Source organism: Anabrus simplex, chromosome 1 (assembly GCF_040414725.1).
Source record: "Anabrus simplex isolate iqAnaSimp1 chromosome 1, ASM4041472v1, whole genome shotgun sequence".
Taxonomy (NCBI): Eukaryota; Metazoa; Arthropoda; class Insecta; order Orthoptera; family Tettigoniidae; genus Anabrus; species Anabrus simplex.
In genome coordinates this window covers 138,221,679-138,293,767 of record NC_090265.1, presented here as the reverse complement: position 1 = coordinate 138,293,767, position 72,089 = coordinate 138,221,679, and the positions used below count along the sequence as shown (strand labels likewise).

The window sequence follows — 72,089 nt, the reverse complement described above, 5'->3', positions numbered from 1 at the left end:
ATAATAATAATAATAATAATAATAATAATAATAATAGTTGCTTTACGTCCCACTAACTACTTTTACGGTTTTCGGAGACGCCGAGGTGCCGGAATTTATTCCCGCAAGAGTTCTTTTACGTGCCAGTAAATTTACCGACACGAGGCTGACGTACTTGAGCACCTTTAAATACAGTATCACTGGACTGAGCCAGGATCGAACCTGACAAGTTGGGGATAGAAGGCCAGTGCCTCAACCGTCTGCGCCACTCAGCCCGGCTAAGAAGAAGAGGAAGAAGAAGTAGTCTATGTTAAATGCTTCAGAGAGAGCAAGGTTACATTTTGTGTAGCGCCATATGTAACGGTCTCGTGTGTCCAAGTGCTTGCTGACGAGAGAGAATTGTTATATTTCCTTTAGTGAAATGAACGTCAAAGAGCGCTATGGCCTTTGTAAATATTGGTGGCTGTGATTCTTCTCAAGGGAGTATTAGTTCCTGGGTTCGGTTCATAAGTCAGGTTGCTTTTCTGAAGGATATGTTGAAAGACGTGTGTACTCCACTACGAGGTATTGCACTGTTAAGAAAGAGGAATTGTGAGCCGTATCTTCCATGCCGTTGTTGTGTTGAGATGTTTTGACACAGGAGTAAAGTTCTGCATGCTTGTGATGGGGTGTGGTGGCAGCTTGAATCCTGATGTATTTAAGGTGGAAGTAATGCTGGGATCTTTTTTGGAAGAAAAAACGAAGAGTTTTTTTTTTTTGTCGAACGGTATGGAAATATATTTTGTAAAGTAGTCATGGATCCATTTTCAGGTGAGGATGTAGGTCGTTTGGTCAAAGTCGTGGTAGCAATCCTTTGTGATAGTTCAAATCGAATCCCGGTGCATATCCAACCACTTGGTAAATTTCATTTCAAGCTGTGTGAAGAATCTCATTTCGAGACATTTAGAATTTATTGTCTGACTTGTGCAGTTGGGAGGAAGCAAGTAGTGTGCTGGGCGGTCGGAGATAATGAAAGGCACAGGTAGCGAAAACAACTGTTTGTTGATATTATTTAACAGTCTCTGCATAGCTGGAAAGAGATGTCGATTTCACATTTAGATCTAATAAGGGAATATGATTTGTATTCCGTTCTTCATACAATTCATTGGCAACGGAAATGCAGTTGTTAGTTGGTCATGGGAGATGTGAACTTAAGGGTGCAGTGTTCAATATTATTAGGGGTAACAGAGTGCATTTAGAGGCGTGTATAAAGGCGATGTTTACGTTTCGAGTCTGGCATTAGAGGAATGTCCAAATATTTTTCTGTTTGATTTATTATTAATAAATGGGTTAATTTCTTTGTGGAACTTAGTGTCGGAGGTATTTGTCAGTTGTCAATGGATAGTCAGGGCACGGATTTGTTTCGGTCTAGTAGCTGGCCATAGCCGGAGGGACAAATAATGCAGTGGGAGCATTCACCCTAGATTTGATGAAGAACTACCTAGCGTGTTCACGTCATTAGTCCAAGGGATTACCTAGGTAGTTGTACATATTTAAGATGGATTTGTATTGTCAGAATTTTGATATCGGACTGTTTACTTGTAGATAGTTTAGTGGGAACTTAAGTTACAGGTTACCCATGACAATCCTTCGTTTCATAATGTGGTTTAATTGTTGCTTTAGATATAACAGGGAAACAATGACAAAGCATGCACGCTGGTATTTCCTTACAGGAACTTCAAGAATTATACGACTGTTTCGTATAATTAACGACCAATTTAACAGAAATGCTAAAGATGTATTAAAGAAATTTCAAAGAAGTGTTTCAATATAGAAGACGATTAACAGAGTTTTGGGGAAACCATCTCTCCGAAATTTGATAGTTTTGTTTAGTCAATGGGTGTTCGATTCAGATAGCTTAAATGTATCAGTAAATTAGATTAATCGCATTTTGAGTGATGAAGTAAATCTAAGCAATTATTTTGAGTATTAACCTGGAAGTTTCAAATTTTATTAGTGGGGAATTACATTCAGTAAAGTAACGTAAAAGGGAATAGTTCTATTTGAAGGAACATTGTTTGCCAAATGTGATGTACAATTTTGAATTTGTTGAGCACCAGATATGCTTGAGACTTACTAAATAAATCCCTTGGCCATCAACCACATTAAATTTGTTTGGACATCATCTACATTATCTTAGATCTTGTTCTGGACCGTCAGCATCAGCGACTTATGTATTTTGGGTCGTCAGCCAGAGTACCTTCATTTTGTTTTGGCCATCAGACACACTGATTTTAACCTATGCTATAATATTTGATAGTTATCGGTCCATGGCACAGTTGCACGTCATTCCGACTCAATTAAGGGTCCATGCCGTGTAACCAATATCCTGCGTGGCATACGCCGATTGGACGGCCTTTATTATAACTAGAGTACCGAGCTCGTGTCACGAGAGCTGGACTACCATCAGTCAATATGGTGTTACATGCGGTTTTACATGAGTGGGGGAGCAATAGCGGTTCTGAAACAATGGGAGCCGTCATCTTGCGCAGTAGCCTCTAGGCTAGCTTTCTCCATAAGAGCTTGTGTATAGCCGCCATCTTGCACAAGCGACCTTAGGCCGTCTCCTTAAATCCTATGTCTTCTCTGGACCAGCTTTCTCCATAAGAGTCTATGTATAGCCGCCATCTTGCGCCGTAGCCCCTGGGCCAGCTTTCTTCATAAGACCCGTGAATAGCCGCCATCTTGCGCAATCGCCCCTAGGCCGTCTCGTAAGAGCCCATGTATAGCCGCCATCTTGCACAGAAAACCTTGACCAAGTTTCCAGGAGTCAGTCTCATAAGAGTCTGTGTATAGCCGCCATATTGTGCAATTGACGTCGGAAAGGGCATCTGGCCGTAAAACTAGGGCCCTGTGAGTTAGGCTCCTCCATGTGGTTAGGTGTGCTCTTTTATGCGACTCCCCATTGCTCTACTACTTAAGATGGCGTCGCGAGAATCCCCATTACCCTAGTACTCAAGATGGTGTTGGGAAGAGCATCTAGCCGTTAGAGTGAGGTTAGGACCCTCCAAGATAGCGGCTGTTGACATCGGGAAGGGCATCTGCCCGTAAAAATGAGGTTAGGCCCCTCCAAGATCGTTACTGTCAGCGTCGGCAAGGGCATCTGACCTTAAAATTGAGGTTAGCCCCTCCAAGATGGCGACTGTGAGGTTAGGCTTGCTCTCTTATGCAAAATCCACATCGGGAAGTGCAACTGGTCGTAAAACTGAGGTTAGTCCACTCCAAGATGGCGCCTGTGAGGTTCGGCTCGCTCTCTTATGCAAAATCCACGTCGGGAAGCCGTAAAACTGAGGTTACGCTCCTCCAAGATGACGGCTGTGAGGTTAGGCTTGCTCTCTCTCAAGAAAAATCTGCGTCGGGAAGGGCAACCGGCCGTAAAAGTTGGGCTAGGCCCCTCCAAGATGGCGTCTGTGAGGTTAGGCTTGCTCTCTTATGCAAAATCCGCGAATCGACATAGTCATACTACAATAATAGGGGTCAATGACCTTGAATGAGAACGCGCACAGGTATTCCACTAGGGGTCAATGACCTCGTGGGAAAATGCTGACGCAGCTCCCATTGTTTCAGAACCGCTATTGCTTCCCTACTTACATGGAAACCGAATTAAGGGACTTCCAGATATATTTGTCAATGAGCCTAACTGTAAGGAATTGTTTCCCATTTAAAGTCGCCCTTCAGGCGGTGAGGTGAATAACTCCTGAACTGTGGAACCGCATTTATTGATTTATTCATTTTCTAGATTTAATTTAGGCCGAATAATGTAACATCGCGCGGCTGTGAGCTTGCATCCGGTAGATAGTAGGTTCGAATCCCACTATCGGCAGTCCTGAAAATGGTTTTCCGAGGTTTCCCATTTTCACACCAGGCAAATGCTGGGGATGTACCTTAATTAAGGCCACGGCCGCTTCCTTCCAACTCCTAGTCCTTTCCTATCCCATCGTCGCCATAAGACCTATCTGTGTCGGTGCGACGTAAAGCCCCTAGCAAAAAAAAAAAAAAAAAAAAAACCTATCTCAGCCTTTAATTCCAAGCAGTTAGGAAATTCTGAACCCCTGTAGGATATGTCAGCAAGTGATAAAAGGCCCGTAAGCGATCCTGTAGAGAAGAATCTCGTGTCATGTTATCAACAAACACAAGGTAATGTATATTTTATAGCTGAATATCCAAGTCCAAGGGTGCATTTTACAACCAGCCCCTATCTAGAGTGATTTGTGCATGTGTCAGTGGGTTAGGCACTGATTTATATTAGCACCATCTGGCTCACTGAAGAAAGCAACGGGAAGAAACAATCATTGTTTCTGTTTTTATCAAACAAGAAAGTGAAGGAATACAAAATGTACCAATAGCTGTTTTTTTCTCTCTGCTTTACGTCGTACCGACACAGATAGGTCACATGGCGACGATAGGATAGGTAAGGATTAGGAGTGGGAAGAAAGCGGCCGTGGCCTTAATTAAGGTACACCCCCAGCATTTGCCTGGTGTGAAATTGCGGAACCACAGAACACCATCTCCAGGTCTGCCGGAAGTGAAGTTCGAACCTACCATCTCTCGAATGCAAGCTCATAGCTGCGCGCCCCTAACCGTACAACCGACGCGCTCGACGCCAATAACTAGTGCCCTGCGTTGATGCGGATATCCGCGGATTTATCCGCGGTCTTTGCGGATTCAAACTGTATGGCAGTGCGGATAATTTTCCTGATAATTTCTCAATAATGATGTTTACTGATTGTCAGTCAGGTATATTGTTTAAATCTCGACAAGTCAACCTTTCATACATTTCATGGAGTTATTTTTGCTTGTTGTTAGGCGAGAATAGTGATATATAAAGAGCCTGGAGTCAATAAACCCGTATATCTGACGTAAGCCTAACTGGCTCCTGTCCGCAATTAGTGGAAAGAAGTAAGAAACGATCCGAAAGAGAACCGTTAAATATGTTGGTTGTTGTCGCAAGAGGAAATCCATCATAAATCCGTCACTATAGGGGTGCTAGTGCCAGGTACCAGGCCTATTGTATTAGGTTAACAGAGCTATCCGTTTCAATATTTTGGGTGTAATATAGATAATTAATAGTTGCAATACCTGCAGACATCCATTTGCGGATGCGGATGCGAGTCGGATAAAGGAAGTGCAGATGTGGATAATATTTTGTATATCCGCGCAGGGCTCTACCAATAGCTGTTTTATGTCTCTTAAGTGGAGGGATGTAGTCACAATTGTGTATTTCTATGGTGTGTTGTATGTGGATGAAAAGAGGTGTGTTAAGACGAACACAAACCCCCAATCCCCGAGCCAGAAGAATTAAACATACTCAGTTATAATTCTTGACCCGATCTGGAATCGAAATCGATGCCCTCTGAACCGAATGCCAGTGCGCTTGCCTTTTTATACATTTTTATAAAATTGGAAGGGGAAGTAATTCAAAACATGCCAGTGGCTGTTTTACGCATTTTTATCATATAGTGTGACCGTTTCAGTCATACACATAATTAATTAATAATTGATTTAGGCGGTGGAAACTGTTGTCAAGCTCCCTTGTCCATATTGGAGTGAAGTTGCATTAGGTTGCATCAGTTTGCACACACCTCCGACTTGGTGGTGTAAACACGAGTCCGTCATATCTGGAGGAATCCCCAGAAAGAGAGCGAGCTATGAAAAATGACAAGAAAGGAAAATCTATAGCAATAACTCCGCCCACTAAAAATGGCCGAACACGCCAATGCCAACGTGCAAGCTTGATTTGTATTGTAAGGTTTCGAGATAAGCATATTAATTAGTAAGGGAAACCTCGGCATGTGATATGTTTTTATAGTAGACCTCTGCCAAAATTCTAATAGTTTATAGAAATTTCTACGTGTGGAAAATTATGCCACCAGAAGATTATATAAGCACCAGTAGCATACCCACGCCAACTAAGTACGCAGACTCCGAATGGGGGATCCCCAAAAAGGCATAATTTTTTTAATAAATTTCAGATAAACCGCCGATCGATTTGTTTTTCGCACATAACTAAAAAGTCTGAGTCACACATTTGAACGCATTGCCGATATTACACAACTCGTAGACAGTCTAGCTCGAGCGGTCGAGGAGAGAGGTTGCGTAGTGAAGTGCGTGCTGTAAACATGGTCGGCATTGAACAGTACCGGGCCGCTATTGGGAAATGGCAGGCAAGGCAGAAGAAGGAGGCCAGGAGTGGATTGGTGACGGACGGATTGAAAATGAGTGAAGCGGTGCTGGTGGTGACAGTGATAGCAGTGTTACTGGTTATTGGGGGGGTGGAAGTAAACCCAGGCCCAAATACCAGTGGAAAATATAGTACGGAGGATTTGGCCGCACTCAGGGTGGTTGTAAGTGAAGTTATGCAGGAGAAGTGTCAATGGGATAAGGTGCAGGAAATAAAGGACATGATGGAGGAGCAGAGAAGGGAGATAGGGAACATGAAGAAATGGCTTGAAACGAAGACAGAGGAATCGAGCAGGAGAGTGGTCAATAACGAGAAAGAAATCGAGTTATTGAGAGGGGAAGTGAAACATCTGAAAGATGAGGTGATGAAGATGAAGAAAGAAGCGGAGGGGTACAGGCAGGAGAGATTGAAAAAAGCCATATTTATATATGGAATTGAGGAAGGGGCGAGAGAGAGCAAGATTGAGCTGATTTTTAAGGTGGTGGAAGCTATACGTGATGTTATGAAGATAAACTTTAGTGAGGTAGACATTGATGATGTAGAGAGAGTTGGTAAAATCAAAGGTCGGAGGCCAATTAGGGTTAAATTGTTCTCAACCTTAATGGCAGATTCTGTGTTAAGGAACAGCAAGAATTTACAAGGGCGGAAAATAGGGGTGAAAGGAGACATGGGAAGAGAAGGAAGTGAAAACGCGAAGATCTTGAATAGGCACCTATGGAGAGCGAGGAACCAGGGGCTAAAGGCCCGAATAAGAGGTCTGAGGTTGGAGGTGACAAACGGGCGATGGGTCAGAGTTCATTCAGTGACTAAGCTAAAGGAAATGGACGAAAACGAGAGGGTTGAGAGTGGTGAGAGGTCAAGGCAAGATGGGAAGAAGAAAGAAGAAAAGAAGAGGAGGAGGGACGTGGCAGGAGAGCAGGGCATCCCGGAAGAGAATGGGCAGTGCAGCCGGGAGACAGAAGACCAAGATAGTGAAGTGGACGGTGAGAGTGGGCCGCAAGAAACTGGGAGAGGAGAGTGTAGAGGTGCAGTGAGCAAGAAAGGACAAAGGGAGGTGGATTCAGAAGTCCAAAATAGTGAGGGGGAGAGTGGGGGTGAGCAGCAAGAAGAGGTGAGTGCAGGGTGCAGTGGTGTAGTGAACAAGAAAGGTCAAGAGGAGACAGATCGACAAGAAGGTAAAAAAATTATGAGCAAAGTCAGGAGTAAGAGCTTAAAAGACATATGGGGAAAAGTACGTAAAGGGATGGAGGATACAGAGGGAGAGAGGTCGATAAATACTAGAAGTAAGAATAGAGGGGGAGACCTAGAAGGGAGGGAGGGAAAGTTATAACAATATTGGAAGATAGGATGTGTGAATATTGAAGGAGTAAGGAGCAAATTAGGAAACAAGAAAGTTAGGGAAGTAATTGAAAGTTTCGATGTTGTGGCACTCTTGGAGACGTGGTTGGAAACAGGGAGGGAGATTGCATGGAAGGGGTTTGAGATAAAATATAAATATAGAAGAAAAGAGAGGAATAAGGGACGAGCACCAGGAGGGATGATAGTTCTAATTAGGGAAGAAATTAGTGAAAGAGTAGAGGATATAGAGACCGATATGATGGAAACCATATGGCTGAGATTGAATTTGGGAGGGAGAGAGGGATGGAGGAAGAAAATAAATCTAGCTTTTGTTTACTGCCACCCTAGTAATTCAGAATATGCAAATAAATATTTTTTTGAAGAGTTATTGGTGGATATTGGTAGGATAAGGGGAATGTATCCAGGGGAGGAGGATATGTTGTTATTTGGGGATTGGAACGCGAGAATAGGAGAACAGAGCCCAGTTTATAGTAGGGAGGATGGAATGTGTTTGTTAGAAAGCAGAAGGAGTGAGGACAAAATTACAAATAGTTATGGAGAGAAGCTCCTAGAGATGTGTGCTGTGGGAAAATTGTATATTCTGAATGGGTGGATAGAGGGTGACAGGACGGGGAAATTGACATATGTTACGGAGAAAGGGGGTAGTGTGATAGATATGGTTTTGAGCTCGGAAGGGATGATTGAGGAAGTTGTAAGTATGGAAATAGGAGATTGGATTGAGTCACACCATTTCCCGGTGAGGGTTATGCTGAAAAGAGAGGAAGAGAAGTGTACAATGAAGGAAAACGAGACAAAGGATAAACGAGGGAGGGGTTATAATAAGTACAAATGGACAGAGAAGGTGGGCCGGGATTGGAATAGGGTAGTAAAGGAGGAGCTACATCTTCTGAAATATGGGTGGGAAGGGGCGTTAGAAGAGAATGATACTGATAAAGCCTTGGAATTGTTGCTACATCCAATAAAGATGATAGCGCAGAAGGTGAAAGCTAGAAAAGGAAATAAGAAAGAGGGAGAAGAATGGTTTAATAGGGAGTGTGAAGGATTGCGGAGGAGGGTGATGGACGCGCTAGGAGAATATAGAAGGAAAGGTGGGAGCCAAGAAAGGGAGTTTTTCTGTAGATTGAGGAAGGAGTATAAAAAGAAAATCTCTGAGACAAAAAAGACGTGGTTAGAGGAACAAATGGAAGCCATAAATAATGACTGCAAGACTAACAATTTTGAGAGAGTCTGGGATAAGATTAATAGAATTATTAAGGGTGGAAGGAATATGGAGAGAACGAGTATTGAGGAAGTGCAATGGGTCAGGCACTTCGATGAATTACTAGGAAAAAAGGGGGGTGATAGATGGAGAGGTTCGGGAGAAGAAGTAATTTGGAGGAATAGGGGAGTGGCAATTTATGACTTGGATAAAGAAATCACAAGAGAGGAAATCCGGGGAGTGATAAGCAGAGCCAGAGCGAAGTCGGCCGGGGGGTGTAATGGTATAAATAATAAGTTTTGGAAGGAAATTAGTAAAAATGAGATAATGATAGAGGGCATGGTGAAACTATTCAATAGGATATTCGAGGGAGGAAATTACCCTAGGGAATGGGAAACAGGAATTATATGCCCTATATACAAGGGAAAGGGTAGTAGGAACAATGTGAACAGTTATAGGGGTATATCTCTGTTGGATTCTTTGAGTAAAATATATACTGGGGTGCTAGCGAACAGAATAAGCGGGTGGGCGGAAGAAAATGAAATTTTGACAGATTACCAAGGGGGATTTAGGAAAAAGAAAAGAACAGTGGATAATATAATGATAGTAAAGACTATTTTAGAAAAGTATAAGAATATGGATAGAAGTACGGTTTATGTAGCAGCAATAGATTTTGAGAAAGCTTTTGATAAGGTAAATAGAGAGGCCCTACTAGAGAAATTAGGTAGGTTAGGGATTTCGGAGAAGATGTTGAGGGCAGTGGAAGGAATATATAGGGACGTCAGGTTTTGTGTAAAATTGGGAGAAGGGAGAATGAGTGGACCATTAGAGTCCAAGGTGGGTTTAAAACAAGGATGCAAGTTATCGCCCATACTGTTTATTTTATTTATCAACGATATTTTAGAGGGGTTTGGGGCAGAAAATTGGGCTGTACCAGTAATTAATGGTTTGGAAGTGCCAGGACTGATATTTGCGGATGATGTGTTATTGATGACGTTAACTTCAGGGGCGATGAATAGGGCCTTAGAGTCAGTGATGCTATTTGCGAGGAAATGGGGATTGAAAATTAATGGAAATAAGTCTAAAATATTGGTAGTACAGGTGAACAAAAGAAGAAAGATAGAAGGGAATTGGGTAATTCAGGGAGAAAGATTGGAACAGGTAAGGAAGCTGGAATATCTAGGAGTTATTTTTAATGATAAAGGAACTTGGAGTGACCAGATCAAAAGAATGAAATATAGAGGATTGGCAGCCTTAGCCTCAGTCAGAAATTTGCTACTCAAGTACCCGGGGATCAGTTACAAAACACTGAGACTCGTGTTCAGGTCGGTAATCGTGGGGAGGGTATTATACGGAGCAGAAGTTTGGGGGCTGGATGAGAAAAGAGAGGAACTAAGAAGGATTGTTAGTAGTTTTGCCAAGTTAGTGATGGGCTTACCGAGGTGTACAGCAAATGTAGGGGCGGAATTAATGTGTGGGGAGGATTTGGAATCAGAGGGTGTGAAAAGAATAGTTAGATATTGGATGAATTTAAAAAGACAGGAAGGTGGGAGAGTTTTACAGGCAGCATATGTACAGCAATTTAAGAGCATGTATAAGGGTGGATGGTTAGAAAAAATAAAGGGATATTTGGAGAGGATAGGATTAGGACACCTGTGGGGGGAGGTTTGGTCAAAGACAGAAGTGAGAGGGATGAATATACTGGAAAGGAGAATTAGAGATATCCATAGGCAGAAATTATTGGGGGAAAGCAGACTAAGAAATTCGCTGACTGTTTTGACGAAAATAGAGGAGATAGCAGGGTTGAATATTAGATACGTCGAGAGGTCAAAACGATATGGGATGATGTGGTGGCTTTTAGGTCTGCCAAGGAACAAAGGCTGGTTACAGGGCAGGGATAAGACAAGGTGTGTACTTTGTGGAGATGTGAATGATGAGTTTCACTTGCTAAGAGACTGTGAGGTAACGAGGGGGTTAAGACATGGATTATTGAGTGCCGAGCATCGGGAAATACTGGGGAGAGGGGATGAGAACGCAATACTGAGATGGATTATTAAACAATGGGAAAAAGGGGGTGAATTGAACAGGTATTTTTGTGCGACAAAAAAGGCCTGCGAGAGTAAAATGAAGGAGAGTGAGTTAGAGGGTGGGCAGGGGAATAGGGGGGTGGAATAGTTATCTGTATAAGGGAAGGGGATAGTATGTTAAAATTCTAATGGATCAGGGAATATAGGGACTGAGTACTTAGTTAGGTGGAGTTGGGTAAGAGGACAGGATTGCATGGTCTGTTTGTTTTATGATATGTTAGTAATTGTTATTCATTGTAATTTTATTAGGTTATGATGGTAATTATTTGTGAAGGCTGAAATGTGGCAATGGTGAAGTGGTATATTTATTGTTGATATGTGGAGTTGGAGGAGTGGTGGTATAAATATGGTAATGGAGAAGTGGTATAGGATGAAGAAATATGTTGGAAAGGTGTTGGTATATGCGTGACTGGTATTGGTTATTCATTGTAATTTCATTAGGTTATGATGGTAAATAATTTGTGAAGGCTGAGATGTGGTAATGGTGAAGTGATATATTTATTGTGATATTTGGAGTTGGAGGAGTGGTGGTAAATGTGGTGTTGGAAAAGTGTTATATCGTTGGAATGTAGTGTGGGAGAAGTGGTGATATAAGTAGAGGTGGTATATAATGTGGAGTTGGTGCTGTATTGCTGAAATGTGGTGTGGGATGTATTGAAGGTTTAGTATTTAGGTGATGTATGGTTTGGTACTGAGATGGTTTATTTATGGTTGACTTCGTGGGAGTTGGGAGATGGTATTATTGTATTGATGTCTGGTATAAGTATTTAATTTCTGGAGCTGGATAGAGGTGAGTTTATTGTCATTTTGTAAATTTTGGTTTGTTTGTATGGAGAGGAGGAAGAAATATGGTGTTGGAGAGGTGTTGGTATGTGTTGTATTGCTGAGATATGGTGTCGGAAGCATTGGAGGCTTAGTATGTATGATTAGGTGATGTATGGTATGGTATTGAGATGGTTTATTTACGGCCGAATTCGTGGAAGTTGGGAGGGGGTATTATTATATTGGTGTCTGGTATGAGTATTGAATTTTTGGAGCTGGAGAGAGGTGATTTTATTACAATTTTGTAAATTGTGGTTTGTTTGTATGGAGAGGAGGAAGGAGTATGATGTTGGAGAGGTGTTGGTATAGGCGTGATTGGTATTTGTTATGCATGGTCGAAATTTTTGGGAGATGGAGAGGTAATTTTATTATGGAGTGTTATGGCGGATTGAAATGATATGAAGCAATGTTAACGCTGATTGGTAAAAGCTGTGGTATGATGGATTGGAATGTTATGACGGAATATTGTTGTTATTATTTAGACTTGTACTATAGGAGGTGGAATCTGAAAGATTGAATGTAATGTTAGTGTCATGGCTGGTTTGGTATGCAATAGTGTAATGTTGCTGGTGTAGCTTATTTTGGAGTAGGTCAGGGAACAATAGAGGTGATGGAAATGCTGAAGCAAGAAGGTCGCGTGATGAGTGGGTACGTGTGAGTGATAACAAGCAGCAAGTTGCAACACCAGCAGCAGATTGTAAACATAGAACAGGCTGATGAGGTGTTCATTTCATTTTATTTTGTATGTGGTGGAGAGTGGTGGCTTGGGTTGGACTGCTTTTATTATTAGTTATTTATTTATTTATTTATTATTATTGTGAACGTGTATTCGGGGCTGAACGCCTGTTTTGTTCATTAATAAATACAATACAATACACAACTCGTAGAACCACTGATATGCAAAATGTGGTGGGGAACTGTTCGCCGTCTGTTGTTCGTGTAGTGGTGAAATTATTTAAGGGCCCGCCATGTTGAGGAAATTATCACTTGACGCGATATATTGAAGACAGACACACGGTCCGCTGGTGTTCTGGCCTTACCTGTATTCGGGAGTGCTAATATACATTTTGCTAATACGCGATGTGAAAAACGTTGTCCAAGTTATAGATGAAGTTAAAGTACTGAAAATATTTGAAAATTTTAACTAATGTGACCGCGAGAACTGTGTTATAGTTTCGAAAATTGTGTTTGTGAATGACGCAACTTAATTCAACGTCATTAGAATTGTTACAGTAAAGAAGATAACCCTAGGGTTATGAACGTGTTCAGCAGGACCAGAAGAGAATTCAAACCTGTGATCCGCGCCAGCGCGATTAGGGGTTGAACAATACCAAGGGCCTTTCAGAGGTCCGAACCATGAATTTCTGGACATGACGATGAGTACATCAAATCTAATCATTATCCTAATAAATGGCACGGTTATCTATATATATAAAGTAGCTTGTCCTGACTGACTGACTGACTGACTGACTGACTGACTGACTGACTGACTGACTGACTGACTGACTGACTGACTGACTGACTGACTGACTGATTCATCATCGCCGAGCCAAAACTACTGGACATAAAGAAATCAAATTTTGGGGATATAGTCATATTATAATGTAGGTGCTCGCTAAGAGAGGATTTTTGGATATTCCGTCGCTAAGGGGGTGAAAAGGCGGGTGAAATTTTAAAATGAGTGTGTCTATATCTCAAAACTTTAAAAGTTTGCAGATGTGAAAATTGGTATTTAGAATCCTCTTTAAAAATAAGGAAACACGTATTTGTTTTCAGACAATCCCAATAGGAGAGGTGAAAAAGGGTGAAAAAGGCGTTGAATGCCTTTAATCAGGATACCACTACTTATATCTCAGAAACTGAAGATATTACAGACCTCAAAATTGGTACTTTCGATCGCTGTCAAAAATAAAGAAACACATATATTTTGTTTTTGGAAAATCCAATTAATGCGAGGGTGAAAGGGGGGTGAATTTTTAAAATGAGTGCATCTATATCTCAAAAGTTTTAAAGTTTAGAGATGTAAAAATTGGTATTTATAATCTTCATTAAAAATAAAGGAACACATATTTTTTGTTTTCGGAAAATCCAATAGGAGGGGTGAAAAGGGGTGAAAAATGGGTTGAATGCCTTTAAAGAGAATACTTATATCTCAGAAACTGAAGATATTACAGACCTCAAAATTGGTACTTTTGATCGCTTTTAAAAATAAAGTAACACAATTTTTTTTTTTGTTTTTGGAAAATCCAATTAATGCGAGGGTGAAAAGGGGGGTGAATTTTTAAAATGAGTGCATCTATATCTCAAAAGTTTTAAAGTTTAGAGATGTAAAAATTGGTATTTAGAATCTTCACTAAAAAGAAAGGAACACGTAGTTTTTTGTTTTCGGAAAATCCCAATAGGAGGGGTGAAAAGGGGTGAAAAATAGGTTGAATGCCTTTAAAGAGAATACTTATATCTTAGAAACTGAATATATTACAGACCTGAAAATTGGTATTTGGGATGTACTTTAAAAATAAAGAAACAGGTATTTTGTCGTTTTGAGAAAATCCAAATAATGGGGGGTGAAAATGGGGATGAAATTTTTAAAATGAGTGTATCTATACCGTATCTCAAAACTTTTAAAGTTTATAGATGTAAAATTTGGTATTTAGAATCTCCTTTAAAAATAAAGAAACACGTATTTTTTGTTTTCGGAAAATCCTAATAGGAAGGGTGGAAAAGGGTGAAAAAGAGGTTGAATGCCTTTAATGAGGCTACTTATATTTCAGAACCAGAAGATATTACAGACCTGAAAATTGGTATTATGGATCTACTTTAAAAATAAAGAAACAGGTATTTTTTCGTTTTTGGAAAATCCAAATAATGGGGGTGAAAATGGGGAGTGAATTTTTAAAATGAGTGTGTCTACATTTTAAAACTTTAAACGTTTACAGATGTAAAAATTGGTGTTTAGAATCTCCCTTAAAAATAAAGGAACACGTATTTCTTTGTTTTCTCTAAATCCCAATAGGAGGGGTGTAAAAGGGTGAATAATGGGTTGAATGCCTTTAATGAGGATACATATATCTCAGAAACTGAAGATATTACAGAACTAAAAATTTGTAAATGGGATCTCCTTTAAAAATAAAGAACACGTATATTTTTGCTTTTGGAAAATTCAATTAATGGCGGTTAAACAGGAGTGGCAAATTGGGGTGAATTTTTTGAAAGACTATATCTACAGAATATCTGAGAAGCGTAAAATGTTACAGACGTAAAAAGTGGGTATTTGGAATCTCCTGTAAATGTAAAGAAACATAGGTGATTTGTCTTTGGAAACTCCACTTAAGGGGAACTAAAAACGGGTGAAATTTTAAAATGAGAATTTCTACAGTATATCTCAAAAAACTTAACATGTTACAGAAGTGAAAAATGGTAATTTTTAATTCTATTAAAAATAAAGAAACGTGTATTTTTAGTTTTCGGAAATACCACTTGGTTAGTGGGGGGGTAAAAGTGACTGAAAATGGTGTTGAATTCTTTTAATTAAGCTACTGATATCTCAAAAATGAAGATGTTACACACGTGAAATTTGATTTTTGGAATCTGCTTTAAAAGTAAACAAACACGTATTCTCGGAAAATCCAATGAAGGGGGATTGGGGGGTTAAAGGATTGAAAAAATTAATTGACTTAATTGTATGAGAATACATACATCTAATAAAAACTAAAGTTGTTACAGACGTGAAAATTGGTATTTTGATCTCTTTTAAAAACAAAGAAAAGCGCGTTTTGTGGGGGGAACAATCATGGGGGGGGGAGTGAAAAGGAGCTGAATTCCTTTCATGAGGACACATAAATCAAAAACTAAAGAGGTTAGAGTGGTGATAATTGGTATTTAGAAGATCCTTTACTATTAAATGAACATGTATTTTTTGCCTTAATATCACTTTGTGAGGGGGAGGGGGGGAGTGTGAAAGGAAGTTAAAAAAGTTAATTATTTTTAAGGGGATACTTATATCTCAAAACTGAAGGTAATAAATGTGAACATTGGTATTTGGAATCTCCTTTAAACATAAAGAAACACACCTTCTTTTAATTTTTGGCGGTGTGGGGATAAATAAACCTAACGGCGGTGGGGTGTAAAAGGCGGTGAGACCAATTGATTTTACTGTTCATAATGTACTTATAAGGAGCCTCCGTTGCTCAGGCGGCAGCGCGCCGGCCTCTCACAGCTGGGTTCCGTGGTTCAAATCCCGGTCACTCCATGTGACTTTTGTGCTGGACAAAATGGAGGCGGGACAGGTTTTTCTCCGGATACTCCGGCTTTCCCTGTCATCATTCATTCCAGCAACACTGTCCAATATTTCATTTCATTTGTCACTCATCGATCATTGCCCCAGAGGGGAGCTTCGGCAGCCGGCACAATTCATATTGTCGCCGCTAGATGGGGTTTTATTCATTCCATCCCTGATCCTGTCGAATGATAGGAAACAGGCTGTAGACTTTCGATGTACTTATTCTGATCATAAGCCGATCATTTTTAATCTTTCCTGGGTTCTTTTTCAACAGCCATCTTTTCCTTCGGAGAACGTTCTTAGATTACAGTAGATTCTCCTGGCATATAAATAAAAATTTAAACACATTTGAAATAAACGATAGGAATGATATTGACCGTCAAATTGTTCACCTCTATGATAAGGTCAATAATACACGGAGGTATGTCATTCGTATCGCCAGAAATCCCGCACACTTGCCTACGCGCGACAATGGTGCTGGTCACATAGTCAACAATGACAATAGCAGCAGATGTAATTTACCGCCAAGTAGCGGTCTTGCATATTGCTCTGGGTCCAGAACATATAATAATAATAATAATAATAATAATAATAATAATAATAATAATAATAATAATAATAATAATAATAATAATAATAATAATGTTCTGGACCGTCGTCACATGTGCGGACCACGCTGGAAGCGGGTCCTGGACGGCTAATGACTAAGAATGCAGTCCGGGCGCGGGTTCAGTAGGCTACCGCCAAGGCACCCAAGACGACACCACGACAGATCCCCTGAAGGGTTTGATCCATATTAAAAATGCTTATAGGAAAAGATGGCAAAGATTTAGGGACCCAACTAACTGGGTGGAATACCTGGACCTAGCCCGGGAAGTACGAAATCGATTGCTGGAAAGAAAGATTGAAAAATGGGAGGAAACATGCCGTAATCTATTAGAAAACGAGTCAGATCGCGATTTTGGCGGATTCTCGCAGAAAACGAGTCAGATCGCGAATTTCGGCGGATTATATATCTAAAACAATAAGCATTCAATTATAAATTTCAGTATAATACCGTAGCGAAGCACGGGTATCTTGCTAGTTTTCATATAAATATGTAGATCACATAAGCTAGGTTAGTAATATAAATTGCATGTATTTTGAATTAGGGAGAGACTTGTGAGTGGTCTTCGTATTGTATTAATTAACATTTGTTTAGATGGGAACAGTGATTCGGTAATATGGTCCAATTTTCGGGCGTATAAAAATGTAAATTTAATGTAACGCATGTGCGTGATTTAATGATGAAATATCAGAACGGTTGAGAGTGCGTTAGATTGAGAGGGTAAAATATAGATTTGTTTTATTGATGATTTCAAACCATAAAATATTTTTTTAATATATGGAATATTCAACCTATATTGGTAATGCGTGATGGTAGTGTCTTCAAAATGCCAGCATTGGCACAATAACCATGGGTATAGAATGGCTCTCTGGTTTTTAAAGTAAATTAGCATGAGTAGAATATAGAGATGGCTGTATTAATTTGTGTAAGTTGTGACAAGCCTGGACACGAATGGACACCCTCCTATTTTTAGATAAAATTTTCCTTTTATGTCAAGAAGTATATGCCTTTCTTTAAAATTAGAATAAAACTATGGATACGTTTAAATCCATTTGAGATTTTTGTCTGAGTTCAAATTTATAGGAAAACATAGGCTGGATTTTTTCTACTGGATGTGAACTTGGATATTCTAAGTCTATGGATGTGATACTGAAAAGATGAATAGTGGCTTGATATTGAGTTAAAGAATTGTAAGCGGGCAGATAATTAATAAGCCAATGGAGCTTTTGAATATGATAAGAGAATATCAGTTGAAATTGTATGCTGTATATTTACCTTGATGTTTTACTCAGGGAGACGTTTCGTCTCGCCTTGAATCTATTTAAAATGAGTGATCTCCAGCCAGCCATTACAAGGTACGGTTCTGCGTTGTATAACACTAGCCAACATGATTTTGCGGTAATATAGAAAATATGTAATTCTTATGGAAATCGCTGCCCTGATTCCGAAAATGATGCTATTTTTTTCCTATCACGTCTAGTTTTGACGCAATTCGTTGTTTTAGTATCTGCATGAATTCGTAAGATGTAATGTTGAGAGATGTTCTCCCGCAACGTTTTTTAGAATACAATTATGTGATTTGATTTGTTATTGTTTGCATTTTATTATAGGTTTATTGCTGTCTAAATTTTCACATTGTAGTTGAGGATTTCCTGGTAAATTCATAACAAACTCCCCCAGATACGCAGTAGACCGCGAGGTATGTAGGATTGAAGATAAGACAGTTGAGAGTTTGTCTTTCATCTTAGACCACTTGAATAAACAGACGTGTTAAAAGCCCCAGGCCTTATGCAATGCTTATGATGGACTGATAAAGCAGTTTCCTTTCAAAGATAACAGTCCGAAAGTATTATACTCAAGAAGATGAACTTGTATTTTGTACGGATGTTTCAAATCTTCTACGTCGATTGGGAGAGAAAGAATATGATCCTAGTAACTGGCGTATTTTTTTTTTACTCTTCCAAAATAAGTTTAAAGGCTGTTTTGCTTCATAATACAAATGTTCTGGCATCCGTCCACTTGCACACTCCACAAAAATGTCTGAAATATACGAGATCTTAAAGTTGGTGCTTGAAAAAATTAAATATCATGAGCATGGGTGGCAAATTTGCGGTGATTTGAAGATCATTGGATTGTCGCTGGGACAACAAAAAGGCTATATAAAATTTCGCTGTTTCCTATGCGAATGGGATAGCAGGGCACGGGATAAACATTGGGATACAGTGAATTGGACAGAAAGGAAACAACTACAACCATTCTCCAAAAATGTCTTGAATGTAAGTCTTATTGACTGTGAAAAAATTCTACTTCCACCCTTGCACATCAAATTTGGATTGATGAAACTGTATGTCGAGGCATTAGATAAAAGTAGCCTATGCTTCCAATATTTATTCACTAAATTTCCCTCATTATTAGATGCAAAAATCAAAGGAGGCGTATTTGATGGACAACAGATTCGTAAACAGATGAAGGATAAAATTGACAGACACGATGACCAAAATTGAGAAAGAAGCATGGAACGCATTCAAAGATGTAGTGACTAAATTCCTTGGCAACATTAAGGACCCTCAATACAAAGAAATTGTAAGGAAAGTGTTGGTAAAGTTTAAGGAACTCGGTTGTAATATGAACCTTAAGCTTCATTTCTTAGCTTCGCATCTGGATTATTTCCCTCTAAATTTAGGAGCTGTCAGTGAAGAACAAGGTGAAAGGTTTCACCAGGATCTCAAAGATGCAGAACGACGCTATCAGGGACGTTGGGATGTGAATATGATGGCCGATTACTGTTGGTCGATTGCACGAGACGACCCTTCTAGAGGTCATTCAAGAACTTCAAAAACCCGGAAATTCCACGGAAAACGGGAAAAGACGGAGGTGTGAATCTCACCTGCACATAATGTAAGTAACAAAACTATGTATGTTTAACCATATAATTTTTATTCAAGGTACGGTTATATTAATTTAAAAGCAACTGTACAGTCGAAACTAAATAGGCGCTTTATGCTTCAGTTTCACGAATTTCAATATACATTAAAAATATAATATATACTATCTACTTGCTTACAAAGCAGCATTTGTGTGTATACAATGCATGCAAAATATGATTACGTTTTGCAAGCTGAAATTTACATTAATACATCAAATTTAATCAATACTAAGTATCAACAACTTTACGTAAGAACAAAATAAATATTTTTTTAAAATTGCCACCAAACCAGACGTGATTCGCCAAAACTATTTTTTTTTCTCGAATTCTGCGTTAAGAAATTCATAAAAGCCACCTAGTTTCGTTTTTACAGCACAAAAAACGTTTTATTTTGCAGGCTAGTGTAATTTATGGTTGTAAAGGGGTGAGAATTCGCATAAATGCGGTCGCATTTAGAAAACGTCTTTTTAACTCGTTCATGTTTATTTCTGTAAACAAATTAAATAACTGGAACGCCAGGATTGTATTGTTTGTTGATCTTAGGAATAAATGAGATAGGGAATTTTTAGAGACCCGTTTATCGGTAGCTTCTTGGAGACCACTGGTTCGAAGTCCAAGGCAGACCCTGGATTTTCGTCACACACAAGTTTACTTTTTTATTGTATAGCCAGTCGGATGTGTTTATTGCTTATACTTCTGTTGATAATGTGTGTACATAATTTTTGAATATGCTCTTTGAGATTTGTTTAATGTTTTATGCATGAATTCGAGAACGGGTTCTGTCCCCTTATTTTGTTATCGGGATCATTGCGATGTGGGTTCGATTCCGTACCGACATCTGTTTAATTTTCTTGATTGGTTGTGATTTTTCCCACTAATGTTACTTCTTCTTTTGTTTATTAATTAGAAGTGTAGTTAATTAGTTAGGCGACCGCTCCAAGTTGCCTCCGATTTTGGCGTAGATAGTGTGTTTCTTCTAATAGTGAAGAAAGCTTGTAATGAGAACCGTGGCATTTACAAGGATATTTATGTACTTTACAGCATCTAGGTGTATTCATTGTCATGTAATAACAGAGAGGATCGATCAACTGATTAAACGATCAAATATAATGAATTGTTAAATTTCTCAATGCAAGGAGTGATATCTCCAAATTTGTATTTGGTCCATCAGACATTGTACATTGTATTTTTTGTTATTGAAGAATTATTCAGGGTTGCATTCAATTAATCATGTGTTTATCAAGGTATAATAAATAGGCTTTTAAACTTTCCTTTGCTTATCATTTTGCCCTAAAAATGCATCCTATTTTCCTCCGTTCATTTATGCCTTTAAGTTAGTTTAGTATTGTACTTCGATCTTATGCCGCGAAGGCACCGTGGCCCTGGGAGGCCGGAGGTTTGATTCTACGGAATGGAGGAAGTGCGGTCGAAAGAGCTTTCGTTCACCCATCACTTTGAAGTTTACTTTTCTTCGCTTTCTAGATGAGGTAGCATTTGACTCCAGATTGAAAGGGTCCTATACCATCGAACGCCTTGGCGTATGGTGCTGTATGGCAGTAGCCCGGCCTTGGGAGCGATGATGCTGTCGTATAGTTCTATGGGGCATTGGCGTGGGTGGTATGGCTGCAATAGCAAAATGAAGGAATATAATATGTTCGTATAGCTGTTTTTATTAAATTGGAATGTGAGGAAATATGAAATGGTCTAGTGGTTACTTTGTGCATTTGTATTAAATTAGGAAGTGAAGGAATATAAAATATGTCAATAAATTATCACTTTTATACATATTTATTACTTAAGAAAGCAGCGTGTAATATTAAGGTAAGAATGAAGGAGCCAGCCCACCATCATCAAAGCTCTTGGCAAGAGTCGTCTCGATCCAGTCCCTGTAGTATGCCACCTCAGTGTACACTCCTGGATATTTGGGAAGGGCGCAGTCATTGCCCCAAGATACGATACCGGTCAAGAGGCCCCCACACTGTAAAGGTCCACCAGAATCACCCTGGAAGTACATAATATGATGTCATTAAGAAGTACACATTCAAGGAACACAGTGGGGATGCTTCCACATTTGTTATCACGATGGAGAATTGTGGACCAAAGATGGAATAGGGTGAAAGTGCCGAAATATGAGCTTTTTTGTAATAAGGGGTCTATTGGCCATGTCGCATATGGTGGCAACTTGTCCATGTGCCTGAGGTCATTAGTTTAGTTGGTACGAAGTTCAACAGGTAGAGCCACTGTCCAATGTGCTCAGCTGAGTTTGGTGGGGAAGGGTGAATGTGCTAGCGTCTCGCGCTGCAATCCTTCTGTGCTGTCCGTTGCGTCAGTGTGCTATCACTCATGTGTTTTCTAATTTCTGAGCTACTTAAATAAATGGAATTTATAAAAACTAAATGAAAATGAAAAATGAAAACCTACAATCTGTTTTCCAGTCATTGACCGGGTCAGAGATGGAATGAATGAAGCAGATATAAGCTATTAGTACGATGGGGTCGCCACTCCCAAAGTGATTTATGAATGACAGATAGATGCTATGAAATGAGAATGGAGAGTGTTGCAGGAATGAAAGATGACAGGGAAAACCGGAGTACCCGGAGAAAAATCTATCCCACCTCCGCTTTGTCCAGCACAAATCTCACATGGAGTGACCGGGATTTGAACCACGGTATCCAGCGGTGAGAGGCCGACGCGCTGCGTCTGAGCCACGGGGGCTTATAAAAACTAAATATTGTATGTAATTATATTAAATGTATTGGATGCAGTATACTTGCACTTCAAAGGCCGTAGGTAAAAAAGGGTGAAAGTACCATTGTGTTCGGGAACTCAATTACTGGCGTTTATCCGAAAACATGTTTCTGGCACTTTCACCTTTTCCCACATTTGGTCCTCAATTTGAACTTCCATAATACGAGCGTAAGGAAAATGAAACACTTCAATAATCACTACATTTCTTAAAGGATAAAAGCATGACTCATGGGCAGATTGTTGTCCATCCAGTGTGTGTGTGTGTGTGTGTGTGTGTGTGTGTGTGTGTGTGTGTGTGTGTGTGTGTGTGTGTGTGTGTGTGTGTGTGTGTGTGTGCGTGTGCGTGTGCGTGTGTGTGTGTGTGTGTGTGTGTTTGTTTGTTAAAAGAGAATTTGAATGACACTAAAAATTGTTAAATTTTTTCGCCTGTCAAGCACTCAAGCTGGAAGTTTTAAATTCTTAGAGCTGTTATTGGTAAAAGCTGATAAATAAGAATCGCATTATCCATAACAGGACGTTGGCGACCTACTCGCTGTTCCATCTAAGCCACTGGCCACTGAGGCGGAGATGATTTGTGGTAGTGTGGCCAGTTTGTTTCTACTCCTCCTCTAGCCAACAGGACTCCATCAATCCATCCAAGTGATGACCAAGCCCAATATTGCTTAATTTCGAAGATTTCTTGTTATCCGCTGTTTCTGCCCCTGTGGGTGAAGGTGGTAGATCCCCAGTACCCTCTACTTTTTGTACTAGGTAACTAAAAGAAGACTCAAAGAGCTTTCAACTCACTATGGTCGTCTGAAGAGAAGTTGCGTGATTGCGAAGTAAGGGGTGAAAGTGGGGAGATTGGCTGCCGCGCATGCGCTTGTCTCAAGTCTCAAAGCCTGACAATAAACATCTGCTCCTTCCGCGGGGACTCTTGTAAATTGAAGTGCTGTTGTGTTCAAAGTGGTAGTGCAATTGCGTTTCAGATACACATGACCTATAGTCATAAGTGACGTATAACGAACAGTTTAATAATGAATATGGATCTGTTTCTTCTGTCACGACTGTTTGTAATGAGTATAATACCGGTATCTGTTACTCCTCCTGTACCTACAAACTGCCACGACTTCTCGTCAACGTGTGTTGGCGACCACGTGTACCCTAGCTGAGTCTGACATTGTTTCCATTTACTTGTGCCCATCTCTTCACTTTAAACTTTCCTATGCGATCTTTCTTCATCGCCACTGGGCCTAGGGTGTCTTTCAATTCCACACCTTGATTGCCGGATAATTGCGGTGACGGACATTTGCGGTCACTGAAATAAACTAGAATTCCCCAGCATTCACAGGAGATCTGCATTCTCTGCAGCAGAGGGTGGGCCTCATTAGATTAATCTCGGGGTATCCCCGCTAACCTACCTGAGCTTCTGCCCGCCCGTTCTTTATTTTTCTTTTTTCTTTTTGCTACTAGCTTCACGTCGCACTGACACAGATAGGTCTTATGGGGACGATGGGATAGGAAAGGTCTAGGAGTTGGAAGGAAGAGCCGTGCCCTTAATTAAGGTACAGCCCAAGCATTTACCTGGTGTGAAAATAGGAAACCACGGAATACCATCTTCAGGGCTGCCGACATTGGTATTCGAGCCCACTATCTCCCGGATGGAAGCTCACAGCCGCGCGCCCCTAACGGCATGGTCAACTCGCCCGGTCCCACTCGTTCTAGATTGGAATGAATGAATCAGATATAAGCTATTAGTACGATGGGGTCGCCACTCCCAAAGTGATATATTAATGACTGATAGATGCTATGAAAAGAGAATGGAGAGTGTTGCTGGAATGACAGATGACAGGGAAAACCGGAGTACCCGGAGAAAAACCTGTCCCACCTCCGCTTTGTCCAGCACAAATCTCACATGGAGTGACCGGGATTTGAACCACGGTATCCAGCGGTGAGAGGCATATGTTTGTGATAGCAAAACTCTAAACGTAGTCGCTCGATTGACTTGAAATTTTGACACAACACTGCGTTCGAATACGAGAGTGTTTACGAAGTGCTTTTAACGGAATCGGACATTTTTTTACGCTGAGTAATTTTATGGAATTAATTTCATTACAAAGCCGCGCCAAGATTGGATCGACGTTGATGGACGGATTGTCGCTAGGCGACGAGGACTTGCTATATCATTAAAATACGGTAAGAATTGCGGTATATAGGAGAATGGGAACACACCGCCATATTTTATAAAGGATCTTTCTAGCTAGGAGGTTCATGTTATTAGGCAACTCATTGCCTGTTATTGTAAATGTGAATAAATATGAACAAATGTGTCCTGTACTCGCAAAACCCTAAAAGTAGTCGATCGTCGTCTGTGTTTTCGCCAGTTTTATGAGTTGAATCGAGAAGAACAAGAGCAGCACAATGGTATCAACAACGCCAAGAACAGTTAGATCAACAGCTAAGACGTATACAGTTGCAACATCTGAATGATCGAGCTTCATATCCTTAATTAATAATAAAAGATTCTTAGTCATTGTATGGCAGTCTTTAATCTTAAGTCATAGTACCACATCCATTCATTAATCATTTGTAATGCCTCGCCCACGTTCGAACATAGGCCGCCGTTCTCAACACGCAGTCACACAACGTTAATGGATATCTAACCGCATTGACGACAATGAACGTGTTAAGAGTCAGAACCTCTCAAAGGCGAGCGGAAGAATCGGCAGTTCAGCGGGGAGAAAGACTTGGAAGTCTTACGAGTTGGATCAATAAGAAGTGCAGCACAATCATCTCAACATCTCCAAGAACTATTAGATCAATAGCGAAAACGAATGCAATTCCAATATCTAAATGATCGAGCTTCATATCACCGAACTGCTTTTATACCAATCGGATATTCAGTAAAATAGCGCATGTAAATTCGTTCAAATCGGAAAAATGGACAAAGTTTGTTCGCACTGCACAACAATGAAATTTAAAAGAGAAACCCCGGGAATGTGCTGCGCGAGCGGAAAAGTGAAGCTAGCTGAACTTGAGCAGCCAAAAGGACCACTGAATAGTTTGCTAAAAGCAATTACTGATGATTCAATGTTCATGAATTTTCTGAAGTTTCAGAATATCACAATATTTCCCATCTGTAGATGACAAGAATTAACAAATGAATGAATCACACAAACGTATATCACGCGTTTATACAGTCTATCTTGATTTTTTTAAATTTATCCTTGGCACTTCCAGCACTTCACACTTACAGAACACTACTTAGCTGCTCTACATATTCTCCCAACCATCTCTTCCTCTTCGGACACTGAACGCTCATTAAAACACAGTCACTTATCTCGGACATTCCTTCGAGTTCACTGTAAGGCTCAGCAGATTTCAGCACACAGTCGACATAACAGCCTAACAGTAACACGACGGCACTATTCAGTTGCGGTGGTTGTAAACTAAATGTGTTCGGACGTCCGATGATGCACTTCAGCATCTGTTTAAACTTATTCCATGTCGGTCGAATCTTTGCACAAGTTGTAAGTCTGTGTTGGATTGTGTCTTTATATTGACAGAAGTTGCACGAATCCGTCTCCATCATATGAATATGATGAAGTCTGCTGTTTGTCGGTATAATGTCATGGATTACTTTATACCAACTTTCTTTTACTGCGTCTGGAAGTATCCGATTGCAGATATCCCTCCATACTCGATTCCAGTTGATTATCGTAGCTGCTTTCGTTATGTTAGGGGCTAAATACTGTTGAGAAAATATACAATTAAAAACCGTTTTCATTGAGACATCTGGAGATGTGACGACGTCCAATGGCATATTATAACTTACCTCGACTCTCAGATATCGTTCGTGAGGTGCATGATGATGGATGTCATAATAAGCTGGTGGGTTAATGCACTGTTGAAGACTGCACCATGTCGTGTGGAGATTCTTTGATTTATGATCCTCTGCTCCGTGTAAAATCTTTAAGTTTCTGGTTAGAAAGGTTTTTGCTTTCTCTTTGACGTCAATTAGTCTCAACCCACCCTGGGATATAGATGAGTTGAGTGTACTTCTGGCAAGACGTATTAATGATCCTTGACAAATGAACCAACTAACAACAGAAATTATACGTTTACCAGTCATCCTTGGCATGGGAAGGATTTGGCTCAGATACCATCTTTTGCTTAAGCTGTACATATTCACATACATTATTCTTTGTTGCAAGAGGAAATATATCCATGCCTAACGTGTTGTAATATGTCCCTTAAAGTGTGAAAAGCATCCGCCCAGTTCTTTTTGATCATCTTGTGCACACTGTTAAAGGAGTGTTTTTCCAGAATTTTAATTTATTTTGTTAATGTTGCACACTCTGGAAATGCCCATCGGACACGGCCCGTTTTCCTAATCCACATCGCCTTTGTCTTCTTTGGGTTTGGGTTCAGCTGAGCCCCGGAATATCTCCCGTAATCCTCGATTACCTTGAACAAATGCTGAATATCAATGGTTTGATCTAATACTAGAGTAACGTCATCTGCGAATGCGACAATATCCAGATTACTAGGACTGAAAGTTTGTTATAGATTGCTAAGAAGGGGTTCTAGAGAGAGAACAACATAGACAGCGGACACCCCTGTCGTACTCCTCTGTGGATGTGGATTGGCCTTGTTAAATAACCATTTAAGTTCATCTTTGAAGAGCTACCATTAAGAATTTTACACATGAGGGTCGTGAATCGAGTGTAAAAAGTCAAGAGCATTTAGTGTTTCAATTATATATTTGTGATTTACCCTGTCAGATGCGTGGTCAAAATCTGGCGATATTAGAAGTTTCTTTTTATTGTTGACCAATGACTAGCTTATTACACATAGAGAATTTATTATACATCTTCCTGGTATCGCACCAGACTGGTGTTCGGATGTGGCGTCCTCCATAAACGCAGTTAGTCACTTTTTCACACTAGTTAATAGCTTATAGTCAAAATTTAAGAGCGTTATGGGCTGAAAGTCAGATAACTTGGTTGAATTTGTCATCTTGGGAAGAAGGACCACAAGGCCTTCTTTCATCTTGTCAATGTTCCTTTTTGGATTACAGGAATCATTCATTGCTGCAACGATTTGATCTCTAATGATGAATCAAAATATCATGTAAAAAGCTCTCCCTAGACCATCGGGATCAGGAGATTTGTTCGGTGTGCTTCCTAGTATTTCCTGCTGGATATCTACTAAGGTGATATCTTGTGTCAAACTTTCTTGTTCCCTATGCTGAATTCTTCCTCTTATACTATCAAAGAATGGGTGTTGGTGATTTATGGTGTTGGGCGACTCTTCTTTATACAAGGACTGAAAAAACTCTCCGCCATTTCTTTTATTATTTCGGGACTATTCGTTATTTGTCCATTAGTGGTTGCGATGTGATGGATGTACACTGACTGACAGAGCAAATGCAACACCAAGAAGGAGTGGTCAGAACTGTATGCCAATTGCAGGGTAGACTGACGTCACTGAGGTATGCTCATGATGTGAAATGCGCCGCTGCGCTGCGCACGTAGTGAACGATAAATGGGACACGGCGTTGGCGAATGGCCCACTTCGTACCGTGATTTCTCAGCCGACAGTCATTGTAGAACGTGTTGTCGTGTGCCACAGGACACGTCAACGGAGGCATTTCCAGCAGACAGACGACTTTACGAGGGGTATGGTGATCGGGCTGAGAAGGGCAGGTTGGTCGCTTCGTCAAATCGCAGCCGATACCCATAGGGATGTGTCCACGGTGCAGCGCCTGTGGCGAAGATGGTTGGCGCAGGGACATGTGGCACGTGCGAGGGGTCCAGGCGCAGCCCGAGTGACGTCAGCACGCGAGGATCGGCGCATCCGCCGCCAAGCGGTGGCAGCCCCGCACGCCACGTCAACCGCCATTCTTCGCCATTCTTCAGCATGTGCAAGACACCCTGGCTGTTCCAATATCGACCAGAACAATTTCCCGTCGATTGGTTGAAGGAGGCCTGCACTCCCGGCGTCCGCTCAGAAGACTACCATTGACTCCACAGCATAGACGTGCACGCCTGGCATGGTGCCGGGCTAGAGCGACTTGGATGAGGGAATGGCGGAACGTCGTGTTCTCCGATGAGTCACGCTTCTGTTCTGTCAGTGATAGTCACCGCAGACGAGTGTGGCGTCGGCGTGGAGAAAGGTCAAATCCGGCAGTAACTGTGGAGCGCCCTACCGCTAGACAACGCGGCATCATGGTTTGGGGCGCTATTGCGTATGATTCCACGTCACCTCTAGTGCGTATTCAAGGCACGTTAAATGCCCACCGCTACGTGCAGCATGTGCTGCGGCCGGTGGCACTCCCGTACCTTCAGGGGCTGCCCAATGCTCTGTTTCAGCAGGATAATGCCCGCCCACACACTGCTCGCATCTCCCAACAGGCTCTACGAGGTGTACAGATGCTTCCGTGGCCAGCGTACTCTCCGGATCTCTCACCAATCGAACACGTGTGGGATCTCATTGGACGCCGTTTGCAAACTCTGCCCCAGCCTCGTACGGACGGCCAACTGTGGCAAATGGTTGACAGAGAATGGAGAACCATCCCTCAGGACACCATCCGCACTCTTATTGACTCTGTACCTCGACGTGTTTCTGCGTGCATCGCCGCTCGCGGTGGTCCTACATCCTACTGAGTCGATGCCGTGCGCATTGTGTAACCTGCATATCGGTTTGAAATAAACATCAATTATTCGTCCGTGCCGTCTCTGTTTTTTCCCCAACTTTCATCCCTTTCGAACCACTCCTTCTTGGTGTTGCATTTGCTCTGTCAGTCAGTGTATATTTGACGCCCTTTCCTGCAATTCCTTATAAGGTGATAACTGGAAGAAGACTTGTTGGCAAGATGTTGATGATCTTGCGCTTGCATTTTCAGACCTTCCATTTCTCTTCGCTGTATCGTTAGTAGCTGCGCGCTCTTGTTTTCTTTATTCTTCGATATGTATCAGAATTGGTAGGATCCTCCTTATATAACTGTCTTAGGCATTTGTAATAGAATTCTGCCTTCTCCTCTCGGCACTGTATGTCTTCAATAGCCAGATCGTGCGAGGTTTAGCGTATAACAACCACCAATCAAGAGTATCTCTCTATCGGGGTATGTATGTTTTCCATTTTTGCCATTCAGCGAAAAATCTTTCTTGTAAGTCCATGTTCTTCAAAATAGATGAATTTAACCTCCAAATTCCTAGTCGGTGTCTTGGTCTCCACTCAGGTTGTCGGATCTTACAGATAAAATGCAAAATGGTTCCATTGGGCATACATCTGTTTCCCTCACTTGGTCTTTCAGTCCTCCGCTGAAATGTATTCTATCTAGTCGAGAAGCGCCACCTTCGTAATAATACGTATATCCAGATGACCTCTATTACTTCACTTCCCATGTGTCTTTTACACATAGCCCTTTCATTAAATCAGATAGCGCGGAACATCCCTGGAACTGTCCTGTTTGGGCTTTGGGTGATAATACTGCGTTAAAATCACCTCCAAGGATCATATTGTCTCTATGTCTGTAAATAAGTGGAAGGATTTCTGTGGTATAGACAGCCGTCTTTGCGTCCTTGCTTGCGAGCCTGATGGGGCATATATGCTTACAATTAGTAAAGTCCCGAGTACGTATGCTGATTCCTCGAGAATTTGGTAGGAGTGCTGTGTCCGAGTATGGTATATTGTCCTTAATGTATATGATTGTACCGCGTTTGTGCTCGTTAACATTAATAATTTTATCGTATCCAGGACTGGTAGCAAGGTCATCGGTTGCCACTTCTTGCAACATAACTATATCTACGTCCTGGTCACGAATAACCTGTTTAAGAAGCGACTGTTTACCTGCATTTTGAATACAATTTATATTTAGTGTCATCAATGTGTATATTAACAGCTTCCTCGTGAGATTATGCATGCTTCTTCTCCTAATAAATTCAACGGAGATGGGGGGGGGGGACTCTGTCGTCTATCTCCTAATCTACTCCCCTGTAGCCGCGGGTCTCTAGTATGGCTTCTGTGTTTCCTCCCTCGAGGGTCGATATGTTTTTATTTTTGTTTTGCTTTTCAAAATGACAACTTCTTGAGTTGGTGTTTCATTTGTTTTCAAGCTTTCTTGAACTCCTGACCTCGTCTCTTGTATTTCCATAAGTTTTGAAGTTTCAGCTTCGATCTCATTGGCCCATTGCATGCTACTGGTCGCAGTGTCTTGAATAACGCTTTTGTTCTAGTTGCTTTACGTCGCACCGACACAGATAGGACTTATGGCGACGATGGGATAGGAAAGGCCTAGAAGTTGGAAGGAAGCGGCCGTGGCCTTAATCAAGGTACAGCCCCAGCATTTGCCTGGTGTGAAAATGGGAAACCACGGAAAACCATCTTCAGGGCTGCCGACAGTGGGGCTCGAACCCACGATCTCCCGGATGCAAGCTCACAGCCGCACGCCTCTACGCGCCCGGCCAACTCGCCCGGTACGCTTTTGTTCAGTGGTTGAATACTTGTGTCCCTCTCTCCTGGTTTCTCTAGTGTCCTAGCATTTATTATATTCTCGGCTTCAGTGTTGGAGTATGGCTTTTAGTGCCGGGAGTGTCCGAGGACAAGTTCGGCTCGCCAGATGCAGGTCTTTCGATTTGACACCCGTAGGTGACCTGCGCGTCGTGATGAGGATGAAATGATGATAAAGACGACACATACACCTAGCCCCCGTGCCAGCGAAATTAACCAATTAATTAACCCTGCCGGGAGTCGAACCCGGGACCCCTGTGACCAAAGGCCAGTACGCTAACCATTTAGCCATGGAGCCGGACGGCTTCAGTGTTGACGGGTGTGTTTACAATTTCGTTTTCGAGGTTGTGTATTAGCGTGTTCGTCTTGTTTTGGTAGCAGTATTTGTTGCGTTGTGGATATGTCGTTCGGTGAGGCTGCCTGGCTAACTTGTGTCGGCGATAAGACATTGGAGTGAGTGACTCATCCACTTATTGTTCTGCAGCCGGCCCTTAATATATTAACTGCGTGGCTATGGCCACGATTGGTGGTATGGCAGTTTTAAGTTCTATTCGCATAGCTCTGATACCACTGTAAATATTATAGACGTAGGTTGAAGACCATCTTTCATTTCTGATGTCCCTTACTTTCCCATATTTGCTAAAAAATGACATGCCGGGCTGAGTGGCTCAGACGGTTGAGGCACTGGCCTTCTGCCCAACTTAGCAGGTTCTATCCTGGCTCAGTCCGGTGGTATTTGAAGGTGCTCAAATACGTCAGCTTCGTGTCGGTAGATTTACTGGCACGTAAAAGAACTCCTGCGGGACTAAATACCGGCACCTCGGCTTCTCCGAAAAATCAATTAGTGGGACGTAAAGCAAATAACATTATTATTATTATTATTATTATTATTATTATTATTATTATTATTATTATTATTATTATTATTATTATTAAAAATGACATTATTTTCTCGTTCGGCATTTTTATTGGTAGGTTCATTATTCTGACCAATTTACTGCCAACACCTGCACATGCTATAAAAACATCAGAGAAGGAACCATTCAATTTTCGTACTTGTGATTTTCCGTTTGTAGTTAGTAATACCTTCTCCATCAGTAGTTTACTAGTTAGTTTGACGTAGACAGCGGTTTCCAAATTGTCGAGCTGAATTGCTTCTAGATGATCAACTTGTAAGTTTTAAGGTTTGCTGAATCCACTCATGAATTTCTGCTGGCACTGATTTAGTGTAAGAGAAGGCCTAATGGCCTTAACTACGCCAATAAAGACATTTATCTATCTATCTATCTATCTATCTATCTATCTATCTATCTATCTATCTATCTATCTATCTATTTATTTGTCTTGTCGGTAAATGCACATTTTATTGTAGTCCTACTAATGCTATTGTTTGCCATTGTCAATTTACTTTATTTTACTGGAAAATATTAACGCACCAACGTCAAACGCAATGAAGGCAGAGTACAGCGAACCGCTCTCTACCACAGCTCAAACCGGACTGAGGTGAAACACAAAAAGTACCGTTTTTAAGTGCGTTTCAACCTTGCGTCAATTTTAATACATTGTTACTAAAAAAACGTCATCTGATCTAATCCAACTTTCAACACAATATACATTGGGGTGTTTTTTACTTTGTTTATACATTGCAGAATTGTATGTTTCTAAAAATATGACATGACTTGTTCTTCTCCTTCAGACTCACCCAGTTGACGATTCCATGTTGACTTTCCCTGTACTTTCCGTACATATAACCATTGTAATGTTCACAATGATTGCTGAAGGTATCAGTGTCTAAATAATGCGCGCGAGAGAAAAATGTTTTCGAAGCAAGCGAGCCGGATCCCAGGCAGGTTAGCGGGGATATCCCTGGATTCAGCTAATGAGGCGAACCCCCTGCTGCAAATCTCCTGTGACTGTTGCAGAATTTATGTGAGTAGCCACAAATATATCTCGGTGACCGCAAATATCCGTGATTTTGTGGTGACCGTAAATGAATATCCGCAAATGTCCGGACACCGTGTTTCATTTTCACACCTTTTTCCGATTCAAAGGATCAGAACTCTTCCGTTTTGCCCTCTGATTAGTGTTTAATAGATGGTGATTGCCCAGTTGTACTTCCTCTTAAGAACACGTTCACCAACACCACTACCACAGTTCACACGGAAAAATTCTGATAGATACTGTATCATATCTAATGTTTTGACCAACAAACTAGAGTGACGGTAAACTCAAGCGAGGCGCGTATAGCGAGCTGATGGGAACATCCCGATAGATATCATATCTAATGGTATAAATGTAGAGTGACCAGAAACAAGAGTTGACGGCAAACTCAAGCGAGGCGCGCGTAGTGAGCTGATGGGAACATCCCGATAGATATCATATCTAATGGTATAAATGTAGAGTGACCAGAAACAAGAGTTGACGGCAAACTCAAGCGAGGCGCACATAGCGAGCGGATGGGAACATCCCGATAGATATCATATCTAATGGTTTATATGTAGAGTGACCAGAAACAAGACTTGACGGCAAACTCAAGCGAGGTGCGCAAGCGAGCTGATAAGAACATCCCGATATATATCATATCTAATGGTTTAAATGTAGAGTGACCAACAAACAAGAGTTGACGGCGAACTCAAGTGAGGCGCACATAGCGAGCTGATGGGAACATCCCGATAGATATCATATCTAATGGTTTATATGTAGAGTGACCAGAAACAAGACTTGACGGCAAACTCAAGCGAGGTGCGCAAGCGAGCTGATGAGAACATCCCGATAGATATCATATCTAATGGTTTAAATGTAGAGTGACCAACAAACAAGACTTGACGGCGAACTCAAGTGAGGCGTGTGTAGCGATCTGATAAGAACGTCCCTACCGGTCCTTCGCTCTGAAGACAGCCTCTGTTCTCTTCAACAAGAAATAATTACGAAACAGACTTACTACCGTAAAACTGCAGGATCAATTATTTGCTTTCCGCGAAGACTTTGCTCAGACGAGATACCCGTCCGACCATATCTACGACTCTTCTAACAATGACGAAAGGTTTGAACTTCAAAATCAATTGATCGTTGCTCCATTGATATGATAACATCGTTTCTCACCAAATGGTTCACGATGCTCGATTAAACTCCGAGAAGGAATTGACACCGTCGTATTTGTTCCAAGTCACATGTTTCATACTTGCCCGTCCGTGAGTTGTAGACTAAACAATATAAGGTCATCAGACAGATGTGGAGAGAAGTGGCCAGGATGAATACTGTTATGAATAAAACTCTATTTTATCGATCAAATGTCTGCCTCCGTAGCGTAACGGTTAGCATTATTAGCTGTCGTACTCGCCGGCCCGGGTTCGATGTACGATACTGTCACAAATTTAAGAGTGGCAGGAGGGTTGATACGTGGTTAAAATTTTGCATGTAGCTCACCTGAAAAGAGCTGCCCCATCTCAGGACGAGGACACCAGTCTACTTAACACACACACATATACACACACAATAGTTCCCTAATTAGTGGCTGTTTACAAAGTCTTTAGTCCTCGCAGGTAGTAGTGATGGTGATTATTGTTTTAAGATGAAGTACAACTAGGCAACTATACTCTATATAACACTAATCACAGAGAAAAATGGAAAAGATCCGACAGTTCGAAAAATGAATGTATCGGCCAAAGAAAGACAATGACTACAAAGGGCGTGCAAATGAAAGTCTCCCTAGGCCTCGAGTGCTCTGATACCGTCGGGGTCGGAAAAGAATATGAGTTCACCAAGGGAGGTCGGTTAGGATAAATGAAAGTGAGGAGCCTGGCACAAGTGGAAGCAATGCCAGGACTCAGCTAAGAGCCCCGTGGTCGGCATCCAACGCTCCAAAGTTCAGAGCCCCTGGGGCCCCTTTTAGTCACCTCTTACGACAGGCAGGGTATACCATGTGTGTTATTCTACATCACGTCTCCGACTAGACAGTGTTTACCTGGAACGGAGTCCCTTCTTAACAGCGCACCTTTCACTCGCTTCGCACGCTCAGTCACTCCACTCAGCAGATTCACGCACACAAATTCGAACACACAGTCTGTTAGCAATCATGACGCACGACGACTGTTCGTTGACTCGATTCCAGACTAGTCCGGCACCAACACAGTCAGCACAGTGGTCGCTCCACCCAGTGAACTACTCGGCAAGACAATTACACAGCACCGCTAAACAACAGTGACGGCACATTAACATTTCTCACCATCGTACTCTTACAGTATACCCAGCGACAACCACGACGAGCGCTGCTACAGCTCACTCACTCTGACAGCAACAACTGCTGTTCAGCTCCGCAACATAACGACAACATCAAACTACTGCTGTCCAACTTCTCTACACTGACTCTCATTCGCGGCTAGCCTCCATTTTATATCCTGGTAACGGAGTACTAGAATCTTCGGGAGTCGGCTAGAATGTCAGCATTTTAATTTCGCGTTCCGGAAGGTTCACGTTGAAACCAAACGAAAGCACAATACAAGGAGAGGACGGCCGATGCCCTCAGGCCATCTGGGTGTTCACCGGCCTGATTTACTCGTTTCTGCTAGGAAATACCGAAGGGGGCTTGGATAGGGCTGGTGGTTGCATGAGCACGTAACGATAAGAATGAAATAAGTGCAACGGAAGAAAGATAAAGGCACAGGTATAGAATGGGAGATGGAGTAAGTTGAAAATTGTGTGAGTGCCTTGGGGCCCAATTGCGGAAGGGGGATTGGAGGTGGAAATACTACAAAGAAGTTTAAAGAAGAAGAGAGTAAAACAAAAGAAAGGTAATTAAGTAACTAGTAGACATGGATAATTAATATACGATACGCTGAATGAATTAATGACTGATAGCCAGTGTCCCTGTTTAAATTACTGTATTAGGAGTTTTGCGTATTTACACCACTTCCTGTATATCCTAGACTTATAGTGTTTTGTGTGGATAAGAGCTCGAACATCTTGGAATACGGCATCATGACTCAATGATAAGGTGTGCTCAACTATTGCCAACTTGTGTGGTTGGCTGAGAAGCATATTGCTTTGGTGTTCCTTGATGCGAGTCCCAGTGGACTGGCATGTTTAGCCAATGTATACCCTAACAAAGACCCCATGGTGTAATAGTGGGGGCAATTTGTCCTTGTTTGTACCTAAATTGAGATCAGTACTTGTGACGCGGTGTTTATACCGTGTTAGCCGAGGGTCTTAGCAGTTCGATCTGTGGTCTTATGGATACACTAGCTGCAACACCCGTCGTTGACGGAACAACCATATAGAATGTGCACCTACTTTCCGCCATTATTCAGGCAGGCTGTTTTACTCGGGACGCGGCAGTAATCCCATCTATCGGAGATGAGTAGTAGCAGAAGAGCCAAAGCACATTACAACAATGGTCAATGGAATGTCATTCTTAATCAGTTTTATGAGTTTTCGATATGGTAGGTCTTCACATTCAGTTTTCTTCCGACTCTGTGTTATTAGGGCACCTTCCTTCCTTCCTTCCTTCCTTCCTTCCTTCCTTGCTTCCTTCCTGACTTCCTCTTGTCTTGTTCTTCAAGGGATCGTTCTTTTACGATTTTTTCCTCACTTTTATAACCATCTTCACAATTTTCCATGTCGATATAGGCCGATGCCCATGCGGTTTTACACCTTCAAACGATCATGACTAAAACCATCGCCAGGTACCAAATTGAACAATATTTTCATGTTAGGAACTCTCGGCGTTGATATAGACTACTATCATAGTCGGTATGGTAAAACTGTACAAGACATAAATGATTGTAACCGTATTCTCTATAACGTTTGTTATGAAATACGAAGGAAATGATCTCTCCGTAGCTGCTGGCGGTCTGTAGCTACAGGCTGAGTGCATTTAACCCATCTATTCATGCATTCATCCATAAATCCATCCATACTTTTATTCAGAATTCAGTCATTGAATCATTCATTAATTAACTCATTCACGCATTTATGTAGATATATAAAATCGTAAGGACATAACCGAGGGAGGACGGGATAGGACAGGCCTATCCCAAACGAATGGGGTAGAGTGTCAGCAAATGCACCAGGGAATAGAAGAAAGGGAGGGGGCACATGGGGAGCAGGATTTCCGCTTACATGTGCCCTGCTGAAATACGATTGGACAGTAGTTATAGGCGTGGCCCTTGTATGTGGAATGGTTTTCCGCCCGTGTAAGGAGTCACAAACCATTCTTAAAATCGTAAGGACATAACCAAGGGAGGACGGGATAGGATGGGTCTAACCCAAACAAATGGGGTAGAGTGTCAGCAAATGTACCAGGAAAAATCTCGAGATAGAAAAAAAAGGGGAGGGGGCACATGGGGAGCAGGATTTCCGCTTACATATGCCCTGCTGAAATGTGGAATGGTGAGAAATTAGTGTTTGACAGCTGCTAGAGTAGGTGGGGGGCCGGGCGTGTTATCCCTGGGAAGGTGGCTCTTTTTCTCACCAGGGATGGATAACACGACCGGGCAGTAGTTAGAGGCGTGCCCTTGCATGTGGAATGGTTTTCCGCCCGTGCAAGGAGTCACAAATTAAGGTAGATTATAGAGTTATTCATGAATTCATTCATAAATCCGCCCATGCATTTATCCATCGACCCATGGAATGCTCTCTCCTCAGCTGGTGGTTATCCGTGACTGGGAGAGAAGTGTTTATTCATTAATGCATGCATTCAGTCATGGAATCATTCATTAATTAACTCATTCATGCATTCAGGTAGCCATATGCATAGTGTCTGTTGAATATGGAGGAGAACTCTGTACAGACTTATGACAAATAAATAGATGTTATGAAATACTTTTCGATGGGACCAATGACATAGGTATTAAAAAAATCATTTCAGGCACCTTCCCCTAAACTACCATTTCATCCAGAGTGAATAAAAGGTGTGTATAGCTTAGAATTGTGTCATACTTTATACACCAATTTTCATTAAATTCTGTTCACCCATTTTCTCGTGGTTTGGTGTTGATATGGACTTAGCAACAAAAACTGAAATTCACGAGTATATTTGATATCATAGCAGGTCCAGTAAAAATGTATGACATAAATGATCGGAAGTTCAGTTCTATGTAGGTTTGTTTATTCTTTCTTCTGGAATGTAGGGCTCGATTAATCTGTACATCATTGTACAGAACATGACCCTTCTCGTTCTAGATAGCTGATCGTTCATAAATAACGTAGTTGTCGTGACTGTCGTGAGACTATCCTGTGTTAGTAAGAATCTGCATGGTGATAGCGATTTGTACGAGTAATCTTGCGGTAGACATTGTGTCATACGGAGGCGTGCGGGTGCTTGTCACTAGAACGTCCAAGAAAGGATGGCATCCACCCGATTCTTTATCCACCGTGAATTTAATTGAATTATGCTGTTGATTTAGATGGTCTAGGGAATGGTAAAGTTTCTCAGGACCTTCTATCTACACAACAAAGGCGGCCTATAATCCACATACCTCCACCAAATCACTGGTTTGGCGGAAGCCGATTAATTAATCATGTCTGATTAATTCCCCTGGCTCGAGGACTGGGGGTTTGTGTTCATCTTAATACACACACGTTATAATCAGTTATAAGTAACAGACATCACAGTATCAACCACCACAGAAACACGTGAAAGTGAATACTTATAACTAAGGTTCGAATGTTGAGGACAAGTCATTTCTCTTTTGAACTCATTCTACCCAAAATCTGAAAAGAAAAAAAATGTGAATGACGCGTCCCTGACCCAGTTTAAAGCAATTTTATGTTGCATATAAATGCATACTTCGGTCGTTGTTATTGATTTGTCATATTTTTGCGCATTTTAGTGATATGAGATCATATTTGGTTATATTTAGAACATTTTTATTTAAGTTGAAGCGCCGTTTTTAACAAGGTATATGTTATTTGCATTGATTTTCAAACACATGATTTCAAAATACTGTAATATATGTATCTTTCTTTCACCGAAAAAAAGAAAAGATGGGTATCCGGTTTAGAAGGCATGATTTCGAGAGAGATATGCTGTACGAACGTACGCCGACAGATACCAAAAACCATGATGCTAATACTTAATTTTTGTTTCCGTTTTAGGAAAACAGAGCGAGAATTGCGCCACGAGGTTATGACACTGAATAAAGTATAAAATTTTAATCTGCCTACTGTAGCTCTGTCAGTCTGGATAATTAAATCTGTCTGCTGTATTATCGCTTATCACTTTTAGACACATTTAATGTTAGTAATATTCTAATACTTGATACTTATCCCTAAATTGCTTAAGACATATTTTACATATTTTAGGGGCATATTTGCTTGCATATTTTGTAATTCTTTAGGTCATAAACTTCCGAATCTTACTTATAACTTATCACAACCACCACAGAGATAATAATTAATTGATAAATTAATTAATAATTCCTTCCTCAAAGGAAGGGTTTTAAACTGGGCCAAATCCTCATATAGTGCTAACCCCAAATAAATGGAAAAAGACCACGAAGTAGAAGAAAGTGGTGGTGGTGGTGGTGGTGGTGGTGGTGGTTTTTCTCCTACTTAAATCAAAAACTAGCGTTTAGTTCTTAATATTTTTCTTCCATGGCCATTTTCCCCATTGGCTCGGGTCGGTATTAAATAGATTAAGTCCAATTTTATGGCTGGATGCCTTTGCTGCCATCAACTCTATATGGAGGGAATTGTTCACTTTTGCGTGTTTCTGTAGTGGTTGATACTGTGATGTCTGTTGCTTACAGTTTGTGATTAAATAATAATAATAATAATAATAATAATAATAATAATAATAATAATAATAATAATAATAATAATAATAATAATAATAATAATAATAATAATATGCCTAGGATTTTTACTTCAAATTATGACAGCCTTTCTGTTGTCAGCAAAGACAACGTAATTAGCTGAACAGCCTTAGGCCTATATTTCTGACTAAATTGTGAACGATATAAGCCACATAAGTTACGTATGCATTAAGTAAATTAAATCATTAAAAAACTTACGTCGCATGCATCCTTTCCTCCGTTCATGTATCCAGCACATACCATGCCCGGCTCGATGCTGCCTGTGGGGTAGTTTTCGTAACTAGCCACGCAGATGTCCTGTGATACGAAGGGCACATCCACTGCTTGCAAGATGTCAGGGTAGTTGTCAGGGTACTGTAATCATAATTACATACACTGAATACCAGTTCATTGACGAATTAGTTTATACATGATACATAAATACGTACACAAGGGAGGCTCGGCTAAATCTACAACTAATTCTGAAGCGACTGAAATATACAGTAACTTAACTGTGGCTGTACCCCAGTGTGAGGAGGAGGTATAGTCGGCTTATTATCAGGGGCGGTACGTGGTATTGTTGCAGTGTTGCACAACTCCCAATCATTTTACTCTTCATTTATCGCCTTTTCTTCTATTTTTAATTTTTAGTTCAATAAACCTAACATATATTCTAAAATGTGTTAAAATCAACCATCTTTGGTCGTTCGATTTACTAATGCTTCGCAACGGACCAATAAACGCTGCCGGCTTGGAATCATATCAGGAGGATTGCTTTCCTACGGCAAATCTTAAGCGGTAAACCTGCGCCTGTACGTAGCATCAGGTAGCATGTTCACCAGTATTAATCCCTGGGTGTTGCACAGGACCAGCAAACCCCCCGTCGAGTAACAACTCCAAATGTCCCCGTCAGATTTCACCACTCTGTGGAGATTGCTTCATGCCTGCTTTCTCTCCTCTCGTAACGGTAAGGATTTCTTTTCTACGCTGGTAGGGTTCGGCATACCTGTCCACCCACAATATACCAACATTCTGCATCAATGAAAAACAGAAGGGCAAATTTTCAATTCAAGAGAAGTAAGACTAACTGTAGTTATTTATTTCCTGTGTTTTAATTGCCGAATATATTTCAATTGTAATAGGAATGTAATGCATTCCTTAATAATAAGAGTTTCTTGGTATTTCTGCAAGCAGCTCATATAAAAATTTGAAATTGAAAAATTTGGTGCAACACACAGCTTCAGATACCACCAGCCGCCACGGCTTATTGCGTCCTCTAAACATCTTGTACTCTAATGGTGAAGGTTGTAAATTATGAAGTGGACCCTTTTGCTGGTAGCATCAAGAAACGTTTCGTTACTTATACTGTTTAAAGTGTTTCTATGACACTATAGCCCTGAAGGGCTTTGGCCTACTAAGTGACCGCTGTTCATCGCGAAGGCCTGCAGATTACGAGGTGACGCATGGTCAGGCTGACAAATCCACTCGGCCGTTATTCTTGGTTTTCTAAACCAGGGGCGCCATCTCACTATCATTTTCTCAGTTTTAATCACGTAAGCTGGGTAGACCTTGAACCAATCCTCAAGTCCAGGTAAAAGTCCCTGATATGGCCTGGAATCGAACCCGGGGCCTCCGATTCAGAGGCAAGTACGCTACCGCTAGACCGCGAGACCGGCTCTTTAAGGTGAGTACTTCTACAATATTTATTACTCCTTTCAAGTGATATTATTTGCAGTATTAATGGTAATGAATGCATTAACTACTGAGGAATTAGTCGTGTGGAATTACACAGACTGCTGCAGATTTAGACAAAGTATTACAGTTACGATTCATCGCAGATTTAGACAAAGTATTACAGTTACGATTCATCATTCTCACCATCATTAATTTACAGTCCTAAGTGATATCAGTTGTCATAAAACATTTCCAGATTATCTGGTCATTTGTCGATTCTTTCATTGAAACATTTATTTTCGTTTCTTTCTTCCAATTACTTTACGTCGCACCGACACAGAGAGGTCTTATGGCAAAGGTGGGAGAGGAAACGGCTAAGATTGGCAAAGAAGTGACCGTGACCTAAATTAAGGTACAGCCCCAGCATTTGCCTGGTGTGAAAATGGGAAACCACGGGAAACCACCGTCAGGGCTCCCGACAATACGCCCCCTGTGGGTGGGGGCGATAGAATAACACCCACGGTATCCCCTGCCTGTCGTAAGAGGCGACTAAAAGGGGACCCAGGGGCTCTGAACTTTGGAGCGTGGGTTGGCGACCACGGGGCCCTTAGCTGAGTCGTGGCATTGCTTCCACGTACTTGTGCCAGGCTCCTCACTTTCATCTATCCTATCCGACCTCCCTCGGTCAACTCTTGTTCTTTTCAGACCCCGACGGTATTACGTATGGAGGCCTAGGGAGTCTTTCATTTTCACGCCCTTCGTGGCCCTTGTCTTCCTTTGGCTGATACATTCATTTTTCGAAGTGTCGGATCCCTTCCATTTTTCCCTCTGATTAGTGTTATATAGAGGATGGTTGCCTAGTTGTACTTCCTCTTAAAACAATAATCACCACCACCACTCCCGACAATATGGTTCGAACCCAGTATCTCCCGAATGCAAGTTCAAAGCTGCGCACCCCTGACAGCACGGCAAACTCGCTCGGTGAAACATACTGTAATTCTGTGCCTGGATGTCAATGAGAATCTGTTAAAGGAAAGTATTTCTAGGTCGTCTTCGTTGATGTTTTCTTTAAATAAAGCCTATCAGTGTTCATTGTTCAAACAATATGCACACGTCTCCTAGATCAATCAATCAATCAATCAATCAATCACTAATGATCTACATTTAGGGCAGTCGCCCAGGTGGCAAATTCCCTATCTGTTGTTTTCCTAGCCTTTTCTTAGATGATTGCAAAGAAATTGGAAATTTATTGAACATCTCCCTTGGTAAACTTTTCCAATCCCTTTTCCCCAATTTGTCCTCTTGAATTACAGCTTTATCGTATTGTGAGCTTTCCTTCTTTTAAAGACACAACTCATACTTATGCGTCTACTGATGTCATTCCACGCCATCTCTCCATTGATAGCTCAGATCATACCATTTAGTCGAGCAGATCGTCTCCTTTCTCCCAAGTCTTCTCAGCCCAAACTTTGCAACATTTTTGTATCGCTACTCTTTTGTCGGAAATCATCCAGAACGAATCAATCTGCTTTTCGTTGGATTTTTCCAGTTGTCTAATCAAGTAATCCTGGTGAGGGTCCCATGCAGTGGAACCATACTCTCGTTGGGGTCTTACAAGAGACTTATATGACCTCTCATTTAGATCCTTACTACAACCCCTAAATACCCTTTAAAATCATATTTATGTGATTTCCCCAGTGAGGATCTTTCCTTATATTAACACCTAGGTTTACAACGATCCCCAAAAGGAACTTTCAGCCCATCACCGCAGCAATTAAAACTTAGAGGAATTTTCCTATTTGTGAAACTCACAACCTGACTTTTATCATCATACCATTGCCTCCTGTCGATCTCACAATATTATCGAGGTCATTTTGCAGTTGCTCACAATCTTGTAACTTAGTTATTACTCTGTACAGAATAACACGATCTGCAAAAAGCCTTAACAATGATTTCACTTCTTTACTCATGTCATTTATATATAAGAAAACATAATGGTCCAATGATACTGCCTTGAGGAATTCCCCACTTAATTATTACAAGGTCAGAAAACGATTTGCCTACTCCAGTTCTCTGAATTCTATTTCTATAAATATCCCATTCGGTCATTCTTTTGTCTAGTCCAATTGCACTCATTTTAGCAGTAGTCTCCCATGATCTACCCTATCAAATGCCTTAGATAGATCAATCGTGATACAGTCCATTGACCTTTTGTCCATTTGCCTATTTGCCTTCTGGCACAGTTCTCATCAATTCGGAATGCCTTATTGTGTGACCCCATCACGTAAGACGATGGTTACGGGTTGTGCGGAGGATTGATCTCCGTTGTTTCATAGTGTCTAGGACTCCGACATCTACTTTCTCCACATCACATTTTTCATCTTACGATTACGAGTGATTGAAAAAGTAAATTATAATATTGTTTTGAAGTGCTGATATATCCAGAGTATAGATATTATTTTGATAATCATTCTCGAAATACGTAAAATACTTCCAATATTGCGTTAATATTTCTGACTTAGCCGAGTCTCCACTCCATACTTGTACATAGATGGGAATATTTAATGAAACTGTTTTAGCCAATTGGAATGAGTTTCTTGGCCCATTCCTCGTCGAATTAAACCGTCATGATTTGACTGCTAAAGCCGATCAAACTTTTCATCATCAACAACATATATATATTGAAACCGTACAGTGTCCTGTACAGCTTATTGACAGCGTCTGCATCTTTCCATCCCATTAAAATCCCTTCAGAAATCGCGTTATTTGTAGCATGTTGGGCTAAAGGAACATCCCCGGGATTCGATCGACAGATGGTCAGAACCGGACCCGCGAAAGATAGCCTGGGGGAACAATGGAAGAGGTGTGGCCCCGAAAACAGCGCTCTCAAGTGTAAAACAGAGTTGGAGATAGGACGTGACTCAACGACAGTCTAATACACCCAGAGGTGTGGCCTATTTTGCAGGGTTCCACACTAGCAGAAAAAACTTTCTGGTTTCCCGTAGTTTTCACGTGTACCAACGTCGAATTTTGATGCGCAAAATTATGTGATATTCTGATCCAGATATAGGAAAAGTATGTGAGGCACATCAGTGAATAGAGATGAATTTTCTGTGTATCCCCGACTGAAAATATGGAATACTTTATTCATGGAGCGAATTGAGGTTACCAGATGTCAAGCTGCAATGTATTGCTAACACGTGTAAGTATAGTGCGTCTCCCAAGCCGAGAATTGTGCCCAAAGTTAACTCCTCCCACGAAGAGACGCAACTGTGCTAATTAAAGGCGGGAGCTTGATTACTTAAGAACTGCCGATCGGATTGCGATCACACTTGGTTGGGGTTAAAGAGGGAATCTAGGTCTACAATACCCACCCTTTTAAATGTCTTTAAATGTCTTGAACTCCAGTTATTAACGGAGCCGATTTCCTTAATTCAGCATGAAAGAATATCCCACCCCAAGGACCAGCGAGCTGACAATATAAGGCCGGCCCTGGCCCTCGCTGAGCACAGTCTATTGACCTCCTACAAAGACGAAATTATTGTGCCCGTCACGACCGTAAACTTTATAACCTTGTGAACTGTGTGTTAGGAAGTCGAACAATAGCTATTCGAGCCTAGGCGAGTGTCTCAGTGCTGTGCACAAATTAAGAAGGCCACTAGAAACATTTGTATAAATGAATAGTGGGAGTCGGCTATGAACAATGCCGGCATAAATTGGTACGTGCTATTAGTAAATTAGTGGTATCCATATCCGTAGCAGTAACATTCCGTGGTAGAATAACGTCGACAGGGACAATCCGCTATTCGGAGTCAGGGTTCCTCAAGCCTTATGAGTCACCCTACTCACTATGATAATGCGTGCCGCCCTCGATTTGAGTGACATGCCTACATAAGGAAAACTCCTGTGTAAGTACTGTGTATGTATCGTTGTAGACAAGGGGAACGTGTGACGAGTGCTGGAGCTGATACCAATTGGATTACTTCAAGATTTGTAGCAGTTGAACGAGCCAACCAGGATAATGGATTGTCGCAGACCAGGTTCGAAGGCTGATACTCTCGTCTACAGCGCCGAGAGGATGGACGAATAGAACTCTACCATGGGTTTCCCGTGGACGGAAAAACGACCACCAAACAGATGAATTGATGTATTTTAATTTCTTAGCACGATAAAGTATAACCGGAGTGATCGAATATAGGATTTCCTTTTGTTAATACATACATGCTGTAAATTATGCATGTCCTAATATGGAATTAGAGTTTTATGTCCTGTTAACGTAAAATTAAGAAAGCTAACTCTGTGGATGAACCATATCGTTCTTTCTGATGAGTCCTTCGTGAGGGGTAATTTTATTGTTAGTAATTAGGAATATACTAGCGAGTATGGGAAACAAGGGTAGAATAGCATTTTGAGTTCCCCTAAAGCGAGTTCGGAAAAGTAGGGAGTGATGAATGAGGGATACCATGTCCAAGAAGCTGATGTTAATGTTCAATATGGCTGTCGTAGGAAACAGTCACGGAGCTCACGAGTCATTTAGATAATGCATGCTTAGCTGATACGTACTATTAAGGCATAAACATCAAGAGTGAAAAGTTCTGACCGAGAAAGATACAAAATTGTGTTATTTAGGTAAATTATGTTAGGGATAATGTGCAAATTTCCCTTGATTGTTGATTTTTTACCAGAATCTATCTGGAGTGTTCCTTTTTACGTCGAAACCAGTGTGAAGTGCTGTGGTACCGGGTGCTTGAAAGAGTGGTCAGAATGTTTACGGTGAACGAAGAGAAATGTGAAAGGTTGAGGAATGATAATGATAGGCTTATGCCCAACGGACTGGGGTACGCGATATGAGAAGTAATGAGAGAAGGCCGAACGCCCAAAAGAGTCTACGATGATATATGAAATGAGGAATTCGGATGTTATAATGCCTCGAGATAATCGACGTGAAGAGTGAGAGGATGGAGAGCAAATTAATAGTATTTCTTGGAATCTCTGCAGTGATATAAAATAAATGGGATAAATAAATGAATTGGGGCGATAATAAGGAAGTGAAATAGCAGCTGTAATTGGAATGTTACGGTCCGCCTTGGATTATGAATGGAGAGGGCAACGGGTGACCATTCTCCGGGCGTGACAAAGGAACATTTTTTGTCCCGGTCCTCCTTCGAGTAGACTGCTATGTACTGAAGGTAAAAGCCATGGACCCTTGGATTTCACGCTGTGTTTCCTTTAAATATTCGGTTAAAGAACACTTGTGTTAAATGATAATATAATGATAATTTAGATGGTAGTTAATGTATATAAATCCCCCTCCCCCACGTACGAGACAATGAATAGCTAGGGATTTTCAGATATGTATCTCTCGGTTAGAAGGAGCCCGGTTCGAACCCAGGCCAGAATGAGCCGGCCTACGTAAGCTTGCATTCAGCTTTCGCCGGGGGCAGAAGAAAGTGATATCCATGTTTTTCATAGAAGAATGGCCCCATTTATACATAAAGTGTACATATGATTTTGTTCAGTGTATTGTGTTTTCTTTGAGTCAAACAGAACCGATGTTCATCGTTGTCAGTCTTGATGCCAGGGTATGCGGCGAGTCAAGGGAGTTTTGCTCATTGTTGTGTGTTTCTTTAATTAAATATTTTTTCATGTATTAACTATGTAGCGTACGGACCGGTTAATTACGTGCTAAGAATAGAGTATATTATGTAGGGGACATATTCTCAAAATACATGGTGGTGATCGACCGAAAGAAACTAAATTAAGGATAGAAAAATAGCTGATGTTGAATTGCCAGACTTCAATTATACTTCATTGCCAAATGAAGCCTGTGCTGAGTGAGATCATTGAATTCCCTTCAGGTGAGTCAATTTAATTTGCGTATTCCTTTTCTTCTTTCCTCCGGAGATTTTATTGTAATAGTGTTCTTTTTTCTTATGTCGCAATTCAGGAATGAAATGATATTCGTGACCCCATTACATGGTTCTTGTCATTTCTAGCAGTACTAAGCAGTATCTAGTAAATAGTTGAACCCAGAAATCCAAGACACCGTCTTAAGCATTTTTCTTATTTTGTCGAATGTTTCCACCCTTAGCGCTCGAGTATGCTGAGGCTATCACAGAAAGTAGGAGAAGGGCGGTTCGAAACCCGTGTTGGCAATTCGAGCCGCTCTTTTCTTTTTTTGCTAGGGGCTTTATGTCGCACCGATACAGATAGGTCTTATGGCGACGATGGGATAGGAAAGGCCTAGGAGTTGGAAGGAAGCGGCCGAGGTCTTAATTAAGGTACAGCATTTGCCTGGTGTGAAAATGGGAAACCACGGAAAACCATTTTCAGGGCTGCCGATAGTGGGATTCAAACCTACTATCTCCCGGATGCAAGCTCACAGCCGCGCGCCTCTACACGCACGGCCAACTCGCCCGGTGAGCCGCTCTTCGATATAGTCTCATCCGTGGTTGTTTGTCGGGTTACGCTGACGCATAATTATGCTTGGGTCTCCCATCGAAGCCTAAGTGTGCAATATATTCCGAACATGTGGCTGCGAGGTTTGGGTCACGTAGCCATAAGCTTTCATTCGGGAGATAGACGGTTCGAACCCCACTGTCGATAGCCCTGAAGATGGTTTTCCCATTTTCAGAATAATAATAATAATGTTATTTTTTACGTTCCATTAACTACTTTTTGGCAGTTTTCGGAGAGACCGAGGTGCCGTAAATTTGTCCCGCAGGAGTTCTTTTACGTGCCAATAAATCTACTGGCATGAGGTTGACGTATATGAGCACCTTCAAATACCACCGGACTGACCCAGGATCGTACCTGCCAAGTTGGGGTCAGAAGGCCTGCGCCTCAACGGTCTGAACCCACTCAGGCCAGCTTTCCAATTTTCACATCAGGTAAATGCTGGACCTGTATCTTCATTAAGGCTACGGTCGCTTCCTTCCCACTCCTAAGCCTGTCATATCCCATCATCTTCATAAGACCTCTCTGTGTCGATACGACGTAAAGGAATTTGTAAAAACATCAATACATAGCCTATATAAAAGGCTAAGATTTCATACGGTAACACTTCTAAAGTTCTGCCGGACCAGTTTTAACAAATTTTATATAATTCGAAATCTCTGAAATAGTGAATTCCAAAATAAGTCTTAAAGTGAGATTTCTCGAAAAAATACGCCGGAAAATTAAAAACTTGCAATTTATTAACTGTTAAAGATAATCGAGTTCGGGCCTGTTTACCAGATTCCCTGACCCAGTTTTTGTAACTTTAAAGCTGTTCGGTCTGTCGAAATACTCATTTTAACACATATAAACTATAATACACCTATAAAAATATACATAATAAACAAAGAATGACGTGTTTCGTTCTAAATGAACATCCTCAGATTCTATCAAATCACTTTACACCATGCGCATATATGAAAAATATTCACCAACCAGCACGTCCCTTTCCCTTTCCAATGAACAGATTTAGTGCATACAGTTTTCCCCCCTCGCCCTTCACTACTTCCCTCCCGTCTCCAATGAACAGAGTCATTGCTCCCATCCCACTACATAGCCATCGAAACCGGAGCAAGGGAACTGGTTTCAGTCCAAACCCAATCGCGGAAGGTAATGACCTATTAACATTTTAGATAAGTGTATTCTCTCCAAGTTACTAAGGTGACAGTGGAGGACTGCCACAATCATAATTTGTCTCAATTGTTCATAACACCAACAGCTCACAATCATTGACAAGTTTATGCAACACAAACATTATTGCAAATATATGCGCATGACATGCCTTTGCTAGTGGTTACAATACAGTATGTCTTTTGGTATGGGCTAGAACAAATCTTTTACATTCCATTTCCTGTCTCAGTCTCATCCTTGGGTTTGACTGAGGTCTGAGTAATGCTAGTAATACCATTCCATATGCACCCAGTCCCTGTTATGATTGATGTGAAAATGTCGCTCATAGGGTTGGCTGGTGCGGGCATTTCAGTGGCCTTGGCATACTGACATGTAATGACAATTTCTGGCTCGGCGAAGAAAGTACCTCGCTCCTTGTTTCCCTAGTATGTGTTTTCAGTGACACCTAGGCCACCTACAACAGTTGTTGGCGGAGCTGTTGAAGATCAAACCAACCTTCGGACTGAAAACACAATATACAAATATGCGCATGACTTATAGTGATTCGATACAATCTGAGGAAGTTCTTGTAGAACGAAACATCTCATGTTTTTTTTTACAGGTATGTTATAGTTTATATGTGTTAAAATTACCGTTTCCGACAGGCCGAAAATCTTCAAAGTTACTTTGACTCAGTCGATACTGAAAAGTATGACCTCTTTCTTGACGAATAACCCAGTTTTGTTATTAAATATTGTGGATGACAATAGCCATGTTATGTTCAGAGTATTTAGTTCTAAAATATAACTGAGGCCTACATCGCACACATCCTTAACCTCCATTAATAAATAAATAATCTGCCAACTTACCACCAGAGTATTGCCCCAACCAGATACAGTACAGGCCACAGGAGGTGACAGGTGTTCATCTTGTAATGAAATGGCGCTGATTACAGGACTATTGAGTGGAAATCCTCCATCAACCTGAAATAAATATAAAAGAGATATATACTCTAAAGCCGATTCTGCTATAAGCTAGGTAGAATAAAAGCATATAAATCATAAAAACAAATATTTGTTTTCAGGAAGAAGAGATAGGGTTTGGAATAATTTACCAAGGGAGATGATCAATAAATTTCTAAATTCTTTGCAGTTATTTAAGAAAAGGCTAGGGCAACTGCCCTAAATGCAGATCAGTGGTGATTGACTGAGCATGTTAATCATAAAACGGAAATAAAAGACATGAAATAAACATGTAGGAACGAACAATTGGAAATAAATAAGACGAAAGTAGAAACATACTGTGATATCCATGTATATACGACAAAAATAAAAATAAAATCAATCGGGGCTGAATCGGGATCAAGCAACAAGGTTTGACGTAAAATTGTCCCACGTGATAGGTATTACATAAATAAAGTAGCATCTACAGTAGTCGTTTACATTTTTATTGCTGACCTTTTACTTAATTCTAAACATACCAAGACCATGAGTTCAAAATAATGTTCTACCAATGGGATAGTGGATGTGTTCGGCCTCTTAAATTCTGAGACGCTCCCAAATAATCCTTTCGACGCGCAACATTTCTAATTTTGGGCTTTTTAGAATTCTGGTTAACTGCTCTATCCTCTCGAATGCGCTTTCTATTGTCCACATGCTGCGACATTTTACGAAAGAAAGTGATTCATTGCAATTCTTCCATCGCAATTTTCTGAACTATTCACTTGGCATTTGAACTTCTTGTGCACTGCAAGGGCAGAAACCACTGAAATAAATCAAACGACACTTTGCACGATGTGCTACCACGTCTAAATCTAAAGCGACACTGCAATCTTAGTACCTCAAGATGGCAGCACTATTGCATCAACCCATGACGTCATACCGAGGTAAGACATTTCTACTAGATACATTAGTCTTTCCTCTTTAAAATGAGATATTGAATATTTTCGTCACTCACATTGTCTAGAAATAATTTCGGTTTTTAAAAACTTTCATGTTTTTCAAAACTCATCGGCCCGAATGCGGTTCCCAAATTACAGATCTATTCTACGTCATAATACTGTATGGCTCCTTCAGTGCATTGCGGGCAATGGTAAGGTAAATGACCTGCAGATATTGGTGTGTCATATGGTCAGTGTAACGACACCCTCAACTGTATTGCTTGTCTCTTTTAGCCCTCTGCGATCCTCTATTGTGCTCGAATTCCGGAACTCTTCCGAAATATGTTTATTCTAAGAAAAATGAGCGTTTAACTGCAGCTTTTAAGATTTTAGAAACTCTCGGGTATGATCACATCTTTAAAATAGGAGTTCCTCTTTAGAATAGATTCTGCCTGTCAGGAAGAGAGGCATCTGAACGGTAGCTACACTTCATCTAAACGCACTCTCAGAAAAAGAGGGTTTTCCTGAGTGTAGCAACAAACAGGAGAAAGAAAGAAAGAAAGAAAGAAAGAAGATGGAGAGAAATCCACTTCTTCTCCAAAATATTTTCATCGAAGTGTTTACTTTGAGAAGTACTGATAATAAGAGTGATTAAGAGGAGCATTTGGAACAAACACTGTATTTCTAACATTAAATAATGTAGACTATTTTATTTCCGTTTGAAATTAGTGTGAACATTTTGTAGCCTTAAAAATGCACTGCCGGAAAAAATTGCAAGACCCAAATCAATGATGTCCTTCATACAAAAGTACCCCTGAACGGGTAGAGTTGACCCTTTTGGACGGTGCCGCCGTCTTTCAGGCTAAGGAGTTTTGTATCGGTGATGTGATTTGCGGATAAGGTGAGGTAGGTGCGACTGAGGCCTCTAATATGAACTGTCCCGGCATTCGCCTATGTGCAGGGAATGGAAAGCCACGGAAAACCATTTGCAGGACAGTGGACGGTAGGAACCAGCCTCTCCGCCTCCCGAATGTAGAGCTTCAAGGCTAGCCAGCACTAGCTACTGTTAAGCCGAAACCTAGTCTACGCAGTGTCCAATTGAACTTGGGTACAATAGTTGCATGCTAGACTGTTGTATTATACGTTTCACGGACATTAACCTACATATAGCGTGGTAACATTCATTTTGTTGCGCCGTGTCCATCCACGCATCAGGCAGTATCATGTAAGGTTGGAAAATTCAATGTGTTATACGAGTGTAGCCGTCAAGCTGTACCCATGCCTCGAAGACGGTTGCGTGTCCCTATTGTGCACTTATAGCCATTTGTGATGGTTCACATCGTGGGACTTCTCGAGGCGGGACGGATAAATCGACGAATTGCTGCACATGTTGGACATGAACCGATCTTTTCAACGGTTGTCAGCTGAACAGGCCTATATATGTATGTTAGATTCGGGATGGCCGCATAGTATAGACGTACGTCAATATCGGCGTATTGTTAGGGCATCGCTGGTACACCGTACAGCATTCGCACCAGAGATCCGAGTGAATGTGAAACCAGGGTGTGCACACGTAACACTGGGAACCGTCCACTTGCAGCTACATTACGGACCCCCCCACACACATTGACACGGCTCCACTTCTGTCACAACACCGTCGCTACGTCTCCTGTGTCAGGCAAGGATCGCCTGGAGAATATAATAACGCTCGGTCTGCTGTGTTAGAGCGATGAGAGCAGCTTCTGCCTTCATGTAAGTGATGGCCCTTGCCGTGTGTAACGTCAACCTTGTGAGCATCATCCTCCACAGTGTATAAACCGCCGACTTACGGGCCCAACTCCTAGTATCATGGTGTAGGGCGCGATAAGCTACAATTTCCGTTCACCTTTGGTGTTTGTCGAGGATCCGTTAAACAGTGTCTGCTACATCCAGAACATTGTTCAACCCGTCTTGCTGCCATTCCTGCAACAGGGAAGTGATTCGGCAGGATAATGCTTGTCCAAATACTGTTGCTACTAGTCGATGGCTCTTCGTGGTGTTTGACAACTGCACTATTCAGAAAAATCCCCAATGAACATGTACTAACCTTGCACAATTGCAAAAACAGGTGCAAGAGCTTGAAACCCTACACCGCAGGATGCTATTCGTCACCTATAGGATCGTCTAGTCTACATACGAGAATACTAGCCTATGTGACTACCGGGTAGGGTTAAATGTATGGTACTTACACCAAACCAAATCAAGTCAAACCAAACCAAACACCACAGCGCAACATCCCTGAAGGGCCATGGCCTACCAATCAACCAATGCTCAGCCCAAAGGCCTGAATATTACGACGTGTCGTGTGGTTGGCACGACGAATCCTCTAGAGTATAGACCATTATTCTTGGCTTTCTACACTGGGATGTATGGAAGTAACGGAAGCGAATTTTCAGTGCAGCTGACTGTGGCTGGACGGTGAGTGTGCAAGAGCGTGCAGTGGAAGTAGAAGCTGCGATAATAAGCCTTCAAATATAAAATCAGTGCTACTCTTACCCGTATTAGAGCGATGTCGTTCAGGAGTGTTTCGTACACGAAGCCCTCGTGCAAGTAGATCTGCGCCAAGGTCAAGTTCACTCTGGCAGGCTCCAAAGCATCGGTGACATTCAATACGCCTGCCACGACTCGCAGTTCGGTCTGGAACTGACTGTCAAGATCACAGAATTAGCTAAGCCAGTGTATCATCTAGAGATCAATGTAAACATGGTCATCAAAGTGAGTAGTATATGATACTTAGAAGTGTATGTATGTTCAGTCCTTGGCCTGAAGACTGGTTGGATAGTCGACAGCTCCACCATCAGCTGTCATAACTAGTCTAATAATCACTGAAGATGCGTACTAGGGAAATGGAGAAAGAAGTAGTTTCCTGTTGTTTTCTTCATTGAGCCAACCCACAGAGGTCTTATGAGGACGATCGGATAGGACTGGTATGCAAGCGACAATGGCCTGCATTAAGGTGGAAATTTGAAACCACGGAAGAACATTCTCAGGCCTGCTGTCAGTGGGATTTTAACCCACTATCTCCCAAAGGCTAGCTCACAGCTACGTGAGACGTACAACGCAGCCAAATTTTAGTCTGCCACGCCTTCTGAAACGCATGTATTTATCGACGCTATGTGTGAACGATATTTTCACACTATTCATAACAGGGACTGGCTTCATAAGGAATGGAACTACTATCATAGCTTGTACGTGAGTCACTTGTATGTTGTCAAAGCCAGGGACGAGACTTCGACAGATTAATAGAAGCAACAAATTAGTTCTAGCCCATACGAAAAGACACAGTGCAGTCGCTGTGTAAACACCATCTCACCAGCAAATGAAGGCCGATAACTAGGAGTATCTCTTTCTTTAAACCAGTAGATATAACAGTTTCCAGCTTCTCGAACAGCAGATTCCCTCTCCGTTCTTGGAAGAGTAATTATATCCTATAACAATTTCGTGTGTATGTTATTAGCTTGGTGCAATCCTTGAAAGGAAAACCCCGATGAGAGTGTAGGGCGTCTACCCTGTACAGCAAACTTCGTGTTTTGGATGGTGTGTGGTGTGTATGTTGTAGAAATCCTGGGGACTGGTCAACCTCTCAGTTCCCAAGCAGAGTGAAATAACCGTTCACAACTAAATTCCAACGACATGGCCTGACATGGAACTAGAGACTTCCCCTTCTTCTACTACCGTTTGTCCCACACCTTATGTCGTGGGTGCGAACTGTGTCGCACATATGGACTTACCCAGTGGCGGCTGGTGCAGAAAATCAGTTGTGTGCTGTAACCTATCCCCACTCCAAGAAAATAAAAATATTGAGAAACATACCGGTGTGCGGTTTTCAAGAGGCTCTCCACTGAGTTTTCCATACTGAACAAACACGCAAGCAACGCCAACAAATATACACATTCCTCATTTAAAAAAACTATAAAACTATATAATTAAACACACAATAAAACCAGCAATGGCATAATATTCACGAACTCGAACACTTCGTGTGAGCGCGCAAAGAAAGAACTTCCCAATGTTACCAAAAATCGTTGAAATAAACCAGCAACGTCGCATGAAAAATTACATGTTATGTTTTTATAGTGACATTTATAAACTAGATATCACAATATCATGTCCTTTTGACAACATAAAAAGTACAATTTTTATAGTTCATCGATTTACTAAGGTGGTTACGGAATAGGCAAGTTGGGAGTATTCTGTCCTCTTTGGTATTAAAAGACCTGGCGGGAACAGCTCTACAGTATTTTGTTTTCCCGCTGAGTCAAGGGAGGGGTGTAATCATTATTGCGTGTTTCTGCGCTGGTTGGTAGTGTGGCGTGTTGTCTTCTTGTGGCGCTTCGCATGTTAGGATCCCATCTTCTTTGGTATCGCTGTTCTATTTTCTGAATATCCTGATGGATTCCTTCCCCTTCTCAGGAAAATACGAATATAAGAAGTGAATTGTTTAATGACTTTCGACAGCCTGGTTGTTTGTAACTGCACAAGAGTTCTTGGACTAATTGATGGTAATGTTCAGCGTTATTATTTTCCAAAAAAAAAAAAAAGCATTACCCACTGCATCACGTTCCCCATTAATCATTTTTTCTCAAAATTCTCACCCATTAGGAGTTTCTTTATTTTGAGACTTTTGCATCACTCAGTTTTGAAAACTGGCTTCTGAGATACGTAAAACATTTTACACTCTTGCCTATGGTTTTAATAAAATCCTTCATGAGACCTAATTTGATGTGTAGAAGAGGAAGGAGTACTGTGTTTGGATTTACCAGTGAGTCATATCAACATTATGCCTTCCTGGAATAAGGAATATAATTATCTCTCGGAGCCTCCGTGACTCGGGCGGCAGCGCGCCGGCCTCTCAATGCTGGATTCCACACGAAGGTCCAGTAAAAGACAGATCAGCAAGTGAGTGAACAGCTTCATCTAAGTAGTACTCACCCATAAACGCAGTGTCCAGCTGTAAGAACGTGATGTTCATCAATAATAGCGCCTCCACAGATGTGCTGGGCTCCGTCCCCGAAGTAGTACTTCCTTTGTAGAGAAATCTGGAACATTGTATATACTATGTGAGCTGGTTCTGTTAACATTTACTAAAATATACCACTTTTCAATTGCAATTTCTAGAAATATGGTGGAGACAAACGACAGTCTGTCAAAAGTTAAGTTATGTGATCACTTCAGACCCAAAGATTTATGATCCTTCCACAACCATTCCACGTAAGAATTTAACTTTGAATAATTTTGTTTCATATTTTTCTACTCTCTAACACAAAATATACGATGTGAATAGTCAATATGGACAGAGTTCTACGCGACCGAGGCCATAAAGAATAAAGCATGGATGGACGCGAATCAGGACTTAAGTCACTTTGTGTCTTCTTTGGCTGTGCATGGCTTCCATCACAAAATGTGCAAGACCAAATGAATGTGCAGCTAGCAACGCAGGAGAAACGTCGAACATCCCGAAACTTGCCCGATCGGGTCGATAACTGGTTGAGAGCTACCTGCTCTAGACCGAGAAATGCTACAGAAATGGGTTCATATTATTCGATTTGTGACGATGAATATATAGGCAAATTGACAGCACGAAGCTGGGAATTGACCAGAACCGCTCGAGGGAAGTAGATTGATATTACCTACATGCAATAAATAAAGTGTAAAGGCATGAGAGTTTGGGATATCGACAAATGCTACAAAACCCTGCACTGCAAAAGAGCATTTATAATGCACCTGTTGTCATATACAAGCATATAGAAAATAGTGTCACATTTACATTTAAGCATCCAAATCGTCACTGAGTCAACAACAGTGCGTACGTTATGATTCCGGGCACCACAAATTGGAACGCCTGTCGGAATAGGCTACATGATGAATGTTGGTCTGATCTAGATATACATACAGTGTTGCCAGGTCTCCAGAAATTTCAGGAGATCTCCCAACTTTTTGCAACACACCAGAAAATCCGAAAAAAAAAGGCCGGGCTGAGTGGCTCAGACGGTTAAGGCGCTGGCCTTCTGATCCCAACTTGACAGGTTCGATCCTGGCTCAGACCGGTGGTATTTGAAGGTGTTCAAATACGGCAGCCTCGTGTCGGTAGATTTACTGGCACGTAAAAGAACTCCTGCGGGACTAAATTCCGGCACCTCGGCGTCTCCGAAAACCGTAAAAGAGTAGTTAGTGGGACGTAAAACAAATATTATTATTATTAAAAACAAAAAATCTCCCGAAATTTCTTCTAGTCCAAATTTAAGGAAAAGGAATCATAATGGTTAATGATACATTATATATTTGTGCCGAAAAGTTCTCCTTGTCTCACTGGGTGATGTTTTATCGATAACATCACTCGTTAGGTACTTCCGCGCATTCACTTTAGGCTCGAATTACGTAATCTCTCCCCCTCTTATTAAACTAAAAACTCACGCTTGACTGCATCATTCGAAGGGAAATCACCGACCCTCATATAGAATACAAAATCTGCATCCTACTACGACTTCAAAATTGGCATACAATGAAATGAAATGGCGTATGGCTTTTAGTGCCGGGAGTGCCCGTGGACAAGTTCGGCTCGCCAGATGCAGGTCTTTTGGTTTTACTCCCGTAGGCGACCTGCGCGTCGTGATGAGGATGAAATGATGATGAAGACGACACATACACCCAGCTCTCGTGCCAGCGAAATTAACCAATTAAGGTTAAAATTCCCGACCCTGCCGGGAATCGAACCCGGGACCCCTGTGACCAAAGGCCAGCACGCTAACCATTTAACCTTGGAGCCGGGCTGCCACACAATTTCTACACCTGATGAATAACTACATCAACAGGAAATTTGGAGAGAAAGAGAAGGAGAAGAAGAAGAATCATAGAGTTGCCAGATAGTACGGGTGAGTGAAGTTGTATATTTTTCTCATAATAACTTCAAATGACTATTGCATTCTTTAATTTAGTGATATTATAACATTTCATTGCTCAAGAAACTACCGAAATTTTCATTAAAACTCCCGAAAGTTTTACGTACAATCTACCGACCTTTTATTTGTAGAGCTGGCAACACTGTATACATATCCACCGGAGCGAAACCAGAAAGTTTTTATTAATTGTTAGTGGCAATGATATGTTGGCAAGTCACACGATTGTTCCAAGAGAATTCGCAGAGCATGACGATTCGGCACACACAACGAAGCTGAGAAACGCCCTTTAGTGTGTGGCGAAGAATGCGGTGGGGCACTCGCAAGTAAATTCTTGATGGGGTGAAAGTTCCTTATGAGGAACACTGTAAGTATGCCTACCTAGGTGTTAATATAAGGAAAGATCTTCATTGGGGTAATCACATAAATGGGATTGTAACTAAAGAGTACAGGTCTCTGTACATGATTTTGAGAGTATTTAGGGGTTGTAGTAAGGATGCAAAGGAGAGGGCATATTAGTCTCTGGTAAGACCCCAACTAGAGTATGGTTCCCGTGTATAGGACCCTCACCAGGATTACTTGATTCGAAAACTGGAAAAAATCAAAAGAAAAGCAGATCGATATGTCCTGGGTGATTTCCGACAAAAGAGTAGCGTTACGAAAATGTTGCAACGTTTGGGCTGGGAAGACTTGGGAGAAAGGAGATGAGTTGCTCGACTAAAAGGAGACGAGTTGCTCGACTAAGTCGTATGTTCCAAGCTGTCAGTGGAGAGATGGCGTGGAATGGCATTTGTAGACGAATAAGTTTGAGTGGTGTTTTTGAAAGTAGGAAAGATCACAGAATGAAGATAAAGTTGAAATTCAAGAGGACAATTTGGGGAAAATATTCGTTTATAGGAAGGGGAGTTAGGGATTGGAATAATTTACCAAGGGAGATGTTCAATAAATTTCCAAATTCTTTGCAATCATTTAAGAAATGGCTAGGAAAATAACAGACGGGAAATCTGCCACCTGGGGTACTGCCCTAAATGCAGATCAATGTTGATTGATTGATTGATTGATTGATTGATTGATTGATTGATTGATTGATTGATTGATTGATTGATTGATTGATTGATTGATTGATTGATTGATTGATTGATTGATTGATTGATTGATTGATTGATTGATTGATTGATTGATTGATTGATTGATTGATTGATTGATTGATTCAACAAACGACCATCGCATCTTTACACCTAGCCTACTGCAGTCCCGCCCATCATAATCTAAAAGCGATGTCTTGTCGATACAATAATTCCAGTCTACTACCACCTGACCTCTTTCATGCGACGTAGTTCTTACAACCCATCGTTGTTTTTCTATCAGTCAGGTAAGATTTCCGAAGTCTGCCTCTTCTCTTCTTCCCTTGTATCTTTCCCTATACGATATTGGTAATTACAGTTTTGTTTCTAAACATATTAGTCGCCTGATGCAGCAATAGCTGCGAACAAAGACTTAAAATGAAGCTGATGATAAAGGAAGCGCGAGAAAAGTAACGAGATATTTACTTAACTCCAGAAGATTATTCTTTAGCCTTTAAATGTACACTTCAGTTGTGACTAGAAATATGGAAATTTTGAACCTTGGCAATTGCCCTATCGTAATCTTCTTGTGCATGTTTGTAACAGTCATGAATCACTTTAATAAAGTAGGCTAGAGCTCACTGTAAATGATTGCATTCGACTGTTCTATTCATTGACTGACTTTAGCATTTCATTTTAAACTATGTTTTTTTGTTAAATACCCTTCAGTTTCGGGGAACTGACCCTGATATGGTGTAGTTATAATTTTGACATCCCTCGCAGCTTTAACTCTACTACATGCCACACATAACTGGCCACGGCTGAAAACGCACCGAGATAATTAAATACCTATTTTGTCCAAACATCGACCCTGTGCTTTGTTAATGGTCATTGAGAAAGCAAGACGTACCGGGACCTGCCTCCCTTTAATTTGAAAGGCAGGTTTCTATCAGTATATACCAAACCAGTCCTCTCTCTTTGAGTCGAACCCTTCGTAAGGGTGTAGTGGCATCACGCGACAAGCCTTTTGGTGATCTGCCTCCAGTCGTCTCTGCTATGGACATAGTGACTTGCTTGCTGTAAGCTCATCCAGGTCCACCCATCGTAACGGTGCACGTCCTTTAGATCCTGAGGAGATCCGCCATCTTCATCGTCCAAGTTTCTGCTGCATAAGTCGCGATAGGGAAGATCAGAGTTCGAATGGGGGTGAGGTTTGTCTTAGAAGTGATGGACGTGTCCTTCCAGATGCGAGTAAGTTTTGCTGTTGAATTTCTCGCAATCGCAACGCGCTTACGGATCTCAGGCATTTCTGACAATAGATCTCAGATACTCGAAGTGACTGACAACGTCATAATCAGCAGTTCTTCTTAAGGCAGGTCTCTTGTCATTACTTTGATAGGCACATTACTTGATTCTTGGAAGCACATGTAATGACTTCTAATTTAATAATTTTATCATACATCGCTTATTAGAACCAACTTGGAGCAAAAACTTATTATCACCGGGCGGGTTGGCCGTGCGGTTAGGAGCGCGCAGCTGTGATCTCGCATCCGGGATATAGTGGGTTCGAACCCCACTTTCGGCAGCCCTGAAGGTGGTTTTCCGTGGTTTCCCATTTTCACACCAGGCAAATGCTGGGGCTGTACCTTAATTAACCACGGCCGCTTCCTTCCCATTCTTAGGCCTTTCCTGTCCCACTGTCGCCATAAGACCTATCTGTGTCGGTGCGACGTAAAGCATCATCTGTCATCTGTTTACCCTCCAGGTTCGGTTTTCCCTCGGACTCAGCGAGGGATCCCACCTCTACCGCCTCAAGAGTAGTGTCCCGGAGCTTCAGACTCTTGGTCGGGGGATACAACTGGGGAGAATGACCAGTACCTCGCCCAGGCGGCCTCACCTGCTATGCTAAACAGGGGCCTTGTGGAGGGATGGAAAGATTGGAAGGGATAGGCAAGGAAGAGGGAAGGAAGCGGCCGTGGCCTTAAGTTAGGTACCATCCCGGCATTCGCCTGGAGGAGAAGTGGGAAACCACGGAAAACCACTTCGAGGATGGCTGAGGTGGGAATCGAACCCACCTCTACTCAGTTGACCTCCCGAGGCTGAGTGGACCCCGTTCCAGCCCTCGTACCACTTTTCAAATTTCGTGGCAGAGCCGGGAATCGAACCCAGACCTCCGGGAGTGGCAGCTAATCACGCTAACCACTACACCACAGAGGCGGACGCGACGTAAAGCATAGGACTAACAGATATGATAAAGATCAAATTCAGATTACTACATTAAGCTACAAATATTAGTCGTAATAAACACTGCAAGCTCTCTGAAAGAGATGCGTGTTCCTTATTAAACTATTCATTACGCAGTAATTACGGTGAATGTGTAACTAAAGCACGATTGCACTACCTGTTTTAAACTTCACAGCAGCACCTTAGTTCACAAGAATCACCGCGGACAGAATCGATGTTTCTTGTCAGGCTTTGAGATTTGAGATTGGCGCATGCGCAGCACCCTTTACCCCGCATGCGTGCGGCTTCTCGTCAGACGAGACATTCTGCTGATAACTTGATTTCACAGAGCCATTTATCAGTTTAACATAGAAAACTTTCACAGAGCTCTCTTTCGGGCTGGCATAGAAAGAACAGCAGAGACAACTTTCATAGAGCCATCAACCGGCCTATACAGTTAACTGCAATGACCTAAGCACCATATAATTCGAATAAATTACTATTTTATGCAAATAAAGGAAGTAATGAAATAAACAGTATTTTTCTAGTAATTCTGAGATGGATACCTTTCTTTTGATGTATAACACGTAGGCGTCAGTATTGCGGTTTTCTCGCAATACTGAGTTACATGTTCAAATTCTCGTATATATAGGTGTCCTATAAATTTAATTTCTCGCATCCACTTCTCTTGTTAATTTTATATCCTCTCCAGGTCATTACGCGATAATTGTGAAAAGCTTGGATAACAGCAAACAGGCAACTTGTGGTACGCTTTAATGTGTAATTTGGAGAACAAAAGAATGAAGAACTCGTTGCCCATTCCTTGTTAGCATAGACGTAGTTCGGAGGTGGCAAGGGGTGGCAGTTCACCCCCTCCCCCTCATATTTCGATATTAACCAAATTTTCATAATATTACAAACTTAGAAATACATATTTAGAAGGCCGTTTTTCGTTACTCTGTTTAATTTAGCTCAATGAAACAAATTGATCGTAGGGCTGCCTGGCCGAGGCAGTAAAGGCGTGCTCGGTTCGCCCGGAAGGACGTGGGTTCGAATCCCCGTCAGGGAGTCGTAAAAATTACGAAACGAGGTTTCCACTTTCGGAGGTGCATATGGCCCTGAGGTTCACTAAGCCTACACCAAAAATGAGTACCAGGTTAATTCCTGGGGGCAAAGGCGGCCGGGCGTAGAGCTAACCACTCTACCCATCACGTGCCGAGGTTAACAATGGTGAAAGCCTTTACCTTCCACTCCTCCAAGGGCCTACATGGCCTGTACGAAGGTGACTTTGACTTTGCTTTGCTTTTGATTAATACAGAGTAGTAGTCAGAAGGGAGGAGGACCCATGGACCCCCTCGGTAATCACTGGTTCCCATTCAAAATGCTCAAATTACGCCCATGCTTAAGGTAAACTTTCACAGAGTGCCTGAAAATTTTCTAAACACTTTCTAAACTTGGAAATTTCCCGTTAAAATGCGTATTTTGATTTCCTTTGTCCGAGTTTCTTTTCTTTCTTTCTTTCTTTCTTTCTTTCTTTCTTTCTTTCTTTCTTTCTTTCTTAAACTGTTTACCCTCAGGGGTTGGTTTTTCCCTCGGACCCAGCGAGGGATCCCACCTGTACCACCTCAAGGGCAGTGTCTTGGAGCGTGGGGGGATACAACTGGTAAGGAAGACCAGTACCTTGCAACAGGGGACTTATGGGGGAATGGGAAGATTGGAAGTGATAGACAAGGAAGAGGGAAGGAAGTGGCCATGGCTTTAAGTTAGGTGCCATCCCGGCATTTGCCTGGAGGAGAAGTGAGGAACCACGGAAAACCACTTCGAGAATGGCTGAGGTGGGAATCGAACACCCTCTCTTCAGTTGATCTCCCGAGGCTGAGTGGACCCCATTCCAGCCCTCGTACAACTTTTCAAATTTCATGGCAGTCCCGGGAATCGAGCCCGGGCCTCCGGGGGTGGCAGCTAGTCGTGCTAACCACTACACCAGACGGGTGGACACATTCCATTTAATGAAGGAAATATAACACGTTTTTCATCCCTAAATTCACGCGACAGTCAAATATTTCCGTTTAAGACCAGTTTCCGTTTAATCAAGGGTCCATTGAAGGCCGCTTTTACTGCACTATGATTTTGAAAACTATCTTACTTTTTATCAGTGCTACATAAACAACATCGAAAGTGTAGTGGTTGAGCTTACCTGGTAAGGAAACTCTCCAACACGTGCATTTCGTCCTCCAACGATCTTGCCTCCTCGGAATCTTGCTCGCCGTCCTGTGGACATAGAACATACACTAGCTACAAGGCTGCTGCTTTGATGCGGGTAATGCGAGGGAGTTTGTATAATAGAAATTATAAATCCGAGAGATAGTGGGTTCGAATCCCACTGTCGGCAGCCCTAAAGATGTTTTTCCGTGTTTTCCCATTTTTATACCAGGCAAATGCTGGGTCTGTACCTTAATTAAGGCCACGGCCACTTCCTTCCAACTCCTAGGCCTTTCCTATCCTATCGTCGCCATAAGATCTATATGTGTCGGAGCGGCGTAGAGCACTTCGAATGGGGCTGTGTCGTGGTCGTGACCGCAAATTTCGACGTAAAGAACATATCCCGCCTTAGTTTTTTTGCCCGTCAGGCGTCAGCTCGAATGACCTGCACTAGTCCTCTCCTTAGGCTACAAGACATGATATTATTATAATTTGAGACGATCCCGGTAAACCTTTCAAAGCTCCCACATTGGTGATCTTGAACTCTTGGGAATTGGGAGAAGGCATTTCTCAACGGCGTTTTCGATCATTATGAAGCCGTCTCTGTAGTGTAGTGGTTAGTGTGATTAGTTGTCACTCCCGAAGACACAAGTTTGATTCCCGCCTCTACCACCGTCTCCAGGAAAATGCCGGGATGGTACCTAACTTATTATTATTATTATTATTGCTAGTTGCTTTACGTCGCACCGACACAGATAGGTCTTATGGCGACGATAGGACGGGAAAGGGCTAGGAGTGGGAAGGAAGCGGCCGTGGCCTTAATGGTACCTAACTTAAGGCCACAGCCACTTCCTTCCCCCTTCCTTGCCCATCCCTTACAATCTCCCCATTCCCCAAAAGGCCTCTATTCAGCATAGTAAATTTAAACGCTTAAAATACAGTACGTCCGTTCTGTGGTGTAGTGGTTAGTGTGATTAGATGCCACCCTCCAAGGCTTGGGTTCGATTCCCGGCTCTGCCATGAAATTTGAAAAGTGCTACGAGGGCTGGAACGGGGTCCACATAGTCTCGGGAGGTCAACTGAGTAGAGGGGTTTGGATTCCCTCCTCAGACATCCTCCAAGAGTCCCTTCCAATCTTCCCATGCCCCACAAGGCCACTGTTCAGCATAGCAGGTGAAGTCGCCTGGGCAAGGTATTGGTCCTCCTTCCCACGCCAGCTGTATCCCCGACCCGATGTCTCACGCTCTGCGACATTGTCCTAGAGACGGTAGAGGTCCGAGGGAAAAAATACAACCAAGTTAAACGTATAATGGAATGAATGAAATATCAAAATTAAGTTCCCAGAAGTAAACCATAATTTAATTCCATTGCAAAGATGTAGGAATCCAACTGATGAGCCCACTGCTAGAAAGGGGGTGAAATGTTGGTAGTGTAAATTCACGATTTAAAAGCCTAACGAGCTTAAATGTTTTTCAATGAAATATGTTCGTTTTTAATAGATAGTATGCAAACTTATTATGGGCCTAATTACTTACAAAATAAAGTTATAGAGAGTGTCCGTATGGATTCGGCTGTATTTTAATTACACTTTTTGATATCCGGGTGTTGTGTTATCCGAATCACCTGGCACCACATTAATCAGCAGTGGCGTACACTGAACCCCTGCTGGGGTAAATAATTTTGTATTTACATTTTATTATTATTCCTTAGAACGCTTTTTACAAAGTTTCAAAAGCTGCGAACATCTAAGCCAAGCGAAGTACAGCTGTCTCGACAATCCGCTCGCACTACCGCAGTTCAGCTTTTCCAGCGAGCTGGATTTCCTTGCCGGCACGAAAGAGAGTTTCGCCAGCGCTAGGTTGACGCATGTACTTGAAGCCTCCTTGTGCTGGGAGCGGGGCGGGCCTGTGAGCACTCCCCTGACAGCAATTTACGCCGACAGGCCAGCTAGCTTAGATAACGTATGTTAGTGTTAATACTTGACACTCGAAGTGTTCAGCGCCACACACAAGAGACTAAGTTACAAAATATATATACATGTTAACAGTTTAGCCACTTGCACATCGTCTTACTAATAAAAATGCAGCCAGTTTATGAAATAAATTGTAATATAAAAGGATATATCTTATTTTTGGATTTCAGCGTGTATAACGTTTTTTTAGCAATTCATTGATGGCACGTGTAGAGTATGTTTTCCGATTGCCGCAGAAAAATATTTAAGTTGCCCAGCATGAACACAGAGCTAAGCGCGAAGTAAAAGAATTTTGTATAGTGGTATATAGTGAAGTTTTGTACTGTTCCTCTTGGATTATAGGTGAAGTTTGCGTGAATTTTGTGTCATTCTTCATGAATATAACGTGTGTTATACGTCGTGACGAATATTTTCCCTCGTTTGTCGTTGATGGACGTATACTCAGTAAGCGATTGGAACTACAGAACTTCGGTGACCGTAACATACCAGTTAAAGGTCGGTGGGTTTCGGCCCTTGGGTTTCGTCCTTTAAGAGGCCACGGCTTGCCCGTGGTACAACAGCTCTGTACTCTGACCGGCCAACCGAGCAGAGGAAAGTTGGCCACGGCTCTACCGTGGCTCTACGCCTCTGCATTCGGGAGACGGGGCTGGAGCACAGTGCCAGACTTCACGCCTGGCCCCACCCGTCGGCTGTCTTGAGGATAGTTTTCCGTGGTTTTCCATTCTCCTGCACTAAGGCGAATGCCGGGACAGTTCGTAGTATAGGCCACGGCCGCCCATCCGCTCACCTTCTCCACACATCTCCTTCACCGTAACAAATCTCCCGGCCTGAGAGACGGCGTTACCGTCTAAGAGGCCCGCCTCCCCCTTCAGGGGAGGAATGAAAACATTTATTATTAGTAGTAGTATACCAGTTAAATTTTTCTGATTCAGTTTAGGTTAGGCTTTTTGAGTTAAAAACAAATATTTATTCCCAGTGCATTTTTGTGAAAACCATGACTGTACTATCACGAAGCGTCACCGGATGAAACTGAAAGTACATTGTTTAAAATCTGCTCTAGATTAATTTATGATGGTGACGTCACTGCCGTGAATACCAATTTGGGAATATGTGCAAGTGTTGAAAATATTCTTGAAAGATCTTTCTCCGGTAGACCTTTCCACAAAAAATGCAGCCTTATAAAATGTTAATGTTGACTTTAGAGAGTGTACTGGGGCTTACTATTATTTAAAAATATTTTTGCAGCTGGGGTAACGAATGTGTTTCTCCGCACGCCACTGTTAATCCGGATACCAGATGTTTTACTGTATCAGTAGGTCCTCAGTAAAGTAAATGGCACCGAAATCCATTAGGCAGCGTCTGATTCAGAGGGTCAGCTCTACACAGCATGTAACCAACTCTGAGCAAATAAATAAGAAGTTACCGACACGTCCGGCAAGAGTGGCGTCTTAATTGCCGAATCCTTCCTGTTGATTTATTACAACAAAATAAAATTTTGTCCCGCCTCTGTAGTGTAGGGGTTAGTGTGATTAGCTGCCACCCCCGGAGGCCCGGGTTCGATTCCAGGCTCTGCCACGAAATTTGAAAAGTGGTACGAGGGCTGGAACGGGGTCAACTCAGCCTCAGGAGGTCAACTGAGTAGAGGTGGGTTCGATTCCCACTTCAGCCATCCTGGAAGTGGTTTTCCGTGGTTTCCCACTTCTCCTCCAGGCAAATGCCGGGATGGTACCTAACTTAAGGCCACGGCCACTTACTTCCCTCTTCCTTCCAAACATCCTATCCCCCACCAAGGCCTCTGTTCAGTATAGCAGGTGAGGCCGCCTGGACGAGGTACTGGTTACGTCGCGCATTCCTATCTACGAAATGTCACTGTAAAATTAGTCACAAATGGAACATAATAATTGCTTTTACACAGTTGAAGTCTAAAATCTGCGGTAAAAGAAGAAATATTTTATTTTTGGAGAATATTATGTTCACCTACTTCAGTACTTTACAAATACTTTTGGTGCTACGCTCACAGTAACACACTTGTCTTACACTTTCAACAATTTCGTGTGTGATGTCTGTGTTCACTGAAGTTCTTTGCTTTCGTTTCATTGCTTCAGTTGTCAATGGCATAATTTCCTGAAGTGTATCGCGATATGCAAGATTTAATAGGCGACAAAAAGCTATGGCCAATGTACATAAGAAGAATTCTGTGGACTGGTGATTTTTGGTCCAGGGATCATGCTATTTTCGTTCGAACAAAAATGAAAAATATTTATTGGTCCAGGTATCATGCTATTTTTCTTTCAACAATAATACTTTTTTGTGGTACATAAGATATTTCTCTGTAATGTGCAGCACCAAGTTGTTGAATGCGTCCTTAGTTGTTTTTCCGTAGAGTTCCAGCCACATCACTATAACATGGTCATTTGCCTCATAGAAGAACGAAATAACATCGTGAATGCTGTTGACCCCCATTTTGCTGTTTGAACTGGCCACTCCAGTCATATGGACAAAGATAACGAGAATCCGGAGACATAGCGCTCCCATTCCTCGGTGCTAGCCCTGGACCTCTACAAATTAACAAAAGACGGCACCAGCAGCGGAATACGACATAAAGGAGTCCTGTCTGCAGACCTTAAGTATGCACTCATATTTCTCTAATAACGACGGTATTTCTTAATTTACCGCAGATTTTTCACTTCATTTAATTAAAAGCAATTATTATGTTTCATTTGTGACAAATTTTACAATGACATTTCGTAGATAGGAATGCGCGATGTAACCGGTACTGGTCATCCTCCCCAGTTGTATCCCCCGACCTAGAGTCTGAAGCTCCAGGACACTGCCCTTGAGGCGGTAGGGGTGGGATCCCTCGCTGAATCCGAGGGAAAGGCCAACCCTGGAGGGTAAGCAGATTAAGAAGAAGAAAATAAAATTTTCAAACGTTATATTCTGTATTAAACCACACGACACAAGTCGACCCTCAGCTAACACTAATAGTTTTAAAAACAACGTTAAGTGTTTTACCGGAGACACAGGTTTGCAGAACGGCGAGCAGGAGGATCGCCAGGAAAGCTGAACTGTTGATCTTCATTTTCACAACTCTTACTCACTCCATACACACGAACCACTCTTATAGCAATATTTTATCTACACATTGACTTACGTATGAACTGATATTATCTTCTAATCAACGTTATCATTCGAGGAGTTTCCCAATGCGAGCCGCGTGTTTCCCATCCTCTCGAACAAAAAATGACTTATTGTTCCTTCAAGCCAATTAGAAAAACAAATCCTGAGCGTTTGGATTTGGAAGTGGTTTTCACTGGTTTAGCGTCACTCTAATACATGCAGGATTTCGGCGAGAATTTGGAAGTCGGTTTCCATCCTTGGAATTCAAGAGTACAAACTGGGGCAAATATTCGTTTATAGGTAGGGGATTCAGGGATTGGAATAATTTACCAAGGGAGATGTTCAATAAATTCCCAGATCCTTTGCAATTATTTAAGAAAAGACTTGGTAAACAACAGATAGGGTATCTGCCACCTATGAGACTGCCCTAAATGCAGATCAGTGGTGACTGATTGATTCTGAACTATTGAATCAAATCAGACTTTCTTTCCTTTCTTAACCCGTTTACTGCCCAGGATTGGTTTTTCCTTCGGGCTCAGCCAGGAATCCCACCTCTACCGCCTCAAGGACGGTGTCTTGGAGAGTGAGACTTTGGGTTTTGGATACAACTGCGAAGGAGGACTAGTACCGAGCCCAAGCGCTCTCACCTATTATACTGAATAGGAGCCTTGTTGGGGGATGGGAAAATTGGGATGGACAAGGAAAGGGGAAGGAAGCAGAGGCACCATCCCGGCATTTATCTAGAGGAGAGTGGAGAAACCACGGAAAACCACTTCGAGGATGGATGAGGTGGGAATCGAACCCTTTTCTACTTAGTTGACCTCCCGAGGCTGAGTGGACCCCGTTCCAGCCCTCGTATCACTTTTCAAATATCGTGGCAGAGCCGGGAATCGAACCCGGGCCCCCGGGGTGGTAGCTAATCACACTAACCACTACACCACAAGGCAGACATTATTATTATTATTATTATTATTATTATTATTATTATTATTATTATTATTATTATTATTATTATTATTATTATTATTATTTGCTAGGTGCTTTACGTCGCACCGACACAGATAGGTCTTATGGCGACGATGGGACAGGGAAGGGCTAGGAGTTGGAAGGAAGCGGCCGTGGCCTTAATTAAGGTACAGCCCCAGCATTTGCCTGGTGTGAAAATGGGAAACCACGGAAAACCATTTTCAGGGCTGCCGATAGTGGGATTCGAACCTACTATCTCCCGGATGCAAGCTCACAGCCGCGCGCCTCTACGCGCACGACCAACTCGCCCGGTATTATTATTATTATTATTATTATTATTATTATTATTAGTAGTAGTAGTAGTAGTAGTAGTAGTAGCACCGGGCGAGTTGGCCGTGCGTGTAGAGGCGCGCGGCTGTGAGCTTGCCTCCGGGAGATAGTAGGTTCGAATCCCACTATCGGCAGCCCTGAAGATGGTTTTCCGTGGTTTCCCATTTTCACACCAGGCAAATGCTGGGGCTGTACCTTAATTAAGGCCACGGCCGCTTCCTTCCAACTCCTAGGCCTTTCCTATCCCATCGTCGCCATAAGACCTATCTGTGTCGGTGCGACGTAAAGCAACTAGCAAAAAAGTAGTAGTAGTAGTAGTAGTAGTAGTAGTAGTAGTATTCAGTGTGCCCTACATGGCTCAGGCGGCAACCCGCCGCCCTCTCACCCATGGGCGCCCATATGACAGTTTGTAGGTGGGGGGGGGGGGGGCAGACCTGTGGGTACGTAGTATTTTTAATATTTTGGAAGATAAATGGCGGCTTGTAGAATAACCCACGCTATCCCCTGCCTGTTGGCGGGGGACGCTACTACCGCTTCTACGTAATACTGTACTTACTTTTAAATCATTTTCTTGAAAGGAACACACCTGACTACAAGAGATTTTTGCATTTCCCTGAGAGCTAGGGGGGGGGGGGGGGGAGAGCGCGGCCCCACCTTGTCCCCGAGTATGGGCGCCCTTGCTCTCACCGCTGGAAACCATGGTTCAAATCCTGGTCACTCAATGTGAGATTTGTGGCGGACAAAGCGGAAGTGGGACAGGTTTTTCTCCGGGTACTCCGGTTTTCCCTGTCATCTTTCATTCCAGCAACACTCTCCATTAATATTTCATCTGTCAGTCATTTATCATTGCCGCAGAGGAGTGCGACAGGCTTCGGCAGCCGGCACATTTCCTATCCTCACCGCTAGATGGAGGCTTCATTAATTTCATTCCTGACCCGGTCGAATGACTGGAAACAGGCTGTGGATTTTCTTTATTATTATTAATTACTTTACCGTCCATGATTTAGTTTTTCGCCCGGACTCAGCGAGGGAACCCGCCTCTACCGTCTCAAGGGCTGTGTCCTGGGGAGTGAGAAGTTTTGTCAGGGGATACAAATGAGGAAGAAGACCAGCGCCTCGCCCAGACGGCTCTTCTACAATCCTCAGTCAACGTCCTCTCGAAATGGCGTCGTACTTGGAAACTTAACCCCAATCCAGAAAAATTCAGCCACTCGACCCTGTGTAAATCTTTTTCATTGACGTCATATACCTCCTCGACACGGCTATCATCGTAGATATGTAACAGAGAGACTTGCGTGTTCTATTCAATAACAAACAACAACTCAAGAGCTACACACAAATATATACAACCAAGACCGTGGTTTTAGCATGTAATCTCTCCCGTTTCACAGAAATCTCTGATCCCACTGCTCTCACCATTCAACCAAGGAAACACGCGGTTTTTTTAATAACGACTTGAATTATAACACTATTAAATCAGCATAGTTTCAAGCTGTACCGCGGTTTTTTAAAATTGTACGATGCTTTTCAGATTCACAAGGAACGGTACAAATAAATAAACTCAGCTTTAAGAGCACATGGAGGCTGCGTGAGCGAGGCGGTAAGGGCGAGCTCGGTTCATCCAGAGGAACGTGGGTTCGACTCCACGCCAGAGAGTCGAAAATGTTAATAATCGAGATTTTCACTTCCGGAGGTGCACATGGCCCTGAGGTTTGCTCCGCCTGCACCAAAAATTAGTACCATGTTAATTACTGGCAGTGTTGTACATGAAAATTTCGGTAGTTCCTTTTTTCTTTCTTAATCTGCTCAGCCGTCTGCTTCTGTAGTGGTTAGCGTGATTAGCTGCCACCCCCGGAGGTCCGGGTTCGATTCCCGGCTCTGCCACGAAATTTGAAAAGTGGTACGAGGGCTGGAACGGGGTCCACTCAGCCTCGGGAGGTCAACTGAGTAGAGGTGGATTCGATTCCCTCCTCAGCCATCCTGAAAGTGGTTTTCCGTGGTTTCCCACCTTCTCCTCCAGGCAAATGCCGGGATGGTACCTAACTTAAGGCCACGGCCACTTCCTTCCTTCTTCCTTGCCTGTCACATCCAGTCTTCCCATCCCTCCACAAGGTCCCTGTTCAGCATAGCAGGTGAGGCCACCTGGGCGAGTTACTGGTCATTCTCCCCAGTTGTATACCCCGACCCAAAGTCTGTAGCTCCAGGACACTGCCCTTGAGCGGTAGAGGTGGGATCCCTCGCTGAGTCCGAGGGAAAAACCAACCCTGGAGGGTAAGCAGATTCTTCTTCTTCTTTTTACAACTGGGGAGGATGACCAGTACCTCGCCCAGGCGACCTCACGTGTTATGCTGAACAGGGGCCTTGCGGGGATGGGAAGATTGGAAGGGATAGACAAGGAAGAGGGAAGGAAGCGGCTGTGGCCTTAAGTTAGGTACCATCCCGGCATTTGCCTCGAGAAGAAGTGGGAAACCATGGAAAACCACTTCCAGGATGGTTGAGGTGGGAATCGAACCCACCTCTATTCATTTGACCTCCCGAGGCTGAGTGGACCCGTTCCAGCCCTCGTACCACTTTTCAAATTTCGTGGCAGAGCCGGGAATCGAACCCGG

The 72,089-nt window shown here is 42.0% G+C and overlaps 1 protein-coding gene across 1 annotated transcript; it reads right to left on the bottom strand.

Moving 5' to 3' along the window:
* Window positions 1–21,255: 21,255 nt before the first annotated feature.
* Window positions 21,256–68,189, bottom strand: LOC136863047 (trypsin-1). The gene is made up of 7 exons (XM_067139374.2): window positions 68,080–68,189; window positions 63,088–63,161; window positions 55,640–55,746; window positions 53,204–53,354; window positions 49,659–49,772; window positions 39,730–39,885; window positions 21,256–21,479 (listed from the first exon to the last, which is right to left on the bottom strand). The coding sequence occupies exons 1-7, from the start codon at window positions 68,144–68,146 to the stop codon at window positions 21,294–21,296; spliced, it is 855 nt and encodes a 284-aa protein (XP_066995475.2). The 5' UTR covers window positions 68,147–68,189; the 3' UTR covers window positions 21,256–21,293.
* Between the last annotated feature and the right edge of the window lie 3,900 nt (window positions 68,190–72,089).

Bases quoted from the DNA above. Each gene is read 5' to 3' on its own strand.
- LOC136863047 (XM_067139374.2), bottom strand. From the start codon at position 68,146: ATGAAGATCAACAGTTCAGCTTTCCTGGCGATCCTCCTGCTCGCCGTT. The intron at 39,886-49,658 runs GTAAGTTGGCAG...TTATGATTACAG, and splicing joins GTTGGGGCAATACTCTGGTG to TACCCTGACAACTACCCTGA. The intron at 21,480-39,729 runs GTAAGTTTTTTA...ATGTACTTCCAG, and splicing joins GAGGAAAGGATGCATGCGAC to GGTGATTCTGGTGGACCTTT.